This window comes from Calliphora vicina, chromosome 1, assembly GCF_958450345.1.
Source record: "Calliphora vicina chromosome 1, idCalVici1.1, whole genome shotgun sequence".
NCBI lineage: Eukaryota > Metazoa > Arthropoda > Insecta > Diptera > Calliphoridae > Calliphora > Calliphora vicina.
In genome coordinates this window covers 110,048,284-110,109,231 of record NC_088780.1, presented here as the reverse complement: position 1 = coordinate 110,109,231, position 60,948 = coordinate 110,048,284, and the positions used below count along the sequence as shown (strand labels likewise).

The 60,948-nt window shown below is 27.0% G+C and overlaps 1 protein-coding gene across 1 annotated transcript; it reads left to right on the top strand.

The window, feature by feature from the left end:
- Nucleotides 1-13,892: 13,892 nt before the first annotated feature.
- LOC135955310 (uncharacterized) lies at nucleotides 13,893-48,499 on the top strand. The gene is made up of 4 exons (XM_065505666.1): nucleotides 13,893-14,013; nucleotides 46,418-46,565; nucleotides 47,666-47,764; nucleotides 48,081-48,499. Exons 1-4 carry the CDS (start codon nucleotides 14,005-14,007, stop codon nucleotides 48,092-48,094), a joined length of 270 nt encoding a protein of 89 aa, XP_065361738.1. The 5' UTR covers nucleotides 13,893-14,004; the 3' UTR covers nucleotides 48,095-48,499.
- The last annotated feature ends 12,449 nt before the right edge of the window (nucleotides 48,500-60,948 follow it).

Here is a 60,948-nt window from a genome sequence, read left to right as displayed (position 1 = left end):
GTTTATTGTTAATTTTTTTTTCCATATTACGAGTATTTGTTCTTAACTCTTTAAAAACAAACAATAAGGGTATAATTTTTAACCAAATTAACTACACACTTATTATTTAATAATATTGTTGTAGTGTTTTTAGTATTATTTTGTTGCTACAAGGCTTTGTACTGTGTACAATGGGCGATTAAAAACAAAATGATATTAGGGGCCATCGGACGGACGCTTAGAAGTTAATTTAATTGGGCAAAAGTCAAATTGTTTTGTTAACATCGATTTCCAAAAATTTTAATTTTATTTAATAGTAAAAATAGTGAAAAATACAGCGAAATATTGGTAATTGTGGGCGTGGCATGCTGTTAAAGACAAATATTTTATATTTTTTTATTTTATAAGAAAATTCGATTTGCGTCGCAACGAGTTGAGCGGTACCGTGAAATAACTCCCATGAAAAATGAACTAATTCAAAACTTTAAAAATGAAATAACTACCAAAGGATAAAATGAAATTACTCCCAATAATCGGCGGTTTCATAATTATAAAAATATTAGTCCCAAAAAATGCGAAATAACTCCCAATAGAAATGAAATAATTTCCAATCCGCAGCAATTTCTATATGTAATCTAACTCCCAATGAAATCAAGAACTACAAAAGTGGAATTATTCTTCGTTTACCAAACATTTTTTACATTGCGCAAAGGTTTCCTTCTTTGGGATGTTTAAAAATTTGGTTTAGCTCAGAAAAGTTGTTTTTTATTGCCGGCCTTGGGGCGGGCGCCAAGGTTTTCTCCTTTGGGGTACACAGAGGGATGGCTTCATACATTTTTTGAAACAAAAAAAAGAACGCATGCTCAGTTTTATTAAAATCGGCCATCCCCACCGCATACCGCATGCAAAAATCGTAGAGCATTGAAATTTAGCACCGAGAATTATATTGACTAAATTAAGAAAAAAAATTAAATTTTATCAAAATCGTCCACGCCCACTGCCCATACAATCCAAATCGAAAGTCTAGAAATTTGGCACATACATTTTTTTAAACAAAAAAAGAATAAATAAAATCGGTCACGCCCACGAAACCCATACATAGATAAGAATTTTTTTGATATTTCGTTTACTATTCGACAAAAACTGTTAAGTTTTCATCCTGTTCCGAAAACTTCCGAGAACAAATTTTTTTAAATCGAAACAAGACACTCACACCTTTCATTTTATTAAAACAACAGCTTGGGGGAAAGTGGGGCTACATTATATTTTTCCATGGAAAATCAAAAATAAAATAATTTTTAGAGGCTTATAAATATGGCTATATCTTCTTAACGGTTTATGATATCCGCATAATTTTTTTTTGGTATTTTTGTAAATATGTTAAAGGTAAATTATGTTATCAGGAAAATTATACATATATAAACCACTGAATTGCGTGAAAATATAAGTAAATTTTTGCTAAACACCCTTGCATGGATTTATTTCAATTTTATAATAATACTAGCTGTCCCGGCAAACGTTGTTCTGCCATAGCTCATACAAAGTTTGAAGACTGCCACTATAATAGTACTCCAGATATGCAATAATAAATTTTTATTTTGTATGGGAGGTGCCACGTCCATTGTACCTATATAGGTCAATTGTGAATCTAAACCATCCAGGGACAAACTCAAACACACACAAAAAATTTCATCGAAATCGGCTCAGCCGTTACGGAGGAGTTCAGTTACTAACACTCGTACAGACCATCCCCAAAGTACCCTGAAATTTTGGTTGAAATCGGTCGACCCGTTTTCGCAGTTAGTGGTGACATCAAAATGTACATTTCTTTTTATATATAAGATAAATAAAATAAAATTTTTATTAAAACTATAAATGCACATTTCATCTTTAAACATTTCTCTACAAAACTGCATCATTTTATTTTTGAAATTGAGTGGTCGAAAAATAGGATTTTTGACACAAAAATCCCATATTCCATACTCCTCCGGTTACTATGATCAGAACCCGAAATACAGCATTCGATATCGATTAAAACTGTAATTTTCTTACTAGGGATTATGACATTCAATATCGAGCAATAAATTAAGTACATTTTATTACAATTTTATTTCAATGCGATCACGAATGCGGTAATGTGGCTCCAGTTTTGTTATAAGTTTCCCTTAGATTGAAAACTTTTTCCCGCTATTCGGATATAACCATTCTGTATGTAAAGTAAGATTATTTAAATTAGTTTTTTAAGTTGATTGAGCTGAAAATCCTAAACAAATATTTGAAAATTAAATTTCAAAAGAAATTTAAATGCGAAATATCATTTAAAAGTTCTAGGGTGTTTGAAAGCAATTTTGTTATATCGATGTTTAAATAATCAATTATCTGTGTCTTTAGTAGGATTATCAGAAATGTCTAAGCAAACATATTCCTTTAAAGCTTTGTGTTGCTCTAGAGTTCTGTCTACACATGATTTAAATGAGAGCTATATTGCTGGACTTAAAATAGCTATGTACATTAATTAAATACGATATTTTCAACAGACTTCTTTAAGTTACAAAAAACAGAGTTATGTGATCAAGCCATTCATTAACTCCACTGTAGAATACATAAAATTATACAAACCACAAATAAAAATCAATTAAACAATTTTATTGATCTATAATTGTAAAAAAAAGATTTTAAATAATCTATATATATAAAAGAGTAACGTTACTGACTGACTGACTGACTGACTGATTCATCATCGCACAGCCCAAACGGCTGAAGCTAGAATCACGAAATTTTAACTGTGGGTTCCTCCCTCCCCAAAACGATCCGATAAGAAGGGATTTTTGGAAATTCGAACGTTTAGGGGGTAAAAAAGGGTAAAAACGGGTAAATTCGGTAACCTTATATCTTCAAAACTAATAAAGATACAAAAAAACTTAAAATAGCATGTTACTCCATTTAAAAAATAAGCTGACAGGTGTTTCGTACTTTTTGGAAATTCGAAACTTTTAGGGCAGAAAACGGGTAAAAACTGTATTTTGGTACTTTTTTTGCACTCTATGTATCTTTTAAACCAATAAACATAGAAACAAATTTTAAATCGTATTCTTTAACTAACAAAAAATAAAAAATATAAGTTTGGTACTTTTTGGAAATTCGAACCTTTAAGGGATAAAAATTGTGTTAATTTTTGGTACTTTTTCATAAAATATGTTTTTCTATAATTTGACATAGACATACGAATATTTTATTATGAGCTCCCACCACGTTACAGAAATTTATTTGAATGAAATTGTACCACCTCAATGGGGATAAAAAAGGTACCAAAAAGGGGATAAAATCGGGAAAATACATTTTATTTGAAATTATTAAGCCAATTTTGATAATTTTTTTAACGTTGGTTCCTGGATTCATACAAAAATTAACTAACAGCGTGTTATTTGGAACTCGAGTACCAAGGTGTATATTGGGCCAAATCCGGGTAAACAGTTTGGTACTTTTTTTAAAACATATTTATTCTTGGGCATTAACACATATTTTAATATTTTGATACATGCATATAGCATAAACAATTTTGGCAAAATGGAATATTTTTAAATTTCAAACTTGAGGGGTGTTCAAGTAAGAAAAGGGAAATTGGTACTTTTCTCCTAATGGTACTTTTTTTAAAATTTTAAATTATTTCAGTTATCGACATTAAAGTTAGCTGATATGTATTTGAGTGAAGTTAGTGTTAGGAATAGGGGATAATATTTAGGTACCAAAATGTGTGAACTGTACTGTAGGTACTTTTTTGTTCATCTAATGGTACTTTTTTGAAATTTCTATAATAATGGACTTAGAAACATGAAATTAAACATATATGGTCCTAAGTGAGTGATAATTCTAGCGGGAGACTTTTTGGTACTTTTTCTTTATTGGAATGGTACTTTTTGTAATTTCTTCACCAATGAACCTAGAAACATGAAATAAAGCTTATATATAAACCGAGTGAGTGGAAAACCACAAGTGTGGGTTTTTTGGTACTTTTTCTATATTCTAATGGTACTTTTTTGAATTTTCTATAACTATGGACTTAGAAACATGAAATTAAGCATATATGGTCATAAGTGAGTGAGAATTCTAGGGGGAGACTTTTTGGTACTTTTTCTTTATTCGATTGGTACTTTTTGTAATTTCTTCACCAATGAACCTAAAAACATGAAATTAAGACCGGAGTGAGTGGGAATCTACAAGTGACTGCTTTTTGGTACTTTTTCTATATTCGAATGGTACTTTTTGAATTTTCTGTAATAATGGACATAGAAATATGAAGTTAAGCATATATGGTCCTAAGTAAGTGAGAATTCTATGGGGAGACTTTGTGGTACTTTTTCTTTATACGATTGGTACTTTTTGTAATTTCTTCACCAATGAACCTAGAAACATGAAATAAAGCTTATATGGAACCGAGTGAGTGGGAAACTACAAGTGGGTGCTTTTTGGTACTTTTCTATATTCTAATGGTACTTTTTGAATTTTCTATAATATAATGGACCTAAATATGAAATTAAGCGTATATGGTCCTAAGTGATTGAAAATTCAAGCGGATACCTCATGGTACCTTTTGTTTATTCTAATGGTACTTTTTTTTAATTTTCTATAGCAATGGACTTAAAAACATGAAATTAAGCATACATGGTCCTAAGTGAGTTAGAATTCTAGGGGAGACTTTTTGGTACTTTTTCTTTATTCGAATGGTACTTTCTGTAATTTCTACACCAATGAACCTAAAGCCATGAAATTAAGCTTATATGCCCGAGTGAGTGGGAAACCACAAGTGGGGGATTTTTGGTACTTTTTATATATTATAATGGTACTTTTTTGAATTTCCTATAATAATGGACCTAGACTTTCCAAAAAATCGAAGAATTTCAAAACCGCGGTTTCGGTTTTAAAAAATTAAAAACCGATCGGTTTCGGTTTTGTGATAATTTATTAAATCTTAAGTATTATAGAAACAAAATTAGTTGATAATATAGGAAATGATATACAAATCTAAAATTCAAGCTTGACGGGTTATGGTTTAGTGAATGCGAATTTAAAAGTGATAATCAATGGTACTATTTCCTTATTGCAATGGTACTTTTTGAATATTTTATAATAATAAACATAAAAATTTAAAATTAGGAACACATTTTGCATTTTCTATAATAATGGACCCAGAAATATGAAATTAGACATTTACAATTAGATTCACAAAGTGAGACTTGATAGTACTATTTCTTTCTTCTAATTGGGGTGGCGAAGCGCACCGGGTCAGCTAGTAGATTTATAAATTAAATACACTCAAATATTTTCTTTAGTAGTGGAAATTTTAATTTATTCATAATTATCTGTGAACAGATTACTAAGATTTCAATATAAATATCAATATCAAAACATTTTCTTCATTTTTATTTAAATTCGTCATCAATTTAATAGGGGATTTCATCCGATGACATAATTTTTAAGCTTCATTCTCAAAAACAAAACACTTTTATGGTTACATTTCAGTTCCAAAACATACAAAATGGGTAATTGAAATATGCTTAAAAGGCTTCAACTAACATATAGCAATTTCATTTACAATAGTTTCTTTGCACATTTTTTATACTCACCATTTTGATATAACACATAAAAATATTTGTTATAGACCAACATTAGGTCCTCATAAGATTCTAAGACGATCTTGCTATGTCCGTCCGTCTTTTTCAAACACTCACAGCGAAATACAACAATCTTACTGGTTATTAATATTTTTATTGGTATAGTTGGTTAAGATCCTGTTTTGTTTATAACAATCGCACGTGCGTGCCTGCGTTTAAATTTAAAAATAAACTATTTTTTATCTCTTTGAATGACTGTTAGGAATTTTCTGGTGTATTAACTTATTTGTGGTTAATTTTAAAACTCTTTTTACTCGGTTCTTTTTTTGTATTATTTAAATGTTCAATAGATATTATGGTTGTAAAATATGATAATGATTTAAAGCAATTTTTTTTTTGTTGTTTCTTTTATTTACATTAAAATAATTAAAAAAAGTTTCAAGTTATCAATTAAAAGCAAAAACATTAACAAAAAAAAACTAAAACCTTAACAATTCAATTCACAATGCTAAACAATTTAAATTATTTTGTTTTTTTTATATATATATTTATATATATTTATATATATTTATATATATTTATTTAAACCACAAGAACACACCTGTCGCTATTTGACAAGTCATTCAGAGTCAGTCAATGTTTTAGAAATATTTATAATTGAATACTTTCAAAGCATGGACTGAAACATTTTAGCATTTTATTGATGTTTCTTTTGATTGTACTTTGAACAACTAATTGTAAATGTCAGTATTTTATGCCTTGAACTTGAAACTACTTTGATTACATTAATGTTTATGTTGGCTAAATAATGCAGTAATTTGTGGCTAAGAAGGTTTCTTAAGTTATCAACTGGACTGACACAGAGAACTAATTAGCGAAACTGTCATTTGATATAAACAAGAATACAAATGTTAATAAACAAGTAATAGTGTTTTATTCGGCTGTGACGAATCTTGTATACCCACCATCAATATGTAGTTTAGGCCTTCTATGGGGACTTGAATCAGTAATGGTCCGAACTGTGCAGCATTTGATAGAGTGATTGATTTCTTAAAACTTTAAATTACTTATGTTGAAATTTATGTTAATATTTTATTGTTGACAATTTGATATAATGGATATATGGGGAGTAGAGTCAATTATGGACCGATCCTCTCAATAATTGGTAGAAAGATTTAGGTTCATATAAAACTAGCTTATGTTCAATTTCATCACGATATTAATTATTACAAGACAATTATGATTGTTCAAGACATTTGCTGAGGGGGACCTTGTATGGGGACGAGGGACAAATATTTCCCGATTTTCGCCATACTTTATAGTGTCATTTCAGAGTACTTTGAACTAATTTGCGTAACATTTTATCAAGATTGCCGCATAATCAGCATATTTATGACTGCTCAAAAAGTATTCCGGGGGACTTGGTGAAATCATGGACCGATATTGCCATTTTTCAATACCAATCCTACTTTATTAAGAGAGAGAGCCAGCTAGCTAGGATCTTATGAGGATGTATATGGGGCATTTCATGTCAAGTGAACCAACTTTTGAAATCGATTCTATTGGATAGTAACTCAGACACAATTTTTCAACAAGATCGGTCTACAACTCTTTGAGTTAGACGGGGTCAACATTTTACATTTTGGCCAAGCAGGTGTTTTTTCTTATCCAAAATGTGTCCCAAATAACTTAGATAGCTCTTTCTTCAATCTTTAAAAAAAAAATATTTAAAAAAAAATAAAAAATTTTTAATACTTTTTTTTCCGAAATCAAAAACTTTTTTGGCTTTTTTTTAAATGGGCCCTTTTTTAAAATAAAGCTTAGATATTTTCTTTGAAGACCTATTTGGTCGCTTAGTGGGATGCGAGTGGGATATCTATCAAAATAAATATTTTCTAACTCAATACATACAATTTTTGACTTTTTTTGGCAAAATCAAAAACTTTGTTGACTTTTTTTTCAAAATGAAACCTTTTTTAAATTTTTTTTAGTGCAAAAGAAAGCTTGGTTCTATTCCTTTAAGACCTATTTGGTCGCTTAGTTGGATGCGAGTGTGATATCTGTCAAAATAAATATTTTGTAACTCAAGACATAAAATTTTTGACTTTTTTTTGGCAAAATCGAACTTTGTTTTCCAATATGGGTCCTTTTTTCCAAAATTTGTTTTGCTCAAAAGAAAGCTTAGGTCCATTCCTTAAAGGTTCCTTAGTGGGATGCAGGTGAGATGTCTATCAAAATAAATATTTTGTAACTCAAGAATAGAATTTTTGAAATTTTTTTTTTAAATTTGAAACATTAGTTGTAATTAATGTAGGTCTGTGACAAATATGTTGATGTGTTACAAACGGAATGACAAAATCAATATACCTCCCTTCTTGTTTGATGGTGGGTATAAAAACCTATTTAAAGCTACATATAAAAGACTGGATTTGAAACACGAGCGCTTATAAAGTAATAGCTTTATTGTTTGTATGAAAACTATAGACACATACTACCTTAGTTAAAGCGAAGGACCATTTGTATGTTAAAATGTTTAATTTATCTTAATCGCTTATTATAAATACTTATAAAAAGCGGATTTCAGACATATTTGCTTCTTATTTATAAGGAACCGTTTACAGTTTTAATGCCGGGTTTATACTTAATTTTTTTTAAGAATTACACAATATAACTCAATAGATTTAACCGGTTGTTCAGTATTATCAATAAATTTTATTATTTGCAGAATTTGCTTTTTAAATAGGCATTTTATATTATTTGGGTTTTCAAATGTTTAAGGAATTTACACAGATTTTTACGTAAATCTTTTATTTGTTTTAATAAGTTGTTTTCATTTTCTGAGAATTGCGTGAATTTAGCTTTTGTATTTAAATTATGACGAGATACATATATTTTTATATTCATATAAACTTATTGAAACAGTAATATTGGGATTGAAGTTAAATAAGACAATTTAATATTCATTTAAATTCCAGTAATCAGTTGTTTTACTTATGTAGGTGGGAACTTAATTCAAAACGATTCTTTTTTTTAATATTAGTCATCGGTATTTTACGGTATTATTAAGAACTGAAATAACGTTTCTATCAAATTGGTATACATACATACATATGTACATATAATCTAATAACTTATATAATCTACTTCGTTTACCGATATAACTATACCCACCTCCAAAAGTAATAAATTTTATAAAATTTTATAATTCTATTCTATTGGAAATGTGCAAAATCGGTTAAACCTAACAATTTTTTTTTCATTTAATTGCATTACCCTCTAAAAAAATATTACCCTCAATAAGTCCGTGACTTTTTGAATGAAGCACAGGTTTTTGGATAAAATTTCATCTTATTTTTGACCAAAGTCTTCATTGAGCACTGTACACTTTGTCCAACGTTTCTTCAGTTTTTTATACCTTCAAAAAAATCATATACATGTCGAGGTCATCAATATAGGATTTTTTGTGAGATGATTTCGTGGCTGGAAAATCTATTTCCACGAGACATTTCTTCAGTTTTGGAAACAAGAAATAGTCACTCGGTGCTACATCCGGAGAATAGGGCGGAAGAGGGAGCATTTCGTTGCCTAATTCATGGATTTTTGCCAAGGAAACTGCACATGTGTGTACAGGTTTGTGCACCCGATTTTTAAACGCGGCAGCCATCTTGCGCATGGCTTTCTAATAACCAAGTGATCATTAAAAATTGAAAGTGTGATTTCTATGGCCTCCACAATCGCTCGCATATGCAATCTCTTTCGGGTGAAAAGACCACAACTGGATGTCAAGAATGTTCGGTATCTTCCGTGGTTGTACGGATACAATGAAATTCAGTAAATGGTGAAGAGTTCCCATATTATTTGTCAAGCTTAGCCTTAGTATGAGTTCCGAAGAAAATAATGCTTTATGGGCACACGAAATTCACTTTTTTCCAATTCCTCCTCAAGGCACGAAGTAGTCTGCTATCAATGGCAGTCCAACACAAACTAAATGACTCAGTTTGTTGACAGGAACCCTTTCTGTTAAGAGGCGGGAAATTCAAAAAAAAGCCTTATATTTTCCAATCTAACAAACAAAATTTAAAATGCATCTTACTCTATCTTTTTATATAATATTGGCCTTATTCATAAACAATTTTTAAAATCAAATTTTGTATAGAAATTTTGCTTTAAAACTTGTCTAAATTTAATTTTTTTATGAATATGGGAGTAAATATTTAATTTATTTATCTTCAATGAAAGCTATTACATTTTAGAAAAATAGCGGACAGGAGTTTGCTACTTTTTTGAAATTCATACCTTTTTGGTAAGAGAACGGGTAAAAACTGTTATTTAGTTATTTTTTTGACACCCTATGTATCATTTAAACCAATAAACATAGAAACCAATTTTAAATCGGATTCTTTACTTTACTTAAAATGTACCATTGTATTTATTTTGGTACTTTTTCGTAAAATATATCTATAAATTGACATACACATATGAATATATTGTTATGAATACTGAAATTATTTGAAATCTGAAAAATATTTTCTCTTGAGCACTTGAACATATATTTGAATCGTTTGTGACAAATCTGTTTAGACCCCAAATTTGTCAAGGGCGTTCAATGGTCTCATATGGTTCGGTTTTAACCTAAACCGCGGTTTTTGATGACTTAAAACCGAAAAACGACAATTATTCTTCGGTTTCTTCTTTTTCAGCAGAAAAATTCAAAATTTAGAACAGAAAAAAATACTTTTTATTTTATTATAACACAATTTCCAAAAGAATAATTTTGTCTGGTAAAAGCAGAACTGACAGTAGATAACAGGATTTTAGATCCGGTTCAACAACTTCTTCAAATTTTTCTCCATCATTTAATTAAAAATATGATTAACTGAAGACATATTTTCAAGTTTTGAATCAAGTAATAGAATATGAGACGCAGATCTGAGATGTAAAGGGATACAAAAAAAATACTCACAATTCAATAAAGTAAAATCGATGTAAATTGTATTATTTTCCAAAGGATTCCTTTGTAATAATCAAGGCAAGAATTTTCATGTACTAAAAAATTAAAAATATGCGCTTATAATATACACTATATAGAAAGAAAATATGCACTAAAAATTACAAAAATATGCAACAAAAACAAGTTTTTTATTTGAAATATATTTATTTATTAATACAAGAAAAATATAAATTTCTGGTCACAGTTTCAATATATATGTACATTAGGGTTACAACGATTTTTTTTAGATTTCAAAGAGTGCCGGGTGGAATATTGTGACACTAGACCTAAAAGTTAAGTGCTGAAAATTTGAGCCAAATCGGAAAACGATTTCTTTGGCGCGCGTCGAGATCAAAGTTCAGATATATGAAAAATTTTACTATTTATATGAAAGAAATAGGAGAAACTTGTAAATTTTCCGCATTGTTCTCCAGAAATATGTAGATTTATTTATATTAATGAAAATTACATTAAAAAAATTTGTAGGAGATTAACAACCTTGTATCTCCTTTGGGTCAAAATAACTCAAAAACTGTATTATCGCTAAAATTCGGAAAAATGCTAATTTTTCAGTTTTTGTAAAATGTTTGCTACTAACAAAAACCTTTGCAAATTAATTTAAAAGAATCGAAATGTGATACTCTTCTTTAAATTTAGCAACACGAGATGGTGGCTTTAAAAACACTTTTTTCCATTCGAAATTAATAAATCTATATCTTCAAATTGAGATCTAATTTCTTCGGCTACTCGATGTGAACCATGTGCTAAACATGCTACATGAATAAATTGTGAATAAAATACCTTTAGACTATATATGCATTTAAAAGAAAAATATGCAAAAATATGCAACAAAAAATCAATGTCATTTTGTTGCAAATTCTTCGATTCGGAAAGATAAATTGTCAAAAGTGATTTTGAGTATAGTATTTTTAAATATTATCAAATATATTTTGTTTCAATAATATCATAATTATTTAATAAACTAGTCCAAACCCGAAAACAATGCAACCGATTGGATTTAATTTTTTTTAAACGCAACCGATCGGTTTTCAAATTTGTGGAGTTATTGATGGTTATGGAGATATTGATGGTAACTACAATGTGGATGTATTTGTGAAAGAATAAATTTAAAAATGTTACATTTATTATTTCCTTGTAGCGGCAACTATGTGTCTTTTATGAACAGCCTCAGAATGAATGATTGAATGGGAATATCTGCTCTATTATGAGGACATAATTGACGACACGATGCAAACTTAATATCTTTAGCGAATGTAAGACGCCTTGGACTACCTTACAATGATAATTGTAACAGTATTTACAATGATAATGTGGGAGAGATTATAACTCATATTCTATGTTCCTGACCTATACTGGAATATAGGCGGCATGAATCTATGATATGTTGAATGTGTTAATGGGTTCGTAATATTGGTTCACAAAGCAACCAATATTTTGCAATTGTTTTCGAAGATTTGATATTCTATTGATTCTCATTGAACTTATGACAGCTACTTTTATAAAATTTGTAAGGATGAAGAGGAGATTTATAACATAAATTCAATGTTCGCAATTGACGATGTAAAATAGGACGGTTATTTGTTAACGATCTTATTTGTTTTTCGATATTCTTGTCGGAGCATTGACATCATATTTTCATAAATATTACATTCATCTCATGGACTATATACTTTTGAACTCATTTTTGGACACCAGGTCTTAAATAGATGTTTTCGATTTAAAAAAATGCTTAAATGGGGCCTATCAAAAATTTCAAATGCTTTATATATTATTTGTCTCAAATTTCATTTCAATCTGCTTACAAATCTCTAATATTTCTTTATGTTTTTATGAAAACTTGCAATATTAAAAAGATAAAATTTTTATCCGATAATTTTAAGTACAATTTGTGTACTCCAGAGTACATATTTGTTTCCAAATGTTATATTTTATATTAATTTCATCAATATTATCATACAAAATTTGTTTTATAAATTTCATTAAGAAAACATAATCTTGAAACTATTTCACAAAGTTCTGAAACAAAACTGCATTTCCGTTACATTTAATAAAATATGTTGGCTTTTAATTATAATAATAATAAAAAGCAAAACAACAATGAATAAATTGGAGGACAATGCAATTAGTTTTGTAATTGTTGTAACTTTTAAGAAATTTCAAAACCTATTAACATCTCCATAATGCAACACAAATCCATATAGAAACAGGCACTTGCACAATTTAATTACAGTGAAAGGTATAATGAACTTCCAATAAATATTTTAATAAAAAAGTAATGAATCATTTATAACGAAATGCTAAAAAAAAACATTTTATTTTATTTATTTTTATAAGTAAAAGTTGTCAACTTCAATTAGAAAGAACGCAGCTCAAAGTTACAGGTAGAAACCTCAGCTAAGCTAAGCTCAACTAAACACTCACACTCATGCTCTTGAGTAAAGAAAACGAAAAGCACTCTTTTTAACACTCAATTTTCACCCCTTGCAACAGTGGTTTAAAACAGAGAATTAAGCTCAATAACAACAACAAAGAGTGTGGTTTAAGCATAAACCTTCGGTTTTAATTGGAGGTGGTTGGTTGGTTGGTGGCTGACTGACTGGTTGTTTGTTTGTTGTGGTTTTGGTGCTGCTGCTGCGGCTTTGTTTTGTTTTGTTTATTGAGCTTTTGTGTTTTAGCTGCTACTACTGCCTTAAACCCACTGAATGAGTGAGTTTTTTGAGTAAGTGTTGTATTTGTTAGTTGCTTTTATAGTGAGTGTTTAATGTTTAATATAAAACCAACAAAGCATATCCGTTGAAAATCATTAAACGTTTTACTTCCACTGTTAACACTTTACCCTCAAAAAAACGTTCGTTTTTTCCACTAAAATACTCTCTCAATTTTTGTTTGTTTTTCATTTGGGAAATTTAACAATTTTGCTGCAAACTCTAAAAGTTTTTTGTTTTTATTATTATAATTTAATTATAAAACAAAGTTTATAGAAAAATAAAACCCCGCTTAAACAAAACCACGCGAATCGTGTTTAAAAGCAATAATTAACCAAAATCTTTTGTAATCAATTACAACATTAATAATTTTGTAAAGAAAAAATATATTGTACATACATAAATAAATAATTAAGTACAAATAATTATTTAAAATTACTAAATAAATTAAAAAGCAAGAGAAAAAAAAAAGAAAATTCCTTTTAATTTAAATAAATTGTGAAAAGAAAATCATAAAAATTTAAATTATAAAACCAGTGTTATTTAGATTTAAAAATTAATTAAATCTAATTTGTGTTTATTTCTGAAAGAAAAAAAATCAACATTTTTGTAATTTATTAACAAATTTACAAAAATTTATATTTAATTACTTTCGATTACAACTTTACCAAACATCAAACACTTACAAACCATCAATATGAAATTCGTAAGTATTTATAATTGTTGAATTGAAAAATACTAGTATTAAAAACTAGACTTTGCTTTAAAAACATTCAAAAAATCCTCTACAGTATTGAATGAGGTTTGATTTTATATTTGTACATGTTTGTGGCTTTGGTCTTTTGTTTTTGCTAGAGGAAGCTTTTTAATTTTTTGCTTTAATTTCTATCTATTTGGAAAAGTTTATGATAATAACGATTTTAATTATAGTAATTTTGTAGTTTAATACAAAAAAATATTTGAAATGTTTATTTGGATTTAGTTTTAACGAATCATCTTAGTTCATTATTGAGGATTAAAAAACGTGAGATTTTTTATATAACGTTCCAAACATTCAGAAAATTTTGATTTAAGAACTTTTTGGAAAATTGGTCTAAATTAATTTTGAATAATGGAAAAAACATTTTGGTATTTTATTTTTTGATGTACGAATATTTAAATTTAATTTCGTTCTATGCTTCGAACATAATTCGAATTTATTTCTTGGTTAAGGTAAAGGTTATTTTCTTGGTTTCTTAAATTTTGAAAATGCGAACTTAATTTCGAATTTCTGAAAATCATCTAAAATTAATTTATTTTAAAATGTAATTAAAAAAATGGCTTCTTTATATGCCTAATCCAAATCGTAACCTTTTGAGCGATTTTCGAAAATTCGAATTTATTGTTTGCCTGTATGTTGCTTTCTTTGTTTTTTAAAATTTCGAACATGATATTTTTAATAATTGTCTATTTTGTATTGTTTTTGAGTAGTTTTTTTACGTGCCTAATAAAAATCTGAACATTTCGAGGAATGTTCGAAAATTCGAACTTAAGTTTGATTTTCTAAAAAGCATATAAAATTGTTTTAGTTATGAACAAACAGACTTTTTGAAATTTTAAGTTTTTTCCAAAATTCCAACTTAATTTCGAAGTTCTAAAAACCATCTAAATAGATAGATATATTTTGTACAATCACCGATGTTTTTTTTGGTTTTAAAATTTCTAACAAGTTGGTTCTTTATTATTTTGAATCAAATATTAGATAATTCAGAAAATCTTTAAAAAAAACTATTTTGTCATTTCAAAACTCAAAAATATTTACAAATGATATCTTAAACACATTAAACTTTCATTTTTGTTAGAAACATCAATAACTTTGGCTTCAATTCAAAAAACAGGCCATCTTAGTTTAGCTGTTATAAATTTATACCCTCCCCCATCTCTCTCTCTCTCAACATATTTCATTTCTAAAAAGCGTGTTTACTTTACATAATTCAATTTTGTTTTCTTGGTAAAATCTTTTTTAATCTTGATTTGAAAATGTTGTTGATAATCTCCTAAAGCAAAACGCGTGTTTAACAAATGTATAACAGCCAGCAGCTTAAATTTTCTCCATATGTTTTTCTTTTTTAACTGAGAAAATAAACTTTAAACTTTAATAACTTACTTATGTGCATAAATAAATAAATAATTATTACAGATTTACTTGTACTAAAGCTTTATATAGACCATGATTTTTTTATTATTATATCTCTCTCTCTTTTAAATTTTCTATAATTTATTCTTATTTTTATGTGGTTTTTACATGGTGGGAATTTTTATTAAGACAATTAATTACTATTGCACAGATTTATTTTATTTTTTATTTTGTTTGAAAACAACTTACAATCTCAAATATTTTTTGTTATAATTATATTTCTTGGTTGTTTAGTTATTCATATTTTTCTATTTTAAATACTGGCTTATTTGTGGCTTATTTGTTTGTTTTATTTTAATGTTTCTTTCTTTGTGGCACCAGCAGCCACCGAGCTTCTCAAATTAACTTTACAAAGTTTAACGATGTGTCAGAAGTTATCTTAATCTGCGTTTATTTTTCCTCTATATGGTTAATATACCCTCATTTTGTGGTAGTTTAAATATACTATTTGTTGTTCTTTTAGTTGGTGACATTGTGTTAAAGATTTTTGTTTCGAGATTTTTAGAGCTTGAATATTTAATGTTGAACAGATATAGCAACAAGTGCTTGGGAAGTTGTAAACATATTGTAACAGAAAATAAGAATTTAAACAAAAATACGCAAATAATATTCGTTGTATGCATTATTTGTTAATAAAAATAGTTTGTTTTTTTTTTAATTTTCGAACATAACAATTTTCAGGATTCTATTATTCCAGGATTAAAATATCTACAATAAAGCAATATACAATTTATCATCGAACATGGATGGTATTTCTTAATATCTTTTCTGAATGCCATGATATTTAATTTGTATATATTATGATATAAAATCAAAATCTGTGCTTTGTATATAATGTTCGAATATTCGAACTTAATTTCTAATTTCTAAAAATGAATCTATTTGAATATCTTATTAAAAGAAATAAATATGCTGAATTTGTGTTTTGTATATAATGTTCGAATATTTGAACTTAATTTCGAATTTCTAAAATCATGATTTTTAAATTTCGAACATGTAAAGTTTTTATGATTTTTGAGTTATATTTTATATTGCTCTTCCAAATCTGTGCTTTTTATAAGATGTTCGTATATTCGAACTAAATTTCGAATTTCTAAAATTGAATGTATTTGAATATCTAATTAAAAGAAATCAATATACAGAATGTATGCTTTTATGTGATGTGCGAATTAATCATGATTTTTAAATTTTATAATATTTAGTTATATTTTCGAAAATACGAACTTAATTTCGAATTTCTAAATCTATATACTTTTACAGCTTTATGAGAAAAAAAATATATCTTGGTACATTAATCACCATATTCTTTGCTTTTCAAATTTCGAACATGGCATTTTGTAATAATTTTTCAGTTTTAAATTATATTTTAGATATCTAATCAAAATCTGTGCTTTCTATATGATGTTCGAAGATTCGAACTTAATATTGAGTTTCTAAAAACCTTCTAAAATTTATGTATTTCTTTTTGAAAGATGTTTCGAAAATTCTAACTTATTTTCGAATTTCTGAAAACATCCAAAATATATATATTTTTATAATTTATTTTAAAAAATATATCTTTTTTACTTTAATCACCATTTTCTTTGGTTTTTAAATTTCTAAGATAGCATTTCTTATAATTATTCCTGGATTCTAATATTTTTGGGTTAAATTTTAGATTCCTGAGCTTTTTATCTGATGTTCGAAAGTTCAAACTTAATTTTGAATTTCTAAAAACCATCTAAAATGTATATAGTTTTTATGCTAATTAAAAAAATTAAATTGAATTAAAATTTATTTAGTTTTAATGATTATTGAACAAAAATAATTTATTTGTGTTTTTTTTTAATTTTCTTTTTAAATTTCGTAATAATTTTTCTAGATTTCTAGATTTATGAAAAAAATTGTATAACTTTGAAAATTTTTGCATTTTAAGCTGTGTTTGAGAATTCTAACTTAATTTTAAATTCATAAAATATCTTATATTTATACTTCCTGTCACAAAGTGTCTAAAAGTTATCAATTATCCCCTTCAACGATCCATTCATGTTCAAGAAACAGGTCTCTTTTATATACATAAATAGTTAGAACTAGAATTGGTTGCTAGGAACCAGTTACGTTACTAGTTCTGTGCCAGTTCACTTTCTTTTGTCTTTATAACCATCAAATATTACATTTCCAAGCTTAAGAGAGATGTAGCAAACTTCTTAAGTTCATTTAAACTGGCAAATTTTAATAATTAATTGCTGATTAGACCCAATCGTAGCCCCCAAACTAATTGCCTTTAAACAAAGACACCATAAACCAAATAAATATATAAACTCGCAAAGTCTTTGACCACAAAAAATACTCGTAGTTTACGGCAGCTTTAAATGGCCACATGTTTGTACTTTCAAGTACAATCTTGCCACATCTTGGTAGATAAAGTTGTCTAGATACATGCGTATAAATATTGCTGACTTTTTTATTTGTTTTATTTTTTTTAAGTGTTTTTATTAATTGCTTGTGTTTTTCTTTTGACTTAATCGTTGCGTTTAAAAGTTAAAGTTTATAAAAAAAAATAGAAAAAAGAATTATTAACTGTTCAAGTCTTTAAGCTGTTAAACATTTTCTTGCAGTATTTTAATATTGTTAAATGTTATTTTGTTTTTCTTTTGTTTTTGTAGGCATTGTATGGTAATTTGTTATAATAAAATTATATACTTACTAGCATTTATAAATATATAATAACTTAATTTTGTTGGTTTCTTTAGTTGTTTAGTGATTTATGTGGTTTGAAAAATGACAAACGTTCAATAATATATAGCAAAACCGTATGAGAATTTTATTAATGTAGTAACTGAAATAATTTTAGCTAAATGTTATGGGAAGTTATGGTTGATAAAGGGGAGTATTTGGTATTTTATTTAGGAAAACATAATTGATTATTTAGAGTTATATTGCATGTGATTAATTAATAGTTTAAAAGCAAATCGACACTTACTTAGGAGAATAATTAAACTACACTGAGGGAATAGTTACGTAGTGTGAAATGAATTTTCCAGTTCTGGCTAAAACAATTTAGATGGAGTGACAAATTAGTTTTCAAAACCGATCCGACAATGATTGGATTCTATGACAACCCCGATAGTTTTTTTACTAATAAATTCTCAGCGCTTGGGTTTTTGACAACTGATTTAGGTCTTTGACGATCTATGTGTATTTATCTATGGTTTGTATTTTCATGTTTTTTTGACTAAAAATATATAAATTTTTGTTCAAATGTAGTTTGTTTTAACACAAACTACTGTTTAAAACAGATTAAGGAATTATTAAAATTTCGTTACTTTTAATAGTATAAGTTTTACTATATACTAATAAAAGAATTGTCAAATATCATGAAAATTATCGATTTGCTTAAATTTTAATGTTGCGTTAAGACTTCGCCGCGGCTATATAATGCTATAAAAAAATTTTAAGTTCAACTTTAGCCTTAAATTCCTCAACAACTACTGAACCGATTTTAATGAAATTAAAACTGAAGAAAAATTAAAAAAAATGTTTCTTAATCAAATATCTCTATCGATTCCATTGTTACAGAGTTTTGATCGATGAAAAAAGATTCTGAGCACCTGCGGGCCGCTCCAAACACAGTAAAATGAAAATGAATTGAAACATAATCACGGCTCTAAGTTGTAGTGATCCAAATGGAAATATATTTACAACCCAAAATCAGTTTTGCATATGAAAATGTACATTATAAGAAAAATCGGAGCATTAAGTAGAAATTTCAAAAACTTCCATTAAAAAAAATAAAAAAACAAAAATTCCTTAGGTGGATTCTATTTAACACTGGATCATAAGTACATAATTTAATATATCTAATTCTAAAGAAATTTTTATTTATTCTCACACTTTAGGACCATATAAGCGTAATTTCATGTTTCTATGCTCATTATTATAGAAAATTCAAAAAGTACTATTAGAAGAAAGAAAAGTACCATTAAGTCCCTCTTTTGTGTATTTTTATACATTCAGAATCAAAGTTAAAAAGTACCATAAGGTGTCCTTTTTTGTTACCATTACAGGGAAAAAGTACCATTAAGACACTCCTATTCATGATTCGTATTTCAATCAGTTATTTTGTGTGTGTGATATTAGAAAGGCACCATTAGATTAAAATGATAAGTTTCTGTGATACAAATATTGCACAGATGTTGGAAATCTGCGTTCATTTGGTCAAGAAAAAATTATGATTTAAAAAAGTACCAAAAATTGCATGTCTCTACCTTTTGGCGATTGGGCTGGGCGATTTACATATATATATAGATTGATTTATTTATTATATTTAGATAGTACTTAAAAATATCTAAAAAAATACGCTTACATGTGTGGGTTATCTCTTTTAGTTAAAGCTATATATAAATGGTTGCAATGGACTTTGAAATTTCTATCATTAGATACCCATATTGTCTATATTAATGACTTATTAATCCAGATATAAAAACTAGTAAATAAGAAATGAAAGTCAAGTTCTAAGAAAAAGACCTAAGTCCATAGAAAAAATACAAACTAAGCAATAGAAAAAGCTCTAAGTCCAAAAAACCTTTTATCTTGGCAACTACTTATGTTATCATTTTGCTGTTACGCACATCGAAAACAAAGATAAATTAAAATAAATTGCGTTTACAGAATTCAAAAATATTTACGCAAAAAACGTTTGAATGTTTTTTGTCTCTCCTGTAACATTTTAAAATATGGACTTAGAGCCTTTGCATGTTAAGCCAGCGATATATGTATGTATGTTGACATTTTTATTAAAATTGTTGGCTTCGTGTTTTTTTTTTTATTAAAAGGACCGAGGTAGGTCAGAAAAATTTTAAAAAATAATTACTGATATTTCGTAAATGTGTGTAAAATAAAAATTAACTCATTTAAAGAATTGGGGCTCCCAAAACCCTCTCCAAACTTGGCCAATCTAATAACGATTATAAGAAAAGTATTATTTTTAAAAGTTAATAATAACAATTTTTTTGAACGTATTTTCTCCGTTTTAGGAAGCCATTGATTAAAAGACTTTTCGAAATATGGGATATAATTTCTTCGGTAGAATTGTATGAAAATTATTTGTACGAAATCGGGAACTAAAAATAAATCTAAAATTTTTTGAGAAAAATTAGAAAAATTCTGAAATAAAATTTGACATTTTTCATTTTCATAGAAAATTTGGAAAAAAAAACGATACCAAAGCTTGTTTATTTTTGGAGAAATTTAATTTTCTTGTTTGCTGGCTTACAAAATTTTCTCCTAAGATTTATGATTACAAGTATGTCCAAAAAATCATGGTATAAAAAAATGTAGCAAGTTTTATTATGCAAAATAATTTCACAAAAAAAAAAAAAAAAATAAAGAAACAAAACTACAAAGGCCACTACACACTCGGTCAGAGTCACAGTCAACACTCAGGCAACTGTAATTAATGCGTGTGTCTCCATGGGGTCTAAGTATTTGTCATGTTGCATACAAAATTTAAAAAAAAAATGTTTAAAAAACCGACACAAACCTACAATCATTGGCACGCATTGAGTATTTGTTTACATTTTGTTTTTATTATTTCTTTTTTTTTTGCAACATTTTGTCCAACATACTCGATACTATGTTGAAAAATGCCTGTCTGACCAACTTATAGATTTGATTTTTATTATTTGTTTGAAAACAGCTTTTATTTTTCTCTAAACGCACGCACGTACGTTTTTAGGCACACTTTTGTAGCTTTTGAAATTGAGAGTTGAGGTTTTATGGAAAAAAATTTAAAATAAAAATCGCTGGTTATTTATAAAGTTGTTTTTAGAGGAAAAAAAATTATATGAACTAAATGCTGGTTATCCAAGTATCTAATTTTTTTTTTGCATCTGCTAAATACAAAAACCGCATTCATACGTGAACAAACATGCAGCAATTTTATGAAAGCCTTCACCCTGAACTTGAATATTTATATTTTGTCAGTTTAAGGCTAGAGTTGCTGATACGAGTAGCAATACAAATTATACTACAAAGCAATAGAAGTTTTTAAGAGTTTTAAAAATGCTGCGTAGCTAAACATAAAGTATTTTACAGATATATAATTTAAGCTGGTTTATGATTATTTTTATGACTTGTTTGTAAGACAAGTTATTCCAAAAATTCATTTAAATCTTTGAAATTGTGTGGTAGCCTAAATAAGTAGTTTATTATTACATAGGTTTTTTTTTTAAGTGCGTAATATAATTACCGGCACGTGAGTGTTTTTAAAGGTTCTTTTTATATATTTTTATAAGTGACTTTAAGCAGCTGGCTTTTTTATATATATCAGCTGTTTAAATTTAAAATCTAATTAATGTTTAATTTACACAATTTATTTGTTTTTAGAATGAATGACCTTTGGTTGTTGATTTTTTTTTGCGTGCTCATAAAAAGATGTTTGCTCATACAGTGTATGATTTTGCTTAAGAATTAAGTAACATTTTTTTGTTGGCCCAATCTATAATAAATAGTTTTTAGTGTTTTTAAAAAGGAGGTGTTAATTTGAAAATTAAATAGAAACCAGTAACAAGTTATGGCTGCAATTTGATTTGCTTGTATATTGAACTAAGAGTATAAAGTGAATTTTCTTGAAGCAAAGGTCTAGCCATCATTAGCACATCGGAGAATTATAGGATAATGTTCTCTGTTTGAGCAGTATTTATCAGATGGGCTGATTATTCTGTTGTTGAGGTGACACCCCAATGTTCAGATCACAGTCATTTGAAAATGTTCACGATTTGAAACCCTAGCCATGCACCGCTCCTTTTTAGCCAATGGCAGGGATCTAAATTATACAAAGTTTAAAGACTTATCCATAATAGTTCTACAGATATTCGAAAATTAGTATATACTTTGTATAGTATTTGACACGCCCATCATTTGAATCTCAACTACGTATGGTAACTCACTCAAAGATTTGGGAATCTTACTGTTAAAGTTCTGCAGATATTTAATAATAAATATTTAATTTGTATAAGATGAGTCATGTCCACAGTTTCAATTCCCTCAAAATTTAGCTTAACAGCGGACAATTCAATTAAATTAAAGTAATTTACACAAAGTTTGAAGTCTCTTACAATTACAGTTCTCTATATATTCGAAAAAAATATGTAAGGTGCCACGCCCACTGTTCTGATTTCATCCATTTTTATTCCTCATATGTAAAATGGTAATAAAATAATTGTGTATTATAGTTCTCCATAGGGGAGGAGTCATGGCCACTAATCCGATTCTGTCAGCAAAACTACATAAAATTACAAGAAAGCGATTAAGACAATGTTTGAACATTCTAGGTGTTGTAATTTTACATACATATGTATATCCGAAAATAATTATTTACTACATATTCCGTTTCTGCTCATTTTTAGCCAAACTTCGTGCAGTAATAAAAAGTTTATTCCTACAAAGTATAAAGACCTTCACAGTCATAGTTCTCCAGATATTCGAAAATATCTAATCGCTTTGTATGGTTGATGCCACGCCCATTAATTCGATCTCGTCCATTTTCAGCCTAACCCTTAAGCAATGGTAACAAAATAAATCATGCAAGGTCTTTCACTATTACAGTTGGCCAGATATTTGATAATTACTATTTACGGGAATGGGAGGTGACATGCCCACTTAAAATTTCAAAATCAAAAGTAGCTATGTATCTCTCCATGTAGAGAGGAAAATAATATAAAATTTCAAGGTATATAATGTAAGAACCTTGTACAAATAGGTCCCCAATAATTTTTCAGATATAATTGGCAATTACTTGTCAAATTTAAATAAAATGGAATAGAAACTCTTCTTTTTCTAACACCCTTTGAGCCACCATAAAATTTTGAATTAATGTGAGTATGGAATTCATGCGTAAACTTCCAATATTACAAAAAAAAATTTTTTTCTGATTTCTATTAGTTAACTTTTATTTTTAACTTTTTTGTAATTTACTATTCATTCATTCATTTTGTAAAAATTTGTACATGAGAAATCATAAATTTTACACCATACTTTGAAAAAGCTAAAAAAAACTAATTGAAGGTAATTTTTGGAGTTTTACTGCACACTGTTTTAATTAAAATTTTCATTAATTGTTGGTTTTTTTCTGTTGTGATTCAGAATTTATTTTGAATTTTTTTCTCTTTTAAACTATAAAATAACTAATTAATCAATTTATTTAAATCAACAACCAGCTGGGTTAAAGTGATTTAAATAAAAACGTTTTATAGATTAATTAAGTGGCTATAGAATGGGATTTTAATGAATGGTGTTTGGTTTTTTATGGCGTAAAAAGAATTGGAATTAATTATTAAAAATATTGAAAGGAAAAAGATTGTTAAATCAAAAAAAAATTTTAATAAATTATACAATTATGATTAAGACAGACATAAATTAAAACAATTTAAATAAATGTTTAATAGAAATAATATTGAATTGAGAAATGTAAGAAAATAACAAATAAGTTCAATGTCAAATAAGAAATCTCGGGCTAAATAAAGGAATTGCGTAGAAATATTCCCAATATAAAAAAGTAATATTAAAAAATTAGTTGTTTTAACTAAAAAGTTAAACAATTTGTTTAATATTTAATAACATTAACATATTTTTTCCCTTAAATTTATAATTTTTTAAAATAAATTATATAGCATTTATATATACATAATTTATAATAAATTAATTGCATTTTATAATTAATGTGTAAACGAAATATGTTATATAATTTGGCCACCATAAAAAAATTCGAAACAGTAGCTTAATTTATACAAAATGTTAAAAATTTTAAATTTATCATATTTTTTCACGCCAGCAAAAAAAAGTAAAAATGAAAATATTGAACAAACAAACTGCACAATTAAAATATCATTATAATAATTTAATTTTTTTATTTGTTTTAAAACAAAATCATGCAAATAAGCTAAATAAATATGAGTATTACAAAAATGCATTAGAATCAAAATATAAAAAACACCCACAAAAAGTATGTGGTGGACACACCTTTTTTAAAACAAAAAACACACACTTTTTATTAGTTCTTACAAAAAGAATGGAAGGTATCGAATTAGGTGCTCCCTATGTGGATTTTTTTTTAAAGACTAAAGTTTTCTTTAACTTTGTGTTAAATAAAATTCCATTAAGCCATAAATATTTCTGAAAAATGCTTAATTTGTGCAAATTTGAATGAATATATTTACTAATCATACAATAAAATAGCGTCCTCTTACAAAAACACTTTGTTATAAATAAATTTGAACTAATATATACATGCAAATTGTTTAAAATTTGCGCAAATTTGATAAATCTTTTTTATACATGAAATTAAATTTCCGGTACAAAAATTAATTTTTTAAAAACTAAGAATTACGATTTGTTACAAATAAATTTTTTTTATATTTATATCATTTTCTCTTTGAATCTAATTATAACCAATGAAACTTAAAAATACAATATGGACAAAATTTGCCAAGAATTTAAGCAAACTGTGCAATATTTGCACAAATTTTAGCCATTTACATTTACTATGAAATTGTGAAATAGTTAACCAGTACAAAATTCCTTTTTAAAATTTAAAACGACGTCTTGTTACCAACAAAACTGTACAAATTTGTGCAAATTACTTAAAATTTTCTATCTGAATCTAACGAATCTCAAAAGCACAATTTGTTAAAGAAAAATAATTTCCATAATATCTATAAGTTGTAAAAACTTTAATCAAACTATGAACGATTTCCTTTTCGAATTTCTCAATTAATCCCCGGTCCATATTTAAAAAGAGGATTTGTTAAACAATGTGTACAAATTCTATAAACATTTGAATCGACTTCAGTAAAATCCTCATTTTACAAATGAAACTTAAAAGTACAATTGTCCAATTCACAATCAGTGTCGTAGCGTTGTATGTCGTATTTTTTTTTATTAATGTTTTGTTTTTATTTTGAAAATTTTTTTTGAAAAATATTTATGATATATAACGGTACAAAGCTACGACATCAATTGAGAATTGGACAAATATTTTTATGAAAAAAAATTTGTACAAATTGAAGCAAAAAATTGCGAAAATTTTAAAAAAATTTCTCAAATTTTAAAAAAAATTCTCAAATTTTAGAAAATTCGTTACAATATTTTACAGTTTTCTATACAAGTAAAATCCTTCCAATGTTTTTTGAATGAATATTACTTTTATAAACTTTTAGTTTTTACTACAAACTTTATTTTATTAAAATTTCGAATTATTTAAAAAATATTCAATAAATTTAAACTGTGTACAAATTGTAGTCATAAATTTTCATTTGAACAAAATTGTTTAAACAATTTAATCGGAATTTGCACAAATTTAAACAATTTTAAACAAATTCTAAAGAAATGTTTACAATATTTAAAGAATTGCTTTTTGAATAGAATGGTTCAAACAAATGTGATTTTAGAAAGGTATATTTTTTACAAAACAATTTAATCAGTACAATATTGTAAAGAAATTAGTACAAAATATAAAAATATGAGCGATTTTTATTGCCGAATCAAATATCAATTGGAATCGAATTCCGCAATAGTTTCCTAAAACGAATTTACTTTTTGAAATATAATTGTTTTTAAAACACTAAAATATTTGTACAAATTGTACAAAACTTGTTCATATTGTACTAAAGTATAAAATTTGCACAATCTTTGTGCAATTTTATTTTTGAATAAAATTATATAAACAAATTTGCCTGTTGAAACTTAAAAAGAAGATCAATTCTGTTGAATCCTAAAAATACAATGTGAAAAGAAAAATAAATGTAAAAATTTCCACAAATTTGTACAAATTTAAAATAATCAGATTGCAAAAACAAATTAGCCATAAAAAAGAATATTTTAAACAAGGACAATTTTTTTTGGAAATTCGATCAAATTTAGTGCAAATTATACAAATTTTTTGTTCAAAATATTAAATTTTTGAAAACAAAATTACACAAATTACACTAAATTTACAGAAATGTTAACGATTAACAATCTAATAGTGTTTCCACAGTAGAGTACCAACCATTCGTTTTGTATGCCCAAAAATATAGAATTCTCGTTATTATTTTGTTAATAATGTATGAAGTATACATTTTTTTTCTTTTGTGATCTGTTTCCTTGTAGTTGCCAAGAAAGAAAATGTACCGCCTGGTTTAAGAATTGTTGTGTTGCAAGTACTGTTTTCTTTGACTGGAGCTGTCTGTCGTATGAGTACTTTTTTATTTGTTTGTTTGTGTTTTTTAGCTTTTGTTTAAACTAAAGACAAGAACAAGACAAAAACTTGACACACTAAATAGTCGAGTGTTTGTTTTGTTGTTTTTTTTTGTATATTTAATAGATACTTTAATAAATAAGCACGTTTTTTTCGGATTGTTGCTATTGTAGCTGTTGCTTTTAGAAAATAAAGTGATAAATATTGATTGTTTAATACATGAAGCAAAATTAAAAATAAAGTATGAGCTGTTTTTTTTGGTTTTAATTTATTTTTTGTATTTACTTTATGGCTTAAACAAAACAGAGTAGTTATTGGGCAATTTTCATTTTATTTTAGCAAAAAATGAGGAAAACAGTTTTGAAATGAGGAAATGTTTTAATTTAATTTAAATTGGATTTGTGACATTAATAAAGCCAAAGATAAAATAGAATATTTCTTTTGTTTTGACCTAATTTGTGCTTTATAATAGGGAGTTCCGTGTTAAACATCACACATTTTATAGAATAAAAGGTTTTTGTTTAATTTATGTTAATTTTATTGTTAAACTAAATTATTCTATGCATAAATTACATATCTTCTTGGAGTGTATTTGTTGATCTAATATAAAAAGATTTTGATCTTTGTTTTCTTAATTATGCAAATTTCTGAAAGATGTTGGTTTAATCTATTAACGGCTTAGAAGTGTTTAGAAATTATCATAAATTTGTTTTAAGTTGTGATGGTTTATAAATATCTATCAACATATTTGGCAAACTTTAATTTTCTTAAATTTTGTTGAGAAACAAATTGTATTTCGAATTTAAGTTTGATTTTTAAAATAAAATATAATTTTTATTACACAATTTTACATTTTAGAAAATAGTTGTGTAAAATATTACTTTAAAACTAAATAAACTAATATGCCTGCAAAAATCATTTAAATAAGAATAATTTACGCAAAGATAATTGCCCTCAAAAATAAACCAATTTTTTTTTAGTTTTTACAAAAGTGGTGGCGTATGATTAATATTAATTTCTTAAATTCATAAAAAAAACTCTGTTTAATTTCCAATTATGCAACAAAATTTAAACACTTTGTTAAGAAAATTAACACCTCAATTATAAATTTAAAAATTAAATAACAAAAAATAAAACTGATAATAATTTAGAGAGACATTAATGTAGTTTCCAACATGTCAAAGTCATAACTTAATGTTAATGTTTAATATTAATATTATAAATAAATTATTGTTTAAAACTAAAACTATAAATAATTTATAGCAATTAAAACAAGCCCAGTATCACGTTTATTTAATTTTTTTATAACCGGAGATATACATTAAAGTAAGAACACAAAAAGCAATAAAATAAAGATAATAAAAATAAAATTATGACTAATTTTTTTTGTGGTTTTTAAGCAACAAGGAAACGTTTAAGAAAACAATTACAAAATTCCTATTCTTTTTTTGTAAATGTTGGTAAAAGTTTTGAAAAATCAATGAATGAATGATTTTTTTATTATAGAAAATCATGTTTAAATTTTGAACTCCACATGTAGTAAGACTTGTAGCTTTAGATATAAATCGAAAACAATGAAAATGCATTTAAAATTCTTGGTAATTTTTTTTTTATCCATGTAACGCATTTATATGTAGTTAAAATGTATGAGTAGTTGTAATTTTTTGCTTTAAATAATTTATCTATATTTAATCATAAAAAACTTATTTAAACAGAACATTATTACAAGCATTTATAGTGGGTGGGTGTATGGAAAAAAATCTACACTGGTAAATTTGCTTAATATTAGCAAGAAAACAAATTAGTGCGAGGGAACTATTTTTAATAAAATATTTAGTTGATACAGAAAAATTTTCAAGTATTTAAAAGTATAAGTTTAATTTTAAGAAGTACATATATTAAAGAAAATTAAAAAATTCTAAGTGGTTTTAGCTTGCCGATATGTATGTGTAAATCACGCATATTTCCAATATACTAAACCCATATTAATAAGATTCACTTAGAATATTTATCATTGTCCTAAGTTGTTTGGTATTGAAAATCAGTAAAATCAATTCAATAGACAAAAAGTTATGAATCAAAATATGAGACAATCTTGAAAAAACAGTTTTCAACACTGTGTAAGAGTTTAATGAATATAAGCATGAAGTTGTAAAATTCTAAGCAGTTTTATCTATGTCCATTTGTATGTCGGTGTAAATCACACTAACGTCCAAAATACCAAATCGATATTAATGAGATTCATCTAGAATATTTATCATTATCCTAAGCTGTTTGCTATTGAAAATCAGTAAAATCAATTAATACAATAACAAAGAAATTATAAATCAAAATGTTATTGTTGTAAATGTATACAAGGTTAATGAATATAAGCATTCGTGTTGTTGTAAAATTCTCATTACAAAATTCTCAGTAGTAAGTATGTCAGTGTAAATCACGCTTACGCCTACAGTACTAAGCCCATATTAGTGACATTAACCTAGAATATTTATCATTGTCCTAAGTTGTTTGGTATTGAATATCAGTAAAATCAATTCAATAGACAAAAAGTTTTGAATCAAAATGTTAGACAATATCGAGAAACAAATTCCAACATTGTTACAAGCAATCATATTGTTGTTGTTTTAAAAAGTATTCTTTCTACAATCTTTAACATTCACAAATTTATTATAATTTCTCCCGGTGTATGTAATTTAAATCCTAAATAGACCAGACCCAACTTGCTTTAAAGCTGACTATTCAAGTCTTTAACAGTGTTAAAGTAAACATGCTCTCTAGGTTTCTTTCTCTCTTGCCGACTACTCTCCGTAAAAAATGCAATTTTCTTGACTTGCTTGTGGCAGCAAACAATCTCGACACTTGCCACATTACGAAATCTATCTTAACTAAGGTCATTTGTTTAAACTAATTTGTAATTGTAGTCAAATGCTGAACAATTTGTGGCAAGAAAATAGCTACACTGAGAAGGGGGCTGGGTGTTATAAATAAAATTAAAAAAAAACAATTGAAAATAAATGAGTCAACTTTGTTAAGAAAAAAAGTGGTTTTCAAGGATCTTTTACTACCGCCATAAAAAACATTTTAAACGTTTGAGCTGTAACAAATAAAACACCCAAATGCATATTCATTTTTTTTGGTTATTATTCAAAAGCACTTTTAAAATGAGTTTTTTTTCTATTTCTTTGCATTTAAACATATGTTAACGTCAAAATATTTTAGAGTAATTTTAGTTAAATTAGATTGCAGAAAGTAATATTTATTATGTTTGAAATACTATTCTGAAAAAGCTTAGTTTATTTACATTTTTAAACGATTTTACCTAAATTGAAATCATTTATTTTCTATATTGAAAGTTAACTCAAATTACAAATTCACACCTTAACTTAAATTTAACAAAACAGTTTCCTTAATTTTTAAGTGTAAAAACAATACTCAAATAAAGAGATTAAATCTGTTAAAAAAAAACAATTAATTAATCATATATTTGATATGGCCAATTTAAAAGCTACGAAAAATGAGAAAAAAAACAACTCACAAACAATTTAAAACCAATTAATTATAAATTAGTCACCAAAAATCTTTACAAACGACAAGTAAATTGAGCAAAAGCGATATGTATGTGAAAATAAACGATTAAATTGTTTTGCAAAAAATAAACGGACTTAAAACAAAATAAATATTATGGACAAGAAAATGACAAATTAGTGGGTTAGTAGTATTCATAAGGCCTTCTAAGAGCATCAGGGATTGACAAATATATACAATATATACAAATCTCCGGATAATGGTAAAATCTTAAAGATTCAAAACAATACTTTATATATGGAAATTTTTGTAAACAAACGCTTGTATAAGGGGAATTCATGATTAATTTCGATCATAATATGATTATTTTTGATCATATTATGATTTCTTTGGATCATAATATTACTTTAGAAAATAGTATGATCATAATATGATATTTTATGATACAAATATTGATCATAATATGTTTGGACTACAATCATAAATCATACCATAATATGTTGCTCTTAGATTATGTTTACCACAGCCATGTTTTTTTACTGCGTGTAGAGGGAAGGGAACTGACAAAGACATAATCAAATGATTGGGTATTCGGGAATAATGACCGCTTCTATTTTAAAACTTTATACAAAAGGGACTTGTCACTTTATCATGCCACTGACCTGGGAATGGAAACGTATACCTTTTAAAATGCTCCTAAACTATTCAGTTTTCATTACAAAAATTTAAAAATTCGAATAATTAAAAAAATTCTGTTACATTTTCTTTGATAAAAATCCAGAAAATATTCAAAATATTTAACTCTTTGTTACACCGCTTTATTCCAATATTTTTATAATATTTGTGTTGAAAACAAAAAAAAACTTTTATTTAAATTGTTTATTAATTTTTGCCAGCATAATAAGATTTATGTTTGATAAAACAAATCTATTATGAATGTGTTAATTTTTATTTTATTTATAACTTCGTTTCTGTAAGCCGTTTGTTTTAAAATCAATATTTTTTTTGCTGAAATGCTGCCTGATGTTCTGTATATTATTTTAACTTATTTATATATTTTCCAACATATCGTGTATCTTGCATATTTTGTGAAAAACTAAAAAAAAACATTTTGGAAAATAAAACTACAAACTATATTTCGTGAGATTAATAACATACATGTATTGAAAAACAAGGCATATGCAGTGTATGTATTAAGTAAGCCAAGAAATAACTAACTTAAGAGGTTTTTGTTAGTAAATAGATAGATAGTTTTGGGCCAACATTGCATGCCAATTGTGTATTATTTGAGAGCTTTTGTCTAATGTTTTTTTTTAGTTGATTTGACTGTGTGTCAGTGGTGGCCGGCCAGCTAGTAGACAATGTAGCTAAATACTTTTTTTTGTGTGTTTTATTGTGGCCAAAAGCTGCCGATGCTGAGTAAGATCGTTTAAACGTCAACAAATGCCTGCCTGCTGTTAGAAAGAAAAACACAATATCAGTTTGTTAAAGAAACATATATTTCATTTGCTTAATAGAAGCGTGGAAAGGATTTTAGTGATAAAGGAACAATTGTAAAAATTTTAATTATAATTTTAAATCAATTCATTTCGTTACGTTTTAAACAAAACACTAAAATTGTGCCAATAACATTGATAACAATTTATATATATTTATTGGTAAAATCTGAATGCTTATTAAATTTAAAATATGCTTGCAAAAACCGTAAATAAGGGGTCCACTTATTTTCAAAAGGTTTTTAGTGGGATGCGGAATTTCATGCATTTATTATTGGAAAATATGAGCCTAAAATGTGACCTAAAATTTTAGAAATAAAAAATAGTTAACTATAGATAGCTCAAATCTCTCGTTAAATTATACTAATAATTAAATAGTACCCCCATATGCATAAACAGTTTATAAATTTATCAAAGGTTTATCAAACAAAATTTCCATACAAAATTTGTTTTATAAACCTTTGATAAATTTATAAACTGTTTATGCATATGGGGGTTAATGTTTTAAAATTATAATTGTTCTTCTGAGAAAACGATCGATATATTAATTCTAATATATTGGGATTAATGCTATAAATACATAGACTACGGTAGTATACAAAGCTACACGACTACAATTGCTGTTGGCAGCAATCGTCGCCCTGTATTAAATATAATGAAAACGGCAGTAATATCGTAACAAGCTGACATTGAATTTTGATGTTTCGATACATATTTTATTTCTTCTTGGACCAGCACTCAGGGGATAATCCCTACTCATGCAAAGCATTGTGTTGGAACTACGAAAGTAGGTTATAGGAGGGAGGAAAGAGGGAGTAGTGTATGTGGACATTTGACTTGAACTTTTCCACATTAAAAATTACCGAAAACATTTCATCAGGAAGTTTGATCAAAATACGTACAGTACGGCTAAAGAACGAATTTTGCCTGGCCAATCGACCACAAAGGAATGTTTCTTAATTTCATCAGAACACATTTCATTGCAGTACCGATAGAACAGTGAATCGCAGCCAACATTGCGACGGTGCTCCTGCGAATCAATAGAGTTGTATCTCCTACTGTCACCAATAATCACCTTCGGCCTCTCCTGTACGCGGTCGAGAAGCTCCAATATAGACTTTGAAGCACCGGCCGATTCATGGGAGTTATAATGCATTTTCTGTCGGATATATGTGGTGTAAATAGTGAGAAGATCAGATGGAGTGAAGTAATTACTGCACCGTTTCAGAAATCCGAGAATGCTTCTTCCGACACTTGAAAAATGTGTTTAGACATTTGTATTCTCTTGCCCAGTTCATGAAGAGCATCTGATTTCACAATATTTACACCACTCATAAAAAGCTTTCAAAGTTTTCGAAATGAAATATCAGTTATATTTGCATTTATTGGCATTTTGCGATGAGTGCCTTAAGGCATGAATAAGCATTAGAGGGTTAACGCCATAATCTTTAGAGCCTCCACTTGATAACTTTGTATGTGAAGTTAAAAATCATTCGGTAACGAAAACTCTTATAAATCGAAATTGCAATGGAAAAGAAATGTTGGTGTTTATGTTACAATTAATGAGTTTTGGTTACATTAAAAAAAGCTGTAAACTTTTTTTAAGCAAAAGTAGACTTACTGCCAGTTTTTCGATGACGAAAGAAGTTAGTCAACAACATTTGATGCTATTTTTATAATAATTTCGACAAAAACTTTTTGTTTTTTTTTATTGCCAATTTGTAGTAAAATATAACGACATATGCCTTATCAATAAAATATGCAAAAATATGCCCCAACAAATCGAAGACATTTTACAGCAAAATGTGTGATTCGATAGATAATTAGTCTTTTAAGAAATTTATATTTTATAACTGCAAATAACTGGTAGTTTAAATCTCTGGCTTATAATTTTAAATGTAACTGAAAGGTTGAATTTATATTGGAATATCAAATAATAAAAAAATAGATAATTTTCATTATTACAAAGAAACACATCCTTTACTTATTAAGAGTGATAGGAATTTAAAATAATAACTATTCAAAATAACTTTAATGGCTTTAACTCCTCTTCAACTCCTTTCAATTACTACGTCTTTTTTAAAAATTTTCGGTAAAACACCAATGAAGTGAGTAACAATTTTATTACTTTTCCCCAACAATTTAAACATCCTCCTCATGAGCTCAAAAGAAAAGCTTAATATTTTCATTTAATTTATTATTTTTTTGAATTGTTCGTTTAGTTTTTTAAAACTCAGCCCACATGGGGTCTTAACTATTTCTGTGTGCACAATTTAGTTATTTTAATAAAACAGTTTTGATTATATTTAGATTTATTATAACCATTAACATTTTCGGTCACTTGGTCAGAAGCAGCAGCTACACCACATATAGAGAGATATCGGCACACAATGTCCACATTTACCAAAAAGAGCAGAGGTGGTTTAATTTAAACGTTTCTATTTTTGATGGCAAATCAAATACAAATGAATTTTAAACTTGGCTTTTAACTATTTAATGGATTAAATAGTATAAGAAAAAATATAATTAACTCAAATAATTTATTATTAATTACTGACATTTTTTAAACTTCAAATGAATAGTTCTAAATATTTGTTTAGAATTTTAATAACTCCTACAGTCAAGTCACACTTTTTTTTAGTTTAAATCTCTTACATTTTAATGGCTTTTGTTATAAATTTGAAAACATAAATTATTTTTATACAATTTATTTCTAGATTTATTAGGTTGTTTAGTGTTCAAATTAGATAACGCGGTCTGGTAATTGTATTTAAATTGTGCTACTATTTTATAATGTTTTGCTAAATAAATCATTTAAATATTAAATTGTTTTATATTATAAATAAAATAATGTTTTATAGTTCGTTTTATATTATAACAACTTTACAGTTGTAATAAAGAATCACCCAAAGCTAGTGAATAATAAAAATCATATAAAAAAACTTTATGTGTTAGGACCTGAGGTCTTATTTTGGAAGTTATAGATTTATGATTGTTTTTTACATTTAAAATGTTTATAAATTTTATGATTAAATTATATAATTGACAGTACAATTTTTGTGACATAAAAAGTGTAAAATGAAGGTTTAGAAAATTAATTTTGGTCTAGCCAAAAACGATTTATTTGAAAATACCAAGACAGTATTAACCACAGGGGCGAGTCTGGTATACACCATTGTCAGTTTCGGAATATTATGCTCTCTAAAAAGAGTAAAGGTTTAAAAGAATTTACATATGTCAGCTAGAATAATTAGTTTCCTCTATGTAATGTCTTAGGAATTTCAAATCCCAGCTCCTGAGGATTTATAAGTCAAGTATCGTGTCCCTTATGAATTATTGGAATATAGACCATTACAATTTTCGGTTGTTTCACCCTGTACACATCTTTTAGATTCATCCGAGCTAGATACGACATCAGCTCCGTATACCTACAAAGCATATCAACTGCACACAAAAAACAGATTCGTAATAGCAACCGAATTTGTTGCCAATCGAATGATTCGGTTGTACACATATAATTTTTCGGTTTTAGTAACAGAAATACAGTGGACAGAGAAGAATTTCGATTGAAGCAACCAAACTTTTGTTGCCACTTCTAAAATTTTGTAGCCACAACTGTAAAATTCGGTCACTAAGGCAGAATCATTCGATTGGCACCAAATTCGGTTGTGAACACGAATCTGTTTTCTCTGTGTGGTTTCCTGAAAGCTGATATATTTAATTTCATGAATCCCCCTTCAAATTTCAATGGGTTTTTTCATAAGAAACTTGCCCTAATGTTGGTCTCTGCAGGAATTTGACCATCGTCCAGAACTTTCAAGTTTGTCAGTGTTCATGGACCACAGTGGAATTGTATCCTTATCACCATTTTACCGTATGCGGTTTAGGAATTTATATCCTTCTTATATTTTTGTTCATTTCAAAATATAAAGACATCATTTCCAAGCAATCAATATTAAAATTTCTACCATTTAATTACTTTGTCAGAATATCCTTTTGACTATATTAAGGCAATGATGGTATTAGTTATTTATTGAGATGAAGGTTTGGCGCTCCGCTGCAAATGGACCTACAGGGGAATAATAGAGCGTATCTACTTGCCGGACTGAATACTACCTTATGGATTCCACCAGATGTGTTGAAAGTTAAACTTAACCTTTAAGAGTAGAAGAATATTTGTTTCATTATAATGGGTTATAGAATAGCCGGGCAACTGTGAGTACTATCTCAAGCTTTCGATGCCAATAGGCATCTCTATACAGATGTCTTTGATAACTGGACACTGTAGTATTGAACGAAATTCACAGCAACAGGGTGTTGAATACGAATACGAGAACGTTGAACATATTTCTTAGGCAACTGTACCACGATCTTGATGAGATCGACTGTATTCGATGATCGTATCGGACATTAAAGTAGAAAAGAATTTTGAGCATAAATATAGCTATAATCCTTAATATTTGTATCTGTTCCTGCATTCTTAATTATAACGATAGCTTTGTCCCATATTTTCAGTCAGAAATTTCTGTGAAGTTTCTCTGATGAAGATGGCTACTAGAATGCCTATAGTGGTCTAAGATTAAAGCTATATTATGACGGTACTGAACTGTATAATAACTTAAAATGCGTTTAATGGGACTGAATAATGAGCTACCCAACATACCATATAGTAATCAAACTACAATACAACTTGAGAATAAGCTTATATAAATAGTGGGTTTTAAGCTTTTCTTAATTTCATTTATAATAATATTTATAAAATGTGAATTCACAAGCCGTTTTTAACAATGCTTTATAAACTCTTATTATACACAACTGTTTCTAAAGTATTGAAAACAAAATATAGAAAAAGGCTTATCTTTTTCAAACATTCTCAAAAATGAAACCGTACAGTTTCATTTTTTTGAGTAAAATTGTTGAAAATGTTTTGTATGTAAATTGCATAGCGAATAGACATGCAAAATAATTGGTACTAATATAATAAATATATAAATAATAAATAAAACGATAATAAAAATGCCTAATAAATATATAAAAAAAAGTGTTAGAAGACAAACTAAAGAAGTAATTGATCTTCTTTTAAATGATAGAATTACCAAAAAATATATTATTTGTGAAGCTTATTCTACAATTATATAAAAATATTGAGACGAATAAGCTTTTCTATACAAAAGTTAATACAATATTATTTTCGTAAGCTTATTCTACAATTGCAAGGATAAGCTTATAGTAATCATGCATGTATAATATTTTCACGAGGGTTCCGTTTTGATTTTTCTACAATTGTTACGATAGCCTTTTTTAATATATTCTAAAGTCTTTCTCAAGCTTAAGGATTGTGTTGGGAAGCTTATTATAATATTTTTCTCAAGTCATTTGGTTTGTTGGGCTACGATATGACGGAACTGACCACCGATTGAAGCTATACTATGATTGAACCGGGACTGTATTGTGATCTACGATTAACGCTATACTATTACAGTACTGGGTCTCTTTAATGACCTACGATTGAAGCTATATTATAACTGTATAAAGCAGGGTTTCGAAGAACTACTAAAAGCAGTCTCATTTTACTGAATAGTTAACTTTTTACAGTCTCATGCTTAAAAAAAAGTAACTAGTTTTTGTTTTTGATCACATGGTTACTGAAAACAGTTGACTGTGCACACACATTACAACAGCAAGCAGCAATTGATTTTGTTTTTTTCCAGCAGCCAAACGAATCAGCAGTCGCCATGTTTCAGTTTTCAACTCTACCGAACTGATTAAACGACTTCAGCAGCAAAAACATTTCTGTGTGTGCTGCTTACGCATTGTCAGTTACGAGTTTTGTTTTTCGTACTACGCAGCGTAACAAAAACTGCTAGCTCGACTGAATAGTACGACTGGCTAGTTTGGCTGGTTGTTTAAAATGTGTGTACAACAACACACACTTTATGAAGTTGAATCGTATGATTTTTTGGTTTTTGTGTTTACATATCACAGAGGAAATTTAAATGTTATTATTGTTAATAGAAATAAATAGGAAATTCTTATATTTATTATATCTTAACTAAAAATACTTCCTATTAAAAAATAAATTTAATAAAATTATTAATTAATAAATTTAGTATAAAAAATTACTGATATTTTTTTATAATATTTTATATTGAATAATGATTATTTGCTTTATGATTATTGGAATATATTTATTAATAAAACAAGTAAGAAAGTATGATCGGGCTTGACCGAAAATAATACCCTACACTAAGTTAAAGAGCAAAAACATTTTTCTTTTAAAATTTCAATAATTTATATTTTTGGGTGATTTTCGGAAGTGGACCTTATATTGGGGCTATGACCAATTATGGACCGATCGTAACAAAATTTGGTGACATGAATTTTGTATATATAAAACTTATTTGGAGCGCAACTTGTGGAGATACATTTATAAATTAAACATTTATGACCGATAAAGTCCAATTTCGGAAGGACATTGGGGGCTAGGTGAAATAATGGACCGATTTCAGCCAGTTTCAATAGGCTTGGTCCTTGAGCCGAAAAAATAATATGTACCAAATTTGATCGAAATCTTCAAAATTGCGATCTGTACTCTGCGCACAAGGTTTACATAGACAGCCAGCCAGCCAACCAGACGGACGGACATCGTTTAATCGACTCAGAAAGTGATTCTAAGTCGATCGGTATACTTTAAGTTGGGTGTTAGACTAATATTTTTGGGCGTTACAAACATCTGCACAAACGCACCTTACTGGTATCTATGTACCAAATATGTAAATGATATTTAAGTTTACAATGAAAATAAAGCATTTCATTATACCCTACACCACCATAATGGGGAGGTTATAATGAAATGCTTTATTTTCATTGTAAACTTAAATATCATTTACATATTTGGTACATAGATACCAGTATGGTGGAATAGCCCATCTCCACTAATTGCGCTCCAAATAAGTTTTATATATACAAAATTTACGTCACCAAATTTTGTTACGATCGGTCCATAATTAGTCATAGCTCCCATATAGATCCGTTTCCGAAAATCACTTTAACGTGCATAAATCGCTTAAAAATGTTGGTATACTCACAAAATTCAACATAGTAAACTTTCATATAGACACAAATCACACGACCACAAATGATCGGACCATAATGGGTTATATCCCCCATATAAGGCCCACTTCCGAAAATCACCCAAAAATATAAATTGCTCTTTTACTTAGTGTAGGGTATTATATGGTCGGGCTTGACCGACCATACTTTCTTACTTGTTTTATTAGTAAATATATTCCAAAAATCATAAAGCAAATGATAATTATTCAATATAAAATATTATAAAAAAAATCAATAATTTTTTATTCTAAATTTATTAATTAATAATTTTATTAAATTTGTTTTTTAATAAGAAGTATTTTTAATTAAGGTATAATAAATATAAGAATATCCTATTTATTTCTATTAACAATAATAACATTGGCGCATATTCATAAACGATCACCAAGTGTTGACTTTTTTAAGTACCTATTTAAGTACCTGTTTTTTTTGTCAACAACATTCTATTGAAAAATTTCATTTTACATACCCTTATTTTAATTGATTTACATACAAACTATTACTATAAATTTTGTATGTACTTTTAGAGAACAAAAATAGTCTCTTAATAGCTTTATAAGCCTTTTAATTAATTACAGTATATATCGATCAAAATATTATCGATATTTTGTTTTCTCTATATGTCAAAGCAGTAACTAAGCTAGTTATGAATTGTGAATAAGATCTACAACTATCTATGAACTATTTTTTAGTTTCTGTTTTACTAGTTCCGACTTTAGTTATGATTTCTGAATATGCGCCATTTAAATTTCCTCTGTGATATGTAAACACAAAAACCAAAAAATCATACGATTCAACTTCATAAAGTGTGTGTTGTTGTACACACATTTTAAACAACCAGCCAAACTAGCCAGTCGTACTATTCAGTCGAGCTAGCAGTTTTTGTTACGCTGCGTAGTACGAAAAACAAAACTCGAAACTGACAATGCGTAAGCAGCACACACAGAAATGTTTTTGCTGCTGAAGTCGTTTAATCAGTTCGGTAGAGTTGAAAACTGAAACATGGCGACTGCTGATTCGTTTGGCTGCTGGAAAAAAAACAAAGTCGATTGCTGCTTGCTGTTGTAATGTGTGTGCACAGTCAACTGTTTTCAGTAAGCAAATTGTTGAAATTGAAGACTTAAACTTTTTTCAGTTCAGTCGTTACATGAGACTATTTATTTTGGTGCTGAATATTAAACCCTGAGTATAAAGAACTATGATGGAAATTATGAAGTGTAACAATATTAACCCCTTACTTGCTAGCTATGTTTGTCCCATTTAAGTAGCATTTGAGTGAAGTTGAAAATTCTAAATATTTAATTAATTACATTACCATTCAATCCCAAGTGTATTTTTATTTGAAATATATATTTCACACGTTTTTAACCCAATTTATTTTCCACAATTTGACACTTAATTAAACTAAAAAAGCAAGCGCCTAGTAACCAAATAAAAGAAAAAATACTAAAGCGCACATGCGCAAATAACTTAACAAATTAGTTAAAGCTAAAAATAAACCAAAATTAACCAAACAAACTAACAACGAATAGAGTCTCTATTGCAAAACAGATGAATTGCGGTGTAAATTAAGTAAAACTAAAAAGAAAAATGAAAATAAATTTAACAAAACTTAAACTGAAATTAAACATAAAGGTAAAGTAAACATACATATAATGAAAACTGTCAATGAAGAGGACATGACAAAGATACATGTGTCCAAAATTTACCAACTTTTGTACATATTCGTGGTTTACAAAGGAATTAATGAATTTAAAAATAAACCTAAATGAAAAACCAACAACAAACATTACAAATATGTTGAATATAGACCATGATTTCTTTAACCTAATTTTGAAATATGTAGTTGCAATACGAGTAGCAGTAAACTAATTGGTTTCAAATAATATTTTTGTTTAAAATAAAAACAAGAACTACATACAAATTTATTTAGCTGAAATATTTTTTCACAACCAAAAAAAAAAACGTGATCTTAATGATCATTAAAGAACTAACAACAAAACATTTGTTAAAACACAAAATAACTAAAATAATCTAACAGTAGCTTGCTTTTAAACATCTTAAAGCAAATTGTCTTTACACTGTTATTATTATTATTATTATTACTAGTAACAGAGTTAGGTACATTGTTTTCAAACATGTTCAAATAAATACAGAGTTGTACTTGTACAATTTGTGTTAGACTTTGTTTAGTTTAAGTTCTTCGGTTTGTATTTAGATGCAGTACTTGAGGTAACTAACTTGTGCCTTTGTCTTCTAAGTCGAGGTGTTATCATCTATTGCAATCTTCTTTAAAGCAGCTCTGGTTTGGGTCACCAAAGTTGAATTTTTTTGTCTTGAAATTGTTTTGTTATAAATTTGTTTTAATTTTTTCTTTTTTTGAATTTTCATCTAATAAATATTTATTAAGTTTTTATTTTTTTTATTTTTGTGCTTTATTGCATGATGAGAACTTGGTTTACTTTTGTATGTGGAGTTTAGTTGAGATGATAATTTATTTCTAGCCGATGTTATAGTTCGATAGAGTCTATTGTTATGTCTTCTTTATGTCTATATTTGTCTTATTAAAGGAATTTTAAATTTTATTTAATTTTTTATGCAGATTTTTTTTATAGAATAAATATAAATAATCTTAGATGGAAAGAAATCAAATTGTTATTATTAGTATTCAATATACCACTTATTGTCATCTTTTAACTTTAGAGTATTAAATATTGCGATTTCTATCCAAAAAAAACTACATGGTTTTAAATTTCGATTATAATGATTATTGTATATTAGTAATTTGAAAGACCTACAATTTATTTGTACACTTTATGAAGACCAACAATTTTAGCTATATTAGGACAGCTATTATTTAATTAATTTATTTAGTATTTTTTTAGTTTATACTGTATAAAGGCTACGTTAAGAATTATAAAGGCCAACGATTAAAGCTAAAATTAAATTATATTTATAAGCCTACGATTGATGATATGTTCGTACTTTATATGACTTCTATGTTTAACTTTATGGATCACCCATTAAATGGAAAATATTTTTTCTCCATACCAATATTACTTCATATTTCGTTTTAAAATTATAATTATATGTAGCAACTATTTTGTTTCACAAAACAATTCAAACATTTGGGCACCTGTTAACGAGAGGGCAAATGAAACTTCGCCCATAATTACCAATTGATAATCGTATAAATGGCATTGGGTGCTCATGCCACTACTAATATATACGTTAAATTGTAATTATGGATTTCAACTTTTAATGAATGTACTATAATAGGTTGTAGTTAAGGCTTTTTCGCCAAGTTGTCATTTAAAAATACATTTATAATAAAACACATGTATGATATGTTGCATGCAACAAATTAAATTTGTTTATAATTCATTGCAATATAAATAATTGAAAAATATTTTAAAAAAAATTATTATATTTCAATATAAATAAGTAATGTAGCGCATGTACCCCAGGGACAATTACTTACAAAATCTAAAATTGACATTAATTCATTAAAAATTTCGATTATTATAACAAAAATACTCACAAGATCAAAATTTGTATATAGTTTATTACTATTTGTTTAAAAAAATATTGTGATAAATTGAATAAATATTCAAAAAACGCTCTGTTCGCTTTCCATATGATCAATAACTTCACCTATTATCGTTTATTATTTGCATTTTAATTGCTTTGTTAGTTTCACGAATAAATGAATATAAAGAATATGCCCCAGAGACTCAAGACCCCTCTTCAATTTTTTTTTCAGATATTTTAAGTAGTTCATTTTTAACACCTATAAAATTATTAAGGTTTTTCTTTACACAAAATTTCAATTCAAATTAAATTGTTTGTATTAGTTAGCATGTTTATTTTACATAAGTAGATACATAAATTGTATGTTTGTTTTATTATAATTATAATTAATTTTAATTTTTTTTACACAAACAAAAAAAATAATAAAAGAACTTGTTGTACAAGTTACCTTCATATAGAATTAAAGTTGTTTTATTTGTTTGCTTAATTTTTTTTCTATTATTATTATTAATTTATTAAAAAATATTCAATATCAGATCAAAGTCAATAGTTACAATTTATTGTAAAAGTTGTTTTTAGTTGTTGGTGTGTGAGTATTTCATATCTTTTTTTTATTTTTTTTGTTATGGTTAATTTAGTCGATTACATGTATGTTTTTCAAGCAAGTAATCGAATACATGATTTAATTTCAAAATAAAGTTTTTATGTTGTAGCATTCAAAGACATTTTGAAGGCGTTGAGTTGATTTCTTTATACAAAAAATAAAGTTACCTGCCAGTGAACCACTTCAAACATTTGTCATTGGCACAAATTATGAACAAAATTTTTATTAAGCATATTTATTTTATGTTATTAGTAAAGTGAGTTATGACAATTTGTGAGAATAGAGCGAATTGTTGATATAATCACGACCAAAAGAAACTAATAAAATATTTGGGTCCAAAACTTATTTAATTTTAAAGAATTCGGCAATGTCAAATTCATCATATATTTGTAAAATTTCTATTACTGAAGTTTAGCATTAACCTTCGTTTTTTTTGTTACAACTTTTATTTTTTTAAGGTTTTCAATTAGTTCTTGATAATATTTAAATTTTGTACGAATTCTAATGAATTTTTCACATTCATTCTTTATTGTTAAATAAAATAAACATTGTTTTTTCTGTATTTCCCATATATTTAATTATTATATATTCTCGGAATTTAATTAAACAGTTTTATGAAAAATCTTGAAATGTATATTATTACCAAGGCTGGTCAAGTTTGTTTGGTTTGTTTTATACTTTATTATTTATATAATTAGTGTAAAATTATTACTGATAACATCTAGACAAAGTAAAATATACTTAAAGAAACTTAAGCAAACTGAAAAAAACAGCTTACTTGACGTGATTACGTGTAATATTTAATTATCAAAAACAAAATTTAATAGAAAATATACTGGGTTAATTAAATAAATCGTTATAAATTTACAAAGCTGGTTTATTAAACAACAAATTGGAAAAACTTAATTTAAAACAATTTTCGCAACATAATTAATAAATATTAAAATAAAATGGTAATTTTTTTTTTTCAAATTTGTTCATAGTGTTTAAAGTTTTTAATAATATTCAACATATTTATTTAAGATGGCATATATTTCAGTTTCATAACAAAGGAATGCTTTAAAAATTTAGGCAATATATTTTATAATGAATATAGTTAGAGGTCTTAGCTATTAACAAGTTTTCAGCAACATGTTGCTAGCATAACATTGTGCAGAAACTTGGTAAATAAAAATGTGTTTTGTAAAATAGATGTTAGGAATGCTTGAAAAGTTGGGGCAACCTGTTTTATAATCTATTTAACTAGATTCAGATTTTTGCTATAAACATGTTTATTCCAACATGTTGCTAGCATGTCATTGTGTAGAAAGATTATAATCAAAATAGTATGATGTTTAAGAGAAAATATTTTATTTTCACAACTTAGAAATGCTTTGCAAGTTGAGGGAACCTATGTTTGAATGAATATAGTAGGAAATGTTTGCTATATATAAGTTCCCTGCAACATTATAACTAAAAAATAGTGTTAATAAAGAGAAAATATTTAATTTTCATACTTATAAATCCTTTAAATGTTGGGGTAATATGTTTTATAGTAAATATAGTTAGAGATTATTGTTATAAACAAGTTTCCTATAACTATATTGGCTATATTAAGTATCTTTGTGTAGAAAAAGTCGATCTAAGAATGACTGCCATTGATTAATTTTGCAAAGTCTTAAAGCCTTTAGGACAGTGTTCTGTTAAACTAAATTATAATACTTTTTTTGTTCATGTTGCTAGCAATTAATGCTGGCAACATAATATTTTCCAAAAAAAAAAACATGCAAATTCTTAAAATTTTTATTGTCTTCTCCACTTTTTATCTATAAAAGCATGTTGCTAGAATTCGTTTTATATCAGCAACATGTTGCTAGCAAATTTATGTTTCCTAAAAATCTAAAAGTTTCACAAATGTTCTTATTTAGATTTGTTTTCTTCATATTTTGTCTATAACTGCATATTTTGGCATCATGTTGCCAAATGTTCTTATTTAGATTTGTTTTCTCCACATTTTATATATAAAATCATGTTGCTAGGAATCTTTTAATAATATATATTTCGTAATAACTTAAGAAGACCTAAATATTACTAAATTTTATAGTATTTTTTAAATTGTTTCTTTTAAAGCCTTAAGACTTTTGCAAGAAATTTTACAATTAAACTTTCAACAATCCCAGTGATCTACTTACATGAAATACAAACTCGTGTGTAACATTATTATCTAAAACTTTTATCTAGTTCATTTTTTAACTTTCCTCTACATAAAACTGTTAACAAGGAAGTATTTATTATAAAATAGATTACAACATTTGGCTGCAATTGTCTAATGCCTTAAAACTGTTTAGGTTTGTTGCAAAAGTAAAAAAAAAAACGAAACGAAAGAAAAAAAATTGTAACACCCCCTTCTAAAAGTGAATGTTAATGTTTGTTGACCAGTCTATGTTTTTATGAGGCATAATTTTATCTATTTAGTACTTATCATTGTTTTTCCTAAAAACGTTTATTCATTAATAAACAGTTTTAGTTGTTATTCGGCAATTCATTGGTGCAACATGTTGCTCATGAACAACATTTGTTATTAAACGTATTGTTTTACTTTTATGAGTTTAAATGTGATAGCCTAAAATTATTTAAAACACTTTAAGAAAAAAAATCAAGAAAAAGCTGATTTTAAACATTGTTGCAAGTAAAGTTTATTACTTAACATTTATATTCTTTCAAGTGTATTATTGGATATCCATACATAATTTAATTCATAAATAATACCAATATAAAATAATAATTTAACTTAAGCTTTAAAAAAGCCCCTGCAAAAATATTTAAATCCCAACTTTATTTCTACACTTTAACAATATCAGCCACCAGCTGAAGTTGAAGTTCACTTCAATTTATTTTCATAAATAATAGTACATAGTTACCTTTAAAGCAATTTCTTAAATGTTTGTAAATATATTTATTTTATATTATTTTAGTTTTTGAGGCATGAGTTTGGGAAAGTATATTTCAAGGTTTCCTTAAGTTTCATTCAAAGTCAGACACTTGGCTTAACTTTCAAATGCGGAAGCCTTAAGTGGCAGTTTACGTTTATGATTTTGTGGTTTTCTGCAGGCTGGCAGGCAGGTTCAAGCAGGCCAAGACAATGTTTATATTATGATTTATAAATTATGGGTTTACTAAAGGGCCGAACTTGAGGTTAAAGTGATGATTGTTAATGATTTTCCACAAAATTTATCATTAAAACACTTCAAATCAACAAAATGATTAATGAAGTTTTTAAAGTAATAAATTGTTGGTAAATAAAAAATGAAAAAAACTATTGTCTAAATAAATGTTTAATAATCGATGGTTTAGAAGCACAAAGAAAGTAATTTTTTATGTAGGAGTTAAAGCAAAGTTTGGGTGTTTATAAAAAGTAATTTTCTTTTATTTGGATTTATTTTAATTTATTTATTTTTTTTATAATTTTAGTTAATGATTGTTTTTGCCATCTGCGCTTCATTGGTTTTGGTGGCTGGCCAAAATTTCTTGTTCGGCCAACTGCCCAACAGACAAATCAATTTCAATACACTTGATTTCCCCCAGCCCACACAAGTGAGAGATCCTAGACAAAATAGAGGTAAGTATTTTGAATTATATTTAAAACTCTTAAAGCTAGTTAGTAATTACTCAATTTAGAATATAGAAAACTGTCTTTAAATGAAGAAAATAATTACTCGTACCTATACCATCGCCGTTTTGAAAACCATCGCTAAGCGTAAAAATGCATCGTTAAGCGTAAAAAAAATTGAGCATTTAAACATAATTTGTATTTTATCTGCGGTCTCTTGTCTTTTGTCTGTAAAGATAATTCAAACCTTTTGTAATATATATATATTTGTCGTTTTGCAAATAATAATTGCCTAGGTCAGAACCTTGTTGTCTCTTTAAAATTTTAATAAATTTAAATTATTCAAAAACATCTGTAATGTAGAATCCTATTGGCATAAATGATTATATGTATTTAGAATTTTGAGCACTAGTTGGCACTCATAGCCGATCAGAATCCTATAAACAATACGAATGTCAACGAAGTTCTCAAAAACTGATAGCTGATCAGATTACAACAAAGAAAGAATCTGCTTAACTAAAATCCTTGCTCATGGTCTACTTATGCCGATCACCGATTTAGAGTCATAAAATGGTTTACTAACCCTTAAGCAGTCATTTGTTAAACGATTCAATATTTTTAAAAATATATTCTTTCAAATATTATATAGATTTTATGTATGTACAAATTAAAAGAATGTCATAATTTTTTGTAATAATATTTTTATACCCTACACCACCATAGTGGTATTTATATATTAATATTTATTTGTAAGTTTTTGTGAAAAAGGTGGTAAATATTAAATAAAATGAAACAAATTCAGAAAATTAAAAATTTTCTATTTAGAGAAAGTTGCACACTTTCGATATTTTCAAACCATTTAAGTGAATAATAGCAGGTTTTGAATATTTAATTAAAGCTTGAGCATTTCAAATATAGTTACAAAATTAAAAGCCTGGAAAACTGAATAATTAAAAACATATTCAAAAAATCGTCTTTCGAGCAAGCTAGAAAAACTGATTTTTCATTTAGTACATTTCAATTAAATACTTTTAAAATAATGCTATAATTTTAAGCCTTCATTTAAATTAATATTAATAAAATAATTTTCCCTACAATATTCTTTTCAGGACCCGTTGTCTTCCCCCCATCTCCCCCAGACGCAATTGATGAATCCAGTGGCGTGATTGTAGGAGCCTCAGGTTACGGTTTTGTACCTCCCCAACAAAGTAAATCCTATTAATAAAATTAAACCCCTCCCTACAAAACAAAAAAAAAAAACACTTAAACTATTTTAAAATTTAACTAAATATAAATAAAAAAGCACAATGTAGTTAGAAAAGCACATACAAAAATCAAATCTCAGCGAATGAAATTTTAAAAAGCTTTATAATTAAATAGTGCAATTGTTTTCTTTTATAATTTTTAATACTTTTTTTATGCAATAACTTAAAATTAATTATACCTTATTTGTTAAATAATTTTATTTATAATTAATTATTACCTTTATTAAATAATTCATATATTTTTATTTTTAATTAACAGCAAATAGAGGTTAAAACTAAAAACAAAAACATGTTAACCACATACACTCACACACACAAGCATACATCTTTACTACATAGAAAAACAACACCTTCGCAAAAGCATCCATTTTAAATGTAACGGATTATTAATCGCCATTTTAGAGTTACCAACACTACTACCACTACTGCATAAGCATATTTACATACATAGTTAGTTACCCTTATTTACTTACATCTTACAATGGAGTTTAAAAAGCGCGCCATGTACCATTTAAATATTTATTTCTTTAAACAATAAAATCTTATAAATACTAAACATTAGAGTAAATTCCACCACCACCCATTCAATTTATATTGTTTTAAATTATTTAATTTTTCTATTATATTGTATTAAAAACTCGATTCAATTTGTTTAATAATAAATTTTATAATACATAATTATGCTTTAAGCACAAATATTATTTTACTGCTTTACATTTAGAAGTCAACACCATTTCCAAAAAGAAAGTTTTATAACAAAAGAAGATACTATATCTGCCAATTATAACGCTTTGGTTGTAATTAACTACTACATATTTCTAAATTTTAATTTTAAAAAATATTTTTCTAATTTTCTTCTTGAAAATGGTGCGGTTAGTAGTTATTTGCTATTGCTACCGCTATTAATTGTTAATAATGCTACTGGCTAACAAAAATTCAATAAAACACATCCTCCACACAAGCAACTGAACTAATGGTGCAAATAATTATGATCATGACTGACACTGTAATCATGTCATGACGCAAGTTGAGATCATCATCGTCATCAACGCCATCATCATAGTTAATGGATGGATGTTAGGAGTAAAACATAAAAACCAAATGTGACCAACTAAATATATTCAAATTTTACTTGCATTAAATTCATATAATTTTATTTGTTTTAAACAGTTAAATTTCTCACAACTTTATGCTTCCTGCGGAAATTAAAGCTTTTTTGTGCTATAATTTTTTTTTGGAATAATAAAATTTTGTATTAATGCAATTTATATATAATTTATTTTTTGTTAAGATTTTGTTCAAAAAGCTCTTTTGAGAACATAGCTTGTTTGCGTTAAAAGCTTTTTGAGAACAATGTTTATTGTCACAGGAATATAATTGTTATATGTACATATTCATACATTAAATTGCTCATAATCTTATATTTTCAAAAAGCTGTTTTTGTTTTGCAAAAAAAAATTTGTCGGTAACACAAATATTTTTTGGTCAAAAAGTTTTTTGTGATAAGAGCAAAATACAAGTTTTTTAAAAAAAAAAAAAAAATTTTTTTTTATGAAAAAAGCTTTTTTTGAAAAGGGATATTCTATAAAATTTAAAAATTACTTTTCACATAAAAAATTTAAAAATTACTTTTCACATAAAAGATCAAGTCATTGATTTCATTAATTAAAATTTTTTTGTTAAAAAAAACATATTTTGGCAAAAAGCTGTTTTGTTTTTAAAGCAGTTATAAGAGAGTTTTTTTAATTAAATAAATTTCTTGTCATATCACGGATTTTTCTGTGATAATAAGATTTTCTGAAGATATTTAAAAAAAAATATACTGAAGAAGATCTTTCTCACGATATTATTTTCCAGAAAAGTCTGTTTTGTGGAAATTATATATATTTTATTAAAAAGCTTCATTTGCGAAAAAACCTTCTTTGTAAAAAAGCTATTTTGATAATGATACTCTTTTTTGACAAAAAAGCTTTTTTGTAGAAATTTATGAAAAGAAGCTTTTTTGGAAAAAAGGTTTAAGTCAAAAATTTTAATTTTCTAAAAGAAACTTTTTTGTGAAAAATGCCAAAAAATTATTTTTATACTTTCTTCCTACAATAAGGAGTAACAAACAAAAAAATCTGGAGAAATGTTTATAATGAAAAGTACCATAATTTAAAATACAACTTAAGAGAATTCTTTCTGAAAATATATTTAAAACCGAACAATATTTCTCTTAAAAAAATTGCACTAAAAATTAAATGAATGACAAATTACAGAATCCGAAACAAATTTCAATCATAATAACAGAATTGAAATATCAAGACTCAGTTCATATATTTTTATTTAGTTGGTCACATTAGTCTAATGTTTTTACCGCATGCAGTTACATTGCTTAGTTGCCACCAAATACATTGTAGCTCTGAAACATAAATAATAAAATTAAAAAAAGTATTAATAATAAAATAAACTGGTAAAAAGCAAACCTGCCTCAAACATAAAATATTGACATTAATTAACTATATTAAATTCACTTAAAAAAACTGCATAATATAAATATTTAACTAATAATTATACAGTAGACAAAATTCATAATATAAATAGGTTTTCTTTTTTAATTTAAATAATAAATATGATCAATAATAGTAGAATAATTAATGCACTATGGTTAAATAGTTTTAATAAAATGTAACAAATTTTATGATTTTTTTAAAATAATTTTATTTTTTTTTTAATATTTTTTAATTATTAAACAAATTTATGACTTTTTTTATTTGATTTTTGTTTATAACTCAAAATTTATTTTTATTTTATTTTTATATGATTTTATTATAATTTTTCTGTTTATTTTTCAAAATTTTTGTAATTATGATTTTTTATTATTTTAAATATTTTTATTATAATTTCTTTTTTATGATTTTGTAATTATTATAATTTTTTTGTTTTAAATTATTTTTAATAAACTTTAATAAAACATAAATATACACAAAATATTGTTTGATTATATTCCCCTCAATCCCTCAATTAATGGAATTTGTTTAACACCAAAGCACAGCATTGGAATGACTTCAAATTTCTTGGAAACCTAGACGAAATCTTAAAGAAAATTGTATTGCATTTAAATGCAAACAGTAATTATAATTAAACTGATAAAACTTTAAAAATCTTTGAAGTCTTTCATTGTTATGCCTTAAATCCCTGTTATAAAATATTAGGAATGTTGGTTTCATTGTATTTTATTCATGCACCTTAAATTGTAAGTGCTTGTTTTTATTGCAACTAACTCTATTATATATTGAGTTGCATACAAATTATTATATCTTTTTATTTATTTATTATTGTAGCTTAATACAAGAACACATTTTGTATATTGCAACAAAATACATATAATATGGGTAAAACTAACCAAGAAATAAAGTGATTATTGGCCATAATGGTTTGGTAACTAAAAAGAGTTTGTTTTTTTTTATAAATTACACAGAATGCAAAGAAATATTTTGCACACATAATTTAAAAATATTGAAAAATATAAGATATTGTATAAGTAGTATAAAGGAAAAATATTAGATTTTACTAAGAAATATAGGAAAACTACATCTAGAGAAAAAATATAATTGTATACGACGATTGTAGGATATTCAAAAATATTTTTTTGTAGGCATTAAATATAATTTTGTGATATAGTTATAGGTTAAGTGCAACAACTGTATTGAAAAAATTGATAAATTTAGTTTTTGTTGTAGATATTTTTAACAAAAACAATACCTATAACTTACGAATGTATAAAAAAATGCACGCGTAATCAGTTTTCTTTCCAAACCCGTTAAAAAAGTTAAAGTCGGACAAAAACTGACAGAGTTAGAGATCGATAAGTTGACGAACTTCACTGAAAACTGTTTTTTTTAATAACTTCTGAATTTGAGGGTGTTTATGAAATTTTTAGAAACAATTTGTAATGTACTCAACGAGGCCTATGACCCACGCTGGGTCGTTTTTTAAGTTTTTTTTTCCATCGTTGCACCGTGTTATTTAATGTTTTTTTTTAAATGGCCTCAACAAAATGTTTCATATTGTTTCTACTTGATAAAGAACATATTCTTAAATATATTCCAGTGATTGATGGTGACTTCTCTCATTCGGTGCCCTAATATCAAACCTTTTTCCTTCTACTATAATGATTAGTTTTTCTGTCCCTGTTCAGATACCTTTCAAAAAAATATAAAAGCTTCCTAAGGCCGCTACTTTTTTTTAATTTCCCGGCTCTTAACTGAAAGGGCAACACCGCTGGTGTCAATAGGCATCTATCAGTTGCCTTCTGTCAACATTTGAATAAGCTGCTTAATTTAGTTTGTGTTTGACAGCCATTAGTAGCAGACTACCTAGGGACTTGAGGAGAAATTGGAAAAAGTATGCTCATTAAGCATTATTTTTTGCGGAAAAATGGGCACTCTGCACCATCAATAAAATACTATTTTTTACAAAAAATTATGTTTCATTCAAAAAGGCATGCACTTTTTGGCCCACCCTGTAAGATCCCTAAGATTTTTTTTATAGAAAGCAAAGGGTAGTTTTTAGTAGTTTTTCGGACATAAAAATATAATAATTCAACATTTTCCGAATTTTCAAATTCAAAATCGATTATTTTTGGAATCGTAAATGATTATACGCTTATAAACTTTTTTCATATGATTTTCTTATTTATTGTTTAACTAACAGAATAAATTTAATGAAATTGGCCATTGATAGTGAATGCTGAAATTTTTAAACTGAAATATTCAAACTAAATAACTATAAGATATAAAGAGCACACGCCAGCATGTTTTTTTAGGCCTAATCTAAGAATATATTAATATCGTTGATCGGAATGAATCCTTATCCTTTTGATTTTTGAACTCTAAAACCAGATTGTTCACAAGGAAACTTATTTTCAAATGAGTCAGCAAGTCTTATGTTGACAATGTTAGCAGTTAAATTGTTTATGAAGCTTATGATTGTGGTCCAATTTTTGCACTTCATGCTAATAAAGCTCTCTTTCAGTTCATTCGAAAATTCCGTATTGTTCCATAGACGCTGTACACTCGGGAACTATGGAACTAACAGTAATCATTCATATATGAGAAACAATTATTATGGTCAGAAGTATCAACTCTTTTGGCCTTATAATTTTGAAACTTATCCATTTAGCATGAGTGTAAGGGTATATGTATATATTAGTTTGCTATTTTGTTTGTAATTTCATTTCATTCATTTGCGACCCAATAAAGTATATGTATATTCTGGAACGTTATATATTCCGTCTGTCCGCTATAGTCCAACTTAGGTTGCTATTTAAAATTGAGAAAATATATTCACAAATGGCTGAGATATAAACAAAAAACCGGGACTGCCTTGATTTTTTTACCAAACATTTATTCCCCATAATTTTCATTTTAACAAAAAATTTTATTCACCAAAAATGTTTTTTAACATTTATTTAAATTATACTTTGGTATAAGATTCGGCATAGCCGAATAAAGCTCTCTTACTTGTTATTATGAGACAATATTTTTAATTTAGAAATTTAACGATCATTATCTACGATTTTCTTACTAATGAATTGAAACCCCATGACACCACATAAAGTGCCTTTATGTCCATGGACACTATGTCACTTATGGATATTATGACACTTTTGAAAGTGTTATTGTATTTATTTTTGATATTTTATGACTTTTATTTAATTTCTACGTTAGGTTTTTTAAAAAAAAAAAAAAAATTGGCAAAAAAAAAATCTGGGCCGAATTACCGCATTCGTGATCGAATGAACTAACGTATCGAAAAATAATTTCGATAACGTAATTATAACAAAATGTACTAAATTTCATGCTCGATATCGAATGCCGTAATATCAAATAATAAAATTACGATCGATTTAACTCGATATACATATGTATGTATATTCGGCCCCTGTTTTATATTTGGGTCTAATTTGATCCGAAGATCGAAGATTTGAAGACCTTATGAAGGTTAAAATAATCTCTTAGGAATAAAACACAGTTTTTAGTTCACAAAGCATTGAGTAAGTTTTCAAGTTTTCCAGATCGCTTGCGACATTTGTCTAAATATAAAAAGTCTTCTAAAATAGTTGGAGTATTTGTTTTAAAAAAGTTTTTTAGATTTTGAATATTTTTTAAAGTTTTTAATATATGTACTAAAACTCATAAAAAGAAAAAACCGGCTATTCGAGGAGAAAAACCCGGTATCTTCGATATTCGAAATGTGAGCTTTTCAAAAAAACCGAAACCGACTTAACCAAAAAAACCGGTTATAACCGGTTATTAAAAACCGTTTAAGTGAGAAATTTAGGGCTTCAACTTGTTTACTCTGTATTTTCATTAGTTTTAAATTCCCAAGAAATTTGTGCCGGAATTTCCCGAGATAAAAACCCTACACCTAACCGAAAAATAGTTTCACTTTCCAGATATTTTTTTTGTCGCACAGTGTTATTTGAAAAAGTTTACTGATTTTTGGCTTAATTTAGTATTAAAGAAATACCTACAATACTCGGTAATGAACCGATTTTGTTAATATTTCCGGGAACGGAAAAAGACCACGAAATGAGGAACTCTAATTTGTAATAAATATGAGCACAAACTCTTGAAATTAAGTAGTTTTTAAAGAAGACCAGATTTATTACTTTGCTTTTAGTAAACTTATACTTATTTATAGCACTGTTCATAGACAACAAAAGTATTGACTTAAAACAGCAACATTTGCAATTATTTCGAATTATTGACTCAATCCTAAGGAAATTTATTATTTATTAAATTTTCTTCACATATTACTTCATATAGCAACAATGATTTTTGATTTTTCTTAATAATTTAGTAACTATGTTGTAGTACAACATCTCGCTCATTAGAAGTTTAAATACAATGATTTTAATAATACAATTTATTTTGTTTTGTAGACCAACTCAATATAAAGTTAAACTAAATCAAAATACTAGCAACAAATTTTACAAAATTTTCCCATTCATTATTCAAATCTTTTAGTCAGATGAAGAAAAATAAAATAGACAAACTCAGCAACAAAAGCTAGATAACTCAAAGGCTTTTTGTCAATTTGTATGATCACGTTTATTGCAATTTTTTTCATGTACGAAGCGACAAGTGCTTTCAAATTGTTCAAAAGAAAACTGAACACTGGTCACTCACACAGCACAAACAAAAAGGAAAAAAAAAACACAAAAAGCCTTCAAAATATACCACTGAGTCAAATCAAAATTGTCTGTGTTTTATTTTTTTGTTGTTTCTCATAAACTTTTGAAAATTTTATTCCCGATTTGTTTATACCCACCATAAAAAAATACTGTGGAATATTCATTTTGTCATTCCATTTGTAACACATCAAAATATTTGTTGCAGATCCACGTTGAAAATACGATAGGGCCCAAAAGAAAGGAACTGCTGAAATTTTCCCCTAATACTTTCTGCTGATAAGGTTTGTTTGGCATTGAAAATGTACAATATCGGTTCATGTTTCACTTAGCCCCCATACAAATATTCCTTCGGAATACTGTTTGATACTGTTCCCATATTATATTATACTGTAATGTATTGCGAAAATCGGGCGACAGTCCCTGGTTCCTATACAAGGTCTACCTCAGAAAGCGACTTGATAATTAATATCGTTATGAAAGTGGACATAAACAAGTTTTATATGAACCTAACTCTTTCTACCAACTTTTGTGAGGATCGGTCCATAACTGACCTACTCCGTATATAACCGATTTATCAGAAAAATATTTTATTGTCAATACATAATTAAAATATAATGATATTAACATAAATTTCGTCAAAGTCATTTAAAGTTTTAAGAAATTAATCACTCTATGAAATTCTATGCAGTTCGGACCATAACTGATTCAAGTCCTCATAGAAGACCAAAACTACATATTGATGGTGGGTTAACAAGATTCGGCACAACCCAATAAAACACTCTTACGTGTTGTTGTTTTAATTTTGTTTCGGATTCAGCTCATTTGTCCATGTTTAACCATTTAAATCAGAGTAAAAATACGTGAGTGAACACTAGTTGTGATGGTGGGTTATTTTGTCGAAATTGTAATGGGTCTCGTTTGTTTATTTGTTCGCTCCTTGTTCTGTCTGTCTGTCCTGTCCAGTTGTTTCATTTTCATCATGTAATTTTTTTTTTGCATATCGATCAACATGATTTTGTCATTTGTTTTCATTTTTGTACTGGCTTCTTTGTCTGTAATGTTTGTGTTGTTGGTCAGTTAAGCAATAAAACGTATTACTATCAAAAATTGTACCAAATTACATATAAATATTTAAATAAATACGTCTTAGTATAAATAAATACTACATAATAAATAAGTAATGATTAGCGTTAAAAATGTAAATGTAATTTAAGTAGGTACCAGAGTAACAGCGGACAAGACAACAAGTATTTTGTTACATTTTCATTTTTCATGTTTTCGATTTTTTTTCTTATTTTTTTGGTAATTTTATTTTGTGTTTTTGCATAAATGGATGATAATCATTCATTTATTATATGTTGTGATGGAAAACTAGGTTTGGTAGTAAATTTTGCATAATTTTATAGGCAAATGAAAGGCATGAACAATTAAATAATTGTTTTGAAGTTTCTTAGCAGTTATGTAGATTTGTGGCCGTATGTATGAGTCAATAATGTTTAATTTTATTGTTAAATATTGCCAATATTTTAAGAATCAGAGGCCCTATAGCAGGAGTTAGCACTAACAGAATATGCCACCTTAGTAAATGAATCATGAAAGGGCCTATAAACCATTTGGGTTATTTTACAGGACGCAATAAAAACATCATAAAAAATTAAAATTACATATTTTATATACTACCAGGGAAGATCCATGTTAATGCGGACAGCAGTCGGATTTACCATATTCGATTTTAATGAAATTTACCACATACATAATATATCCAATATGTTTCTCATATCAGTGACTTTTTCAATGAAAATTCATTCCGATGTAAAAATATCGCGATTTGAAAATTGTAAAATTGTCTAAAATTATATACACATAATTGCCCATAACTTCGAAGCTACTCAAAGTCCAAAATAATTTTTGATTCCATTTTAAAGGCAAAGATATTGTCCTTAAAATGGTGTGAATAAATTTTTTTACTTCCAAAAGGTTAAAGGTCAATTTTCGAAGTATATATTTCAATGTGAAAACTATCAAGGATCGCGGTGTTAAAAATTCAAAAAGCAAATGGTATGAGGACACCTAAATAAACTCTCTACTATATTCGTGCAAAAAATTTCGATGGAGACTCGATTAGTTCAGGAGTTATAAATAAAAACGTTATTAAAAGTACGGTTTTTTTTTATAAATACATATATAAATTATATATATATGGGGCATTTCATGTCAAGTGAACCAAGGTTAGATAGGATGAAATTTGCACCAAGGTAAGTTCTATTGGATAGTAACTCAGACACAATTTCTCAACAAGATCGGTCGAGAACTCTCTGAGTTAGAGGGGGTCAAAATTTGACTTAGTGGGGATCAAAATTGATTTTGAGCAGGTGTTTTTTCTTATCCATGTATCTTATTACCTATTATTCTTAGCAAAATGTGTCCCAAATAGCATAAATAGCTCTTTCTTCAATATTTAGAAAAAAAATATTTAAAATAAAAAATTTTTAATATTTTTTTCCGGAATCAAAAAATTGTTCGATTTTTTTTTTAAATGGGCCCTTTTTTCTTCAAATAAAGCGTAGATATTTTCCTCGAAGACCTATTTGGTCTCTTAGTGGGATGCGAGTGGGATATCTATCAAAATAAATATTTTGTTACTCAAAATATACAATTTTTGAAATTTTTTGCAAAATCAAAAATTTTTTTGACTTTTTTTTCTAAACGGACCCTTTTTTAAATTTTTTTTAGCTCAAAAAAAGCTGGGTCTATTCCTCTAAGACCTATTTGGTTGCTTAGTGGGATGCGAGTGGGATATCTATCAAAATAAATATTTTGGTACCGTTTTTATACGCTTAAAATGCCTTTTCATCGTGCATGTTTAAAAAAAACTAAAATTTAAATCCTTTTTTTATTTTTTTTAATGAGATTTGCCCCTCTGTTTTTGGAACAATTTTTAAGAATTCCAAAAACATCAATTGTATTAATTTTTGATGTAGAATCGACTGGTGAAATCATATTTGCATATATTCAATCGTTTTTGCTCTACAGAAAAATATGCTCAAAATCCGCGTCTTTAGGTGCGTTGAACCACCACAAGGAGTGAAAATTTTCCAAAAAAAGGACGCCATTATTTTTCAATTTTCAAATCTCGATATTTTTGAAATGGAAAGGTTCTCCGAGGAATCCTTTGGAACCGTAATATGTGTGGTAAAATTCATTGAAATCGAAGATGTCAAATCCGAAAATAGCAGTTTTCTGTCCGTTTTGATATGGATTCTCCCACCAGTTAAAATTTACATTACAAAGTAATGAGTTAATATAATGCTAATATAACACTATGCTACACCAAAAATATGCAGGGATCAGAACCCCTATCAATTCAGTTTTGTTGGAGTCCATATAGTTAGGAAATACTTATAGTTTTTCTCGATCACTTTAAAATAACGATATTCTTAAAGTTACAACTTTAAAAATTGAAAATCGATTGCAAAATTCCTTTAAAAAAAAACATTGCTGACAATATATTACTTTAGTTGGGGAGCATCCTGACTTTAAACCACTGTAGCTCAGGTATTTTCCAAACGATTTTTACAAAGCTTTTTTTATTAAAATTGTAAGGGGCCTAAGTATGGACCGTTAGATATAGCTAGATCGTCTTAAAATCTAATGAGGGCCTAATACACTCTGTTGTTAAGGTTTGTTTGGTACTGAAAATGTCCTATATCGGTCCATTTTACATAGCCTCCATACAAAAGTCCCCCGGAATACTGTTTGAGCAGTCATAAATATGTTGATTATGCGGCAATACTGAACAAATTTTACGTCTGTCTGTTGAAAATATTCCAAAAATACTCTTTGGTATTGAAAATGGCCAATATCGGTCCATGATTTCAACTGTACTGCATACCATAGAAGGCCGGTATGTAGTTTAATGGAATGAATTGCTGACAATCTGAATTCTGAATTACGATTTTTGTGAATTAATTGCATTAATTCGAAGTTCTTTGAACGAGGCTTTGATAACTTTACAAAAATTATCAAAAAGAACATATTAAGTGTTTTAGTCTTTTATTTTTAATTCAAATTTCTCGGAGTCATATCAATTATATTGATGAATAATTCATAAGTTATATAGTGACTTTGGAATAGAATAGAATCACAAATGAATATTGTAGAAACTAGAAACACATTGACAAACTTATCACCGTGATGTTAAAATAACAGTTTTATGTATGACATTTAAAAACAATTAGTCTGGTGAATTTTTATATTGTCTTTATAAAAGATTTTCTGTTAATAACTTTATTTACATTTTAAAGCGTCCATTCCTTCATTCAATCCACCTATTTTCTACATAAATAGTCGTATTTGAAATAAATTGGACATTGTATTTGCTTTTAGGCTGAAACATTAGAAATAAATTCTCAGTTTTAAACAAACAAAAATATTTATTTTATTTTAATAGTCACCACAATATTCACAAGATGCAAAAAAAAAATAAATAAAAAACAAACTTTGGAATAAAAAGAAAAACACATGTGCATAAATTAATAGTGGGAGTTGAGCTTTCAGTAAAAAAAATAAATAAAAACATAAAAATGTAGCCGCAAAAAAACACGAATTAACAACATCTTAAAATACTGAATAACTACACAAAAAATAAAAGAAATACCTCTGCACCTTTTGCTCAGGCAATTGAAATAATGAAATGAAATGGTTGCTGCAAAAAAAGAAAGAAAAATAGACTTAAAGCTAAAACAAAATCAACGAAATAAAAAGTGAATTTAAATTTAGTTACATTTTATGTAGATTTTTATTTATTTTTTTATTTAGTTTAAAGGTATTTTGTCTGATACAAGTGCTCAGGCTGCTCATTCAAAGTTTTTGGGTCATTAATCTCTGTTTTTTTTCCGAATTCTGTACCAAAAAATATATACGAATAAAAGAAAGATACATTTGTGTTCATAAAACACAAACTCTAACAACAGCTGAGCAAAAAAATTTAACAAACAAATGTTTAGAAAAGCCAACTAAAATATTAACAAGAAAAAGGAGTATGAATATTTGTAACTCTTACTAAACAAAATAAATAAATAAAAAGTACTCGTATGTAGTAAGTATTGTTTTCCACAGGCAATTTACGTGATTTGCTATGATTTTTCAAATATAGGGAGTTTTAAGTAAAATAGTGTTTTTGTTTTATGTTGTTGATGGCAAACATTAAAAAACAATGTATGTTTACATTGTTTTTTTTATTTAACAATTTAATTAAAATTGTAAAGTGTGGTTTTATTAAAATTTATTGTGAATTTTATATAAATTTCATATGATTTTTTTGTTTGTATTTAGTACTGGTACTTCCTAGTGCTAAGAAAACAAAAGATTTATAACACAAACCTGGATTCGAATCAAAATTAAACACTTTCAAATTTGGTAAAAAAAATTGGTTTGGATTATATGTTAAATTATAAAATTACTAGCTGAAGCCGGTCCGCGTTACTGGCCCTTAGAAATCTCAGTTTTAATATACATACAGTGACGGACAAAGTCGGTGATCCAACCTTCAATGTTTATACATCTGGTGGTAGTCCGACTGGTTCCAATGAATTTAAAAATTCAGTAGGATGTGTCAAACGATTTTTATTTTATTGTTTCGCCAGTCAGTTTCAATTGTATTTGCTTATTGAGCTTGTTAACATCATAATTTGTTGGTGCCAAAATTGCATCTTCCCACAGCCAAACCTTGTCGACAACGGCTTGATTATTCATTTGCATTTGGCAGAAGTTCGGGAACGTAATCTTATTTGTGGCGGGATCAATTCGAATTTTTCCATTTACGATGTCCTACAATTGTTTTGAGAATGTTTCGGCAGAAGGGTATTGCAGGAAATGCACACGCATGTTCGTTGATAGCGTTCGGCTTCTGCAGCTTCATTTCCAGTGAAATAAATTTGAAGGAACT

Excerpts from the sequence above, each read along its gene's own strand:
- LOC135955310 (XM_065505666.1), top strand. Across the intron at positions 46,566-47,665 it reads AGATCCTAGACAAAATAGAG|GACCCGTTGTCTTCCCCCCA; the intron begins GTAAGTATTTTG and ends TATTCTTTTCAG.